Source organism: Podarcis gaigeae (assembly GCF_964106915.1).
Source record: "Podarcis gaigeae genome assembly, chromosome: 14".
Classification (NCBI taxonomy): Eukaryota; Metazoa; Chordata; class Lepidosauria; order Squamata; family Lacertidae; genus Podarcis; species Podarcis gaigeae.
In genome coordinates this window covers 17,649,232-17,721,085 of record NC_139690.1, presented here as the reverse complement: position 1 = coordinate 17,721,085, position 71,854 = coordinate 17,649,232, and the positions used below count along the sequence as shown (strand labels likewise).

General features: G+C 44.6%; 2 protein-coding genes across 2 annotated transcripts; both read right to left on the bottom strand.

Moving 5' to 3' along the window:
* Nucleotides 1-21,833: 21,833 nt before the first annotated feature.
* Nucleotides 21,834-49,725, bottom strand: LOC310831757 (5-formyltetrahydrofolate cyclo-ligase-like). Its single transcript, XM_083712938.1, has 3 exons — nt 49,448-49,725; nt 40,167-40,431; nt 21,834-26,329 (listed from the first exon to the last, which is right to left on the bottom strand). Exons 1-3 carry the CDS (start codon nt 49,598-49,600, stop codon nt 26,106-26,108), a joined length of 642 nt encoding a protein of 213 aa, XP_083569064.1. The 5' UTR covers nt 49,601-49,725; the 3' UTR covers nt 21,834-26,105.
* Nucleotides 49,726-58,649: 8,924 nt separating this feature from the next.
* Nucleotides 58,650-62,473, bottom strand: BCL2A1 (BCL2 related protein A1). Its single transcript, XM_083712947.1, has 2 exons — nt 61,273-62,473; nt 58,650-59,037 (listed from the first exon to the last, which is right to left on the bottom strand). The coding sequence occupies exons 1-2, from the start codon at nt 61,795-61,797 to the stop codon at nt 58,930-58,932; spliced, it is 633 nt and encodes a 210-aa protein (XP_083569073.1). The 5' UTR covers nt 61,798-62,473; the 3' UTR covers nt 58,650-58,929.
* Nucleotides 62,474-71,854: the final 9,381 nt, after the last annotated feature.

The following is a 71,854-nucleotide window of genomic DNA, read 5'->3' as shown; positions in this document are numbered from 1 at the left end:
AGGAAATAGACAACTATCTGACTTTTAGAAGACATCTGAAGGCAGCCACCAGAAGGCCCTCAGAACTGGACCTCAGTGTCCAGGCAGAAAGATGTATGCAATTTTGACTAAAATACACTTCTTCTTTTTTGCAACTTCCCCATATGTGTGTGTGTGTGTGTGTGTGTGTGTTATTTTCACTAATGTATGCACTCATTTTGTGCGCCCTTTCCCTAATCTATGGGTTTCTGCACCCTTTGTTTGTGAAACTTGAATTGCAAAATTCAGATAGGTGTGAATTTTGAAGAAGAGTTGTGCTTCAGTTTGTGCATTGGTTCATAAAGTACAAATTAAATAGTTTCTCGTTAAAACCGAAACAAAGTTGCATTTCTCCCCACCCTGATGCCTAATTCTACATGAACATAATTCACAGTAAGAGCAAGGCCCCATTTTCACAATGGTTAACTGCCAAAATGGCTATTGATACAATTGTTCAAGGCCAGCTCCTGATCTGAGGAAGCTTTCAACAAAATGCCCTCCTAGGGCGATGCCTCGCCACACCTGTACAGGTGAACCCCGGTCGGTTTATCTGGAGGTGAGAAAGAAACAATATGAAAACGAAAAGCGGGTACAGATTTGCCTAACATTTGCATATGCCAATGTTCACACATAGATCCCATTTTTGAAATAATTACTGTAATTAAAATGGTAATGCAGTTGGATCTCACCTTTGTGTGCCACCATACCTGGGATGTTTTGGTTAGAATGCCAGAAACGGCTTCTAATCAGTTAAGATGCAAAGGTTCTGTGTGCAGAGGTGGTGCTCTACCAATGAGTTATAGTCGCTCACCTTTTTTCCTCTTCTTCACGCCTCCCAGAGATCAAAAATAAAATGTTAGCAAACTTGGGAACAGGAATCACATATTTATTTTTGCATTTTTCTAAAAGTGTTTTTTTAAAAAATATATTTATTTTTAAAATAAAATTGCCGCGTGTGGCATTTTTCCACATCAACAGCATGGCTGGTGGAGAAATGCCTGCCTCGTATCAATAACATCTGCTGATTCCCCCTTTTTGGGGAGCTGAGTAATCAATCCTTCCCAGCAGGCTGTTCAAGAGAAATGCAAGCTTTGCAGACTGAGATCACCATCTGCGTTTCCCCTCCAGCCACTCTTGTGGCAAGACTTGCCAGAAGAAGATTAGTCTTTTCTCCGTTTCTCTCTTCCACGTTCCATCTCTCTCCCTCTCTCTCTCCAAAGTAACCATCAGGATTTTTTAATAAAAAAAATCAGGATGTGGGAACAAGTAGGATCAATAAGCTCTCCAGAAACTGAAGGTTAACATGGATCTCCACATATTAAGCATGCCTTTGTATCGGGCATTATTATTATGCTATTTAATCTTTAATTATATACCCCTAAGCAGTTTACAAAAATATTCATTAAAGAACACCAATGGAAGCAAGAATTAAAGACAAGTCAACATGGTTTCTCAATTTGACCCTTTTACATGGTTTTGTTTGTATTTTTATGCATTGTGATTTGCTGTTATTTTTATTGATTACAAATTAGTAATTCTTTATTGCAGTATGTGTAAACAGTTTAATTATTATTTGCTGATGCTTCATTTTACTGTATACTCTTAGATTCTGAAGTATTGTTGAATGCTGCTTTCTTTGATATAAGTTGTTTATTTTAAAGTTATTGCAACTTTTTATATTGGATCAGATTGTTACTATTAATGTTTGGTGTTTTATTATTATTTTTAAATGTGTTGGGAGCCACCCAGAGTGGCAGGGGCAACCCAGCCAAATGGGCGGGGTATAAATAAGAAGCTGTTGTTGTATTTTTAAAATCAAAATACAAATATAATCAGTCATTTTAAAACAATAAAGCATAAGAAAAATATATTCCAGGGTAGGCTTGGTGAAATGAAAACGGTTTCAGTGGGTGCCGGAAGCAAACCAGTAAAGGTGTGGTCTCAATTATCAGGAAGTTCCAAAGAGCAGGCACTATCACACCAAAGGTCAATTCCTTGCAAGTGTAGATTGACATTATGGGGCACTTGTAAAAATACCTGAAGGAGCATCTCCACCCCCATCGTTCTGCCAGGACGCTGAGGTCCAGCGCCGAGGGCCTTCTGGTGATTCCCTCATTGCGAGAAGCAAAGCTACAGGGAACCAGGCAGAGGGCCTTCTCGGTAGTGGCGCCCGCCCTGTGGAACACCCTCCCATCAGATGTCAAGGAAATAAACAACTACCTGACATTCAGAAGACATTTTAAGGCAGCCCAGTTCAGGGAAGTTTTTAATGTGTGATATTTTAGTGTATTTTTGGTTTCTATGGAAGCCGCCCAGAGTGGCTGGGGAAACCCAGCCAGAAGGGCGGGGTACAAATAATTTTTTTATTATTATTATTATTATTATTATTATTATTATTATTATTATTATTAAAACAGCTGGTTCCACAGACCATGCTCTGTGATTCCCTGCCCAATAAAGTACCATATTTTTCGCTCTATAACACGCATCTGACCATAACACGCACATAGTTTTTAGAGGAGGAAAACAAGAAAAAAATATTCTGAACAAAACAGTGGGTGCATGATTTTTATGGTTCATGCTGTGGCCACAGACATGTGATCTGATGGTGAGTTTGGGGTAGCCCAATGCAAAAATCCTGAGGATCCATGTGGATCCGTGCTTTGTAACCACGTTTTAAGTGGGGAGGGAAGGAAAAGCACTCAAGGGACAAGGAGCACACGTGGAGAAGGAGCTTTTCGGTGAGCTGAGCGGGGAGGAGGGAGGGAAAGAGCACTGTTGCTTTAAAGGTATACTTAAAGTACTTGCCCTGTGCCTGGGTTTTTTTCCATTTAACAGTTTGCAGCCTTTTCCTTCCGCTCCTTGTTTTGAGGCAGAATAGATTTGAGCAAGTGAGGAGGACTTGGATTGCAGGGGATTCACCATTAGCTGTGTAAAAGCGCTCCTCCTTGCAGCCTGAGTGATAAGCAGCCACCAGCAGCAATAGAATGGAGCACAAAAAAGTGATAGGGGCACTAGGACCCAGACAATGCTCGAATCTATCCTGCCTGAAAACAAGCTGCTCCCTCACAGCTGAGACGCGGGGATTTGCGAAGTTTTCCCCTCTCCCTCATCCCCAGCCTTTTTTCTTTAACTTCCTGGTTTTCACTGCGTGGCTCAGAGCTCGAGGTTGGTTTTATTTTGCTGCTGGTTGCTTAAATTTTATCTTTCCTGCCGTCCCTCTGCAGCCTCATTGCTCTGTTTAGAGAGCGCACGGACCTTTGCTAGCATCTGTCCCTCCTCCCGTGTAAGCGGCTGCTGCCCGCTTTGCTGCCATGGCTCTCCTTCCCTCCCTCCTCCCCGGCTCCAGGTCGCTTTAAAGCAAGCAAAGCAAGAGAGCCTCGTAGAGTGTGTAAGCGGCTCCGCTCTGCTTGACTGATGGCAGCCATGGCTCCAATCCGTGCATTCGCTCCTTAACACACACAGGCATTTTCCCTTACTTTCTAGGAGCAAAAAAGTGCGTGTTTTGGAGTGAAAACTACGGTAATGCTGAATGTTCACAGAGAAGGAGAACCAGACATCGCCAGAGAGAACCCAGTCATGTATGAACAGATTTAAATGTAAGGTAAGGTAAAGGGACCCCTGACCGTTAGGTGCAGTCACAGACGACTCTGGGATTGTGGCGCTCATCTCGCTTTACTGGCCGAGGGAGCCGGCGTACAGCTTCCGGGTCATGTGGCCAGCACGACTAAGCCACTTCTGGCGAACCAGAGCAGCGCATGGAAACGCCGTTTACCTTCCCGCTAGAGCAGTACCTATTTATCTACTTGCACTTTGACGTGCTTTTGAACTGCTAGGTTGGCAGGAGCAGGGACCGAGCAACGGGAGCTCACCCCGTCGCGGGGATTCGAACCGCCAACCTTCTGATCGGCAAGTCTTAGGCTCTGTGTTATTTCATAAATCCAGAGTGCTGTTGTACTTGCAGACTTCCCCTAGGCATCTGGTTGGCCACTGTGAGATGCTGGCTTGGATGTGGCACTGGCCTGATCCAGCACGCTCTTCTTATGTCTAGCCTGACTTCTGCCCATTTGTTGGCACGTGAACTCTTGTTTAAGCAAACAAGAGCTTAGCACAGAGGGTTGTCGATGATAACCTTCACCAACATTTCAAAATGGCATCGAGCAAATTGAATTCGTCTTTCTTTCAGCAAATAGAGCAAAACGAATGGGGCTGTCTTCCCCTTCCTCACCCTCAATCATCAGTTCTTCCTGCCTTACTCCCCACCCCAGCCCCCCACACACTTGCTTTAGTTTACAGCAGCGGATGCATTTTCTTACAAATGTTGATAGGCCCTCCAGCATTATATTGGCAGGGGATAGCGGGTACCACTGTGTTGCCAGCACATCATAATTATTTGAATGGCCCTTTGGCCAGCGTCTTTGTAATATCGTCAGGCCCATTCACTTGGCCACTGTAAAGACTGTTGGCTACAGTCACAATCTGATGGACATTTTAAAAGTGGCATTTGCAGATTAAATTTCTAATTTGGTTTTTGAAATTACATTTCCTCTCATGGTTCCTCTAAAGCAGGCATGGCCAAACTTGGCCCTCCAGATGTTTGGGGACTACAACTCCCATCATCCCTAGCTAACGGGACCAGTGGTCAGGGATGATGGGAATTGTAGTCCCAAAACATCTGGAGGGCCAAGTTTGGCCATGCCTGCTAAAGGGTATGCAAGGTCCCTCCCCCACCCCAATATTATCCCTAAAACACATACCCTACAAAAGTTCTCTGATGAAATAGGGGTGTCCTATTTCATCATCATCATCATTATCCTGCCCATCTGGCTGGGTTGCCACACCCACTGGGCGGCTTCCAACATATATAAAAGTATAATAAAACCTTAAACAACTTCCCTGTACAGGGCTGGCTTCAGATGTCTTCTAAAGGGCCTTCTGGCAGTTCCCTCCTTCTGAGAAGTGAGTTTGCAGGGAACCAGGCAGAGGGCCTTCTTGGTAGTGGTGCCCACCCTGTGGAACACCCTCCCATCAGATGTCAAGGAAATAAACAACTATCTGACTTTTAGAAGACATCTGAAGGCAGCCCTGTTTAGGGAAGTTTGATGCTTTATCATGTTTTTAATATTCTGTTGGTAGCTGCCCAGAGTGGCTGGAGAAACCTAGCCTGATGGGGGTATAAACAAATAAATTGTTGTTATTGTTGTTATTGTTATTATTACTATTAAAGGTTGTATCTCTTTGGCTCCGGGATTGCAAAACCCCAAACCCTCCAACTTTTCTCCGATGAAAATGGGGTGGTCCCAAGGAAAAGTGAGACATTTGAGGATCAGTGTTCAGCAGGTACAACTCTCCCTTTACCATGGAGAGAACTGACTCCCAACGAAAGATTAAAAATACATTAAAACATCAGTCATTAAAAAACTTCCTTAAACAGGGCTGTCTTCAGATATCTTCTAAATGTCATATGGTTGTTTATTTCCTTGACATCTGATGGGAGGGCGTTCCACAGGGTGGGCACCACCACTGAGAAGGCTTTCTGCCTGGTTCCCTGTAACCTCACTTCTCGCAGTGAGGGAACCGCCAGAAGGCCCTCAGAGCTGGACCTCAGTGTTTGGGCTGAACGATGAGGGTGAAGACGCTCCTTCAGGTATACTGGACCGAGGCCAAGGGCTTTAAAGGTCAGCACCAACACTTTGAATTGTGCTCGGAAACGTGCAATGAATGACGTCGGTTCCGTGAGGCCTTCTGCAGTCTCATCTTTTTCCTGTCCCTTCCACTCATTTTGCAAAATCAAACCTATCATATAAAAAATAGTTCTAATTCTGATTTAATTCCAAGCAAGTCAGGTTGGGGGGCAGGCAGCGGGGAGGTGAGGATTTTGCCAATGACAAATTTAATGAAAATAAAGTCTCGACACCAAGACATTATGGGACGGCATAAGCTACCTTCACTGTTGCCATTGGAACTGATAGCTGCATTCAGTCACTTTAAATTATATTGATTTCCCCTCCCCCTACATTTTCTGCCTTAAACTTATTTTTCATCTCTTGGAAATCAATACTATGGATCCTTTGATGTGGAACAGGGAGTATCTTGCTGCAATCTGAATCTGACGGTGGAAGAAGCTGGAGATATTCCACTCAGCCTTCTTGTTCTGTCAACACAGAAATGTGCAGAGCAATTTTTGCGCAAGGACACTAGTGAACCAAACTAAACCAATCCAAGGTGCAAATATATCCCTAGTAGGGCCATAAGTAAGGAGTGCCATACATCCCCACATGGGTGCAACATTAAAATACCGTATTGGCCCAAATACAAGCCACACTTTTTTTTCCAAATTCCGGCCGTGAAAAGTTAAAGTGCTGCTCATATTCGCGACCTTACAAAAAATTATCCAGTATTAGCTATTGGAAAAAGGATAGCATTCCAACAAAAAGAGAATGGCTGGGGAAACTTTGCGAGTACCTGGAGCTAGCAAAATTGACAGATTTAATAAGGAGAAAACCTAAAACTGTGGTCATGAAGCAATGGGAGTGTTTAAATGATTAGTTACAGAACCAGGGCTCGACTACTAAAATCTGGTTGTGTTTAGAATAATCTTGTGAGTAATAAAAAAAATACAAAACGAGACATTAAGGAGACTCAAAGGAAACCACTGAACAGAGGTTTTGGTGAATGGATTACCAAAAACGCGTGAGGCAAACGGTGGAAGTTTTTTAAAAATATTTTAATTAAGATAGATAAGGATATGGTGAAAATACATAATTGAACATAAATATAGATTGGAAATGGCTGTGTATAGTGAATACTTATCTACTTTTAAAATTCTCATTCTTGATCTTATTTCTTCCTTTTCTTTATCTTCTTCTTGTTCTTTTCTTTTATATTTTACCTTTCATTTCTTTTCTTTATTGTGAATATTGTTTTGTAGAGGGGTAAATAATTGTAAATATGGTAGAGGTAAAATGTTTTCTAATTTTCTCTAGGTTACATGTATTTTCCTTTTTTTGTATATTTGTATTTTTTCTAATTTGTAAAAAATTAATTTTAAAAAATTAATTTTAAAAAAATCCAGTATGCAGCCAAGAGCATGAGGCAAACAGCTCCAGGCGCAGTGCCGGATTTACGTAAAAGCTAAACAAGCTATAGCTTAGGGCCCTCACTTTTGATTCTGGAAACATCCCCATTTAGAAGAGGGTGTTGCTTATGTATCTGAATTGAGGAGAGAAGTTTAGTTCTGGTTCATACGAGCTCTAAATGAAAGCATGGTTCCTGCTGAGCTACATAGGCTGCTGTTTCATTCAGCTCATTTTAATCCCATATTTATATCTCTCCAGGGACCCCGAGCCATGAATTATAGATTGCAAAATATGAAACCATGCCATGCCTACGAGCACTCAGTCTCCTCGCCCCAACCATGCTGGCTGCATAACTGACATTCCATGTTGCGTCCTAGTCCCATTCTTCCTCAAGATCTTATAAATGGCAAGACCCGTTTTTAAAAGGCCACGCTGCTCTCTTTGGAACGTGACCTCCTGCTTCAGGACATGAACAAACGTCTCCTGATCCTTCTGGTCTTTGGCTGCCTGCTTTTGGAACCTGGGTCTCAGCGAGCTTTGGACTGTACTATTTACACTGAACACACACAAAATCCTGACTGCTTGATGGACAACCAAAGTTGCGAAGAGGCATATACCTCAAAGTTGGGAGAACTGAAACTCATCATCTGTTACTCAATGCCTGAAAACCTCACTGCCTCTTTCTGTATTTGAATACATGTAATCTCATCTGGATAACCAGTTTGGACTTGTGGACTGGACATTTTTTTATATATTGTGATTCTGCTGTGGGGGCTTTTTTAACCGAATGTAGTCCAACAAACATTTATGGTGATGGTTGGGAATGATTTACTGTTTGATTATTAATATTTTATGATATCGAAAATCGATTCTATCATATACAGTTGTACCTTGGAACTTGGAACACCTTGGCTCCTGAACAAATCGACTCCCAAACGAACGAAACCCGGAAGCGAGTGTTCTGGTTTTTGAACAATTTTTGAAAGCCAAATGTCTGACGGGGCTTCTGCGGCTTCTGATTGGCTGCAGGAGCTTCCTGCAGCCAATCAGAGGCCGTGCTTTGGTTTCCAAACATTTTGAAAGTCGAAATGACTTCCAGAACAGAGTCCGTTCGACTTCCAGGGTACAGTTGTAATATTGTATTTCAAATGTAGAATTGAATATTACTTCAAATGATTTAAATTGTTTGTTTATGTGGTCACATTTTTCATTATGCATTGGATCAGATTGTTTTAGGGTGTGTGATCTTTCCTTCCTGTGGCTTGCAAATTGCCTTGTGCAGAGCAAAGCAGAAAGGCGACGTACAAATTAAAAACAGGTATTTGAAAAATCAACATAGGTGTGTAAATTTGGATCGATGGATTATTCATAGTTCTGATGTGAACACATGTTGTTCCTTTTCTCTTTCTGTTCTGTTTGCAGTCATGGATAATTTGCAAGACTTGTACTGTTTTTAATTATGTATTACTACTGAACACCATGTTGACATTGCAGTATATAAATGGTGGCATATTGAAAAGTTCATGAATAGAAATATTGTTTTAAGTAAATACAGTGGTACCTCAAGTTAAGTACTTAATTCGTTCCGGAGGTCCGTTCTTAACCTGAAACTGTTCTTAACCTGAAGCACCACTTTACCTAATGGGTCCTCCAGCTGCCGCTGCGCCGCCGGAGCACAATTTCTGTTCTCATCCTGAAGTAAAGTTCTTAACCTGAAGCACTATTTCTGGGTTAGCGGAGTCTGTAACCTGAAGCGTATGTAACCTGAAGTGTATGTAACCTGAAGTGTATGTAACCTGAGGTACCTCTGTACATAATACAGTCATATCTTGGATCCTGAACGTCTTGGTACTCAGACATTTTAGCTCCCGAATGCCACAAACCTGGAAGTGCTTGTTCCAGTTTGCAAAGGTTCTTTGGAACCCAAATGTCTGACAGGGCTTCCACGGCTTCTGATTGGCTGCAGGAGCTTACTGCAGCCAATCAGAAGCCGGGCTTTGGTTTCCGAACATTCCAGTCAAATGGACTTCTGGAATGGATTCCATTTGACTTCTAAGGTACGACTGTAAATAAAGCGGACAGCTTCTAGCCTGACAGCCAAGCCCTGTTCAGCCAATAGTCCTGAGGGCCAGACAGAGTGATTTGGAGGTCATATTTGGTCCCAGGTCCTGAGATCCCAGCCTTCGGCTTTACACGGTTAAGTATTTTCACCAGTAGAAGAATCCTTTGAAAATTCCTTCCCTCTTTCCCTCTTCCTCTATTTCCTTCTGCTAGAAAGAACACTTTGATTTGTATTCCACTGCTACTTTCCGTAAGATAACAAATCTAAAGGGGGGAAAATCAATCTCAAATCCCCTTTTCCCCCTTCATCGTCACCCCATGGTTTTCTGGTGTGTTGTGACTGTTAATGGTGGCTTGCTTTCTTGGTAGAATAAATAAGAGAAGAACACTGAGCGGAAACCTTTTTTAGACCTGCTAACGTTGGCTCAAAGGTCCAAAACATTCGTGTTTCCTCCCCAGTCACATCTGAAGACCATTATCATGGAAGGCACAAATCCACAGAGTCACAGAACCACCCAGAAGACATGCACGTCTCCACAGAGCTATGAAAAATTCAATTTCGCATGTCTCTTCTGCACTATTTTTTCCTTCTTGAAAAGCTTGTTCCTTTTTGCCAATATTTCAGTGTTATCCATAATACACCACACAGTGTTTTTCAGAATTTCATCAGGGAAGTTTTCACGGGAGACAGCATGCTGTGTAGTGGTTAGAGAGTTCAGAGCACATGGGACTAGGATTGGGGGTGGGGAGGTTAGAGTCAGTTTGCATTTTAAGGCAAGTTTAACAAATGGCACTTTCCAAACCAATATGCATGCTGGAACACAGCCAGAGCATGGTGCTGATAACACCAAGGTTGCAGGTTCGAACCCTGTATGGGACAGTTCCATATTACTGCATCACAAGGGGTTGGATTAGATGAAACTCTGGGTCTTTTCCAACTCTACAATTCTATGATCCTTCACACTTTTCTGAATTTTGCAATGCCGTTTCCCCGGTCAAGAAGTGTGTACAAAAAATAGTAGAGGGTAGGAATGAATTTATGTGATTTTAGCAGAAATGTTACAAAGATTTAGGAAAAACAGACTGTTAATTGGTGAAAGGAGGGAAAGTAAAGTTATATTAATATCAAGATAAATTACAGGACAAAAATTTGAAAAGAGGGAAAGGATTTGCTGAAATGGATAATTGACCTAGAATACAAAAAGGGGAGGTGTGAGGAGGTCAGGGAAATAAGCTAATGAAAGATAAGTAATGGGAAGATTTGTTGTATTTTTCCTTCTTTTTTATTTATGCTTAATGGATTTTAATTCTCTGCTCTTTCTTTTTTATTTTTATTTTTTCTTTTTTGTATCTTATTTTTTTGTTTAAAATGTTGTTTTTTGTATTTTCTTTTTGTACCTCTAAAATTTTTAATAAATATCTTATAAAAAAATTAGTAGTAGAAGAAGAAGAGTTTGGATTTGATATCCCGCCTTTCACTCCCTTTAAGGAGTCTCAAAGCGGCTAACATTCTCCTTTCCCTTCCTCCCCCACAACAAACACTCTGTGAGGTGAGTGGGGCTGAGAGACTTCAAGGAAGTGTGACTGGACCAAGGTCACCCAGCAGCTGCATGTAGAGGAGCGGAGACGCGAACCCGGTTACCCAGGATTACGAGACTACCGCTCTTAACCACTACACCACACTGGCTCTCGTCCGCTACTGGACCCAACGGTCAGGGGTACCTTTACCTAAAGTGGGCATATAAATGTGTATGTCAGCGAAAGTAACATAGAAAAGTAGGTTATATTCGGGAAGATTGCTTCCAAACCTGTGTATAGAAAAATGTGTTTATTAGAAGAAATTCAAAGAAAAATGCTGGGGGGGGGGATATGTTTTGTTAGTCACTGTAATATTTATACACATACATATAAATTACTGCAGAAATGTGGTGGACTCCAAAATGTGGAGTTCCAAAAATGAGAAACTCAAAACAAAGTTATGCACACACACACACGAAAATGACATTAACACTAATGAATCATAATACAATAATCACTGGAATGGTTTCATAGTAGTGGGCATAGAAAACTGCATAGAAAAAATGTGTTTAATAGGAGAAATTCAAACAAAAAATGCTGAATAAGAATTTTTTAAAAGACACAAGGCAAGGCATGAATGAAGAGGGGGAACCTCATCTTCTTAAGGAGGATTGGGTGAGGTTCAATAGCCTGCGCTGCATTTCCTTGAATATTGTACATTTATTTATTGATGGGGATCTAGCTTGTTTAATGAGATGGCTAAGTAATTGCAAGGCTGAGTTTGTTTTCTGCATGGGACACTTTGGATCTAATGTGATTATATTTAATTACTGTCTATTGGGGAAAGATGCAAAATGCCAAGCCGAGCACAGGGGGGAAGTAATGTGGTGATTTATTTCTGTGTATCATGATCGCGTAGGATGTGAAAAGACTCAGGGGCCCAAAGCTCATTAGAAAAATGGGAAATGGGAAACATTTTTTACCCGATCCCATTGGAAACATGGGAAATAATCAGATTGCATGCAGATTTGATTTGTGCCAAATTATCACAAAGTGAGAATTTTGCCTTTGAAAACAAGCACACGGGGGGGGGGGGAGAACTAGTTGTTTCGCACAATTAAAAGCAGAGTTAGGTTGAGTCAGAACTATGTCAAAACTTTTGTGAAAAAAATATTTCAAACAGCCTGTCCAACATCATCATGAGATCAAATTATCATGAAACTCCAGTGGGTGCAGAATGCCATGGCGAGACTCCTTACCCTCCATACCCTCCAACATTTTGGAAATGCGAGACATTTGGGATCAAACTGGAAATCAGTATGGCTTCTGTAAATCCAGGACTGTCCCTGGACAATAGGGACATTTGGAGGGGCTGGGCCTCTTCTTATATGCAATTTCAACTTTAGAGGGTGGGTGCAATTGCACCCCCCAAAAAATCACAGAGGGCTATGTTTTGCATTTTTTTCAGATCTGGAAGCTTTCCAGAGGATGCTCTCCCATCCAAAAAGATAAGTCAGGAATCTTTGACCAGAGGAAAAGAAACAGTTTGGATATCAAACCATCATGGAGTATGGCAATGAAATATCACACTCAAAATGCTTGAGTAACCTATTAAGAGAACAGAAGATTAGACAAATGAACGAGAAAGCTAATGATTTTATCGTGTCCTTGGTGGGTAAGGAGGTAATGAAAATCTCATGAAAGATAAATGGCAAAGTTAGCTTTAAATGGATGTGAGGAAAGCCAAGGAGGGCCAGCATTCATTCTGCTCTGATGATTTATGCTTTCCACATTTCGGCTTTCGAAACACAGTTCTGCTCCATACAAGACTTTGGAAGTTTAGCACCGTGAAAAACTTTCAGCTCCCTGGAGATTTCTGGAGAATCTCCCTGGAGATTCTGCTAACTGGGGAGTTGTAGTCCTATGCATCTGGAAGGCACAAGGTTGAGGGAGGCAGGTTGGAGTTTTCAGACTAGGCCTGAGGAGACCTGAGTTCTTAATCCCCACTCAGCCATGACACTCATTGGCTGACCTCAGGCTAGTCACTATGTTTTTTCACCTAACCTACATAGCAGTTGTGAGGATAAAATTGAGGAAAGAGAAGAACTGTGTGCATGACCTTGAACAGCTAGGAGAAAAGGCAAGCTATAAATGTACCAAGCAATGGTGGTGGGTGTTGTTGTTGTTGTTGTTGTTGTTGTAAATTCAGTGTGGAGAGAGCAATGCTGCATTTGTGGTGATTAGCAGCTACCTCCTTTGCTGAGTTCTTGCGTATTAAAACTGGGACATAAAAAAAGAAAAGGTCTTGCAAGCAGAGTGGAGGCAGTTCAAAACTAAAATGCAACAAAGGGAATAGACGCTTAGAAACTTTATGAAGATGGAACGCTTCTCCAAATTAGCTGCACATAAAAGTCTCTGTTTTGCTTTGCCTTTATGGCTTCTCAAAAGCATCTTCCGAAGTCATGAGAGCCAATTTACTCTTTCTGCTTCCATAATTATCATATTATTATCATATTGCTTATATCTCTCCGGTGCTCCGAGCCATTTCTGCCCGCCACCCTTCACGAGAATTGCTGATAATTTTGTGTGAAGAGTGTGTTTATGAGTACACGGCACCACTTCAAGCTGCAATTCAAAGAAGGCTGCTAGAAGCAACTTTGGCTGAAATGAACAGCTGAAAATAATCAGTTAGGGCCAAACCAGACTCTTGATATTAGGATCAGCCATTGTTTTGTTTTTTTCCTATTTGCATCTCCAAACAGCTTCAAAGTTTGGGATCTAGGGCTCTGGGACAGGGCGTGTAGCACTTCTCTTCCATGCCTTTTCCCTGATGGCATCAGAGTAGCCCCATTCAGTGGCTGAGCACACACTCTACATACGAAAAGGCTCCAGGTTCAGTTGCTGCTCTCTCCGGATAGGGTTGGGAAAGACTTTGGAGAGCTGCTGCAAGTCTGTGCAAACAGTACTGCCCCAGATGGACCTGTGGTCTGACTCAGTATCAACCACCCTCTTCTGTTCCCGCCAAGTGAGCTAGGAACATACAAAGCTGAGTCAAACCATTGCAGACCCTCCAATTGCATCCCGATGTTCCAGGGATGGTCCCAGATTTACAGAAACCATCCAGGTCTCTGGTTTGATCCTGGAATGTCCCGTTTTTCCTTAGGATGTTCCTATTTTCATCAGATAAATGTTGGAGGGTATGGAATGGGACATCCCTATTTTCATGGGAGAAATGTCGGAGGGTATGGAGTTATGCAACCCTTGCGTCAAGGAGATAACCAACTATACAACCTTTAGAAGATCTCTGAAGGCAGCCTGTATAGGGAAGTTTTTTTTAATGTTGAACATTTTATTATGTTTGTCTGTATATTGGAAGCTGCCCAGAATGGCTGAAGCAATCCATGGCTGTTAAAGTGGTACATTAGTGCTTTGGATCTCTGCCTCTCACTCAGAAGAGTTCTGTACTCTCTCTCTCTCTCTCTCTCTCTCTCTCTCTCTCTCTCTCTCTCTGTGTGTGTGTGTGTGTGTTGTGTGAGAGAGAGGGGGGAGGGAGAGGGTTTTGAAAGCAGCAAACAACACTTCAGACTGGAAGGAGGCAGTCAGTCCCTAAGCCATGTATTTATGACAGTGACTAACAAAACAGAAATGTTAGTTTTTAAAGGAAAAATGTTTTTTGTTCCGCCTTCTTCAGCCGCTTTGATTTGAATCGAAGGGTGGTGTCACCAGGACTGCAGAGCGCTGAGGTTAGGTTGCAGAAAGATACTGGTTCAAACTTAAGTCAGATGTCAGGGAAATAAACAACTACCTGACTTTTAGAAGACATCTGAAGGCAACCCTGTTTAGGGAAGTTTTCAATGTTCAAACTTTTATTGTGTTTTTAGTGTTCTGTTGGGAGCCGCCCAGAGTGACTGGGAAACCCAGCCAGATGGGCAGGGTATAAATAAATTATTATTATTATTATTATTATTATTATTATTATTATTATCATCATCATCATCATCATCATTGTATTGTATTGCAGTGTATTGTTTTGTATTGTGTATATTTTTTAAAACTGCTATAGAAGCCGCAGTTGCAATTAGCTCCACTCAGTGTCTTTTTCCCCCTGCATTTCCCCTCAGCAACGTTTTTCCTAAGACACCTCTAAGAAGCCACCAAGTGCACAAACAGCTTTCTGAAGATCAAAATTGAATTCCCCTCCCCCTTAGCCTCCAAAGGTTCCCGGGAAGAAAACTCAGTCTGTTGATTTCAAGGGGGAATTGTGCCCACTTGCAGAGAGGGGATTAATTTGATGCTTGAAGAGTACCTTCCTTGCACTGTTCTCTGCAGTGTACAAAGTGCAAGACTGGAGAAGTTTGAGACAGATGGGCTCTGGGATTTCAGAAGCTTCAGAGGCAAGAGCTGCAAGGGAAATATAAAACCACAACCCATTTCCTCCGAATACCCAAAACCCTTTGTGCGAAACACTCCAATTTCCAGATAATATGTAATATCGTTACAATGTCACAGTGCTGGGCAACTGTCCTTTGTTAAGGAGATTGCTTCTTAAGGATGCAGAACGACAGAGATGTGTTAGCCCTGATCAGCCATACAAAAGGATGTATGGAGTTCAAACTGTGCAGGAACACAGGATACCAGCCTTGAAATCCCCTCTCTAACCTTCAGCATATTGTCGCATGAAGGGCTACCTGGAGATTCTAGCTGAACAGGGTTAGAAACCTCGCTACAACTGGGAACCTTGTGCAATCAGAGCTCCAAATGAAAGAGAGGGTTCTAACAATATTCAGCTGAAGTCAGTTGGAATGCTCCCCACGATCAAGAGTGCAGGTCCAAGGGAGGGTTCTAAGCGTGCTTAGCCAAACATGATGAGAACTCACCTTGCAAATGGAACGCTGCGTAATTAGGGTTCCAGATCAAGGGGAACACTTGAACTGCATTCAGCTGGGTATATTTAGACTCCTGCAATGGAAAATCCTGCACAATCAGAGTTCCAGGTCAAATTGAGGATTCTGTGTTCAGCTGAATGTAGTTAAAATCTACCAGTGTGGTGTAGTGGTTAAGAGTGGTGGACTCGTAATCTGGGGAACCAGGTTCACTTCCCTGCTCCTTCACATGCAGCTGCTGGGTGACCTTGGGCCAGTCACACTTCTCTGAAGTCTCTCAGCCCCACTCACCTCACAGAGTGTTTGTTGTGGGGGAGGAAGGGAAAGGAGATTGTTAGCTGCTTTGAGACTCCTTAAGGGGAGTGAAAGGCGGGATATCAAGTCAAAACTCTTCTTCTTCTTCTTCTTCATTTGTCCTTCTCCTTTGGCGATCACTCATAGCCGAGTGCGACTGTCTTCCATGAACACGGTTTTAACTGTGAGTCCGTAAGGGACTGTAGAGGTGAATTCTGGATCCACACGTCCTTCCACAGTGGGGACATAGGTTTCTGGGTGGGAGCTGATCACAATGAGGGTATGCCAAACGTGCCGTCCTCTTAACTCATTCCTCCTTTTCGCCCTGAGTTTGTGCTTCTTCAAAGTCCATGACACCTTTGGTAAAAGCTGTACTCCAGTTGGAGCGCTTGCAGGCCAGTGTTTCCCAGTTATCAGTACGTATACTACATTTTTTTAGATTTGCCTTCAGAGCGTCTTTAAATCTCTTTTGTTGTCCACCAGTATTTCGCTTTCCATTCTTAAGTTGGGAACAGAGTAGTTGCTTTGGAAGATGATAATTAGTCATCTGAACAACATGACCAGTTCAACGAAGTTGATGTTGAAGAATCATTGCTTTAACACCTGTACAGACCTTCATGCCCACCATGCAAAGAATCTGCAGAGCAGAAGACTGCACATATGAGGATGTTGGCAACAGGGCTTTTCTGCACACACCCCTGTGCCGGCTGAGACCCTCGCTGCTTGCACACTGTCTCGCCAGAGTGGTACATGCCCTGGTTATCTCCTGCTGGGTCTATTGCAATGCACTTTATGTGGGGCTACCTTTAAAGGTGACTCAGAAACTACAACTAATCCACAATGCAGCAGCTAGACTGGTGACTGGTAGCAGCCGCCAGGACCACATAACACCAGTCCTGAAAGACCTACATTGTCTCCTAGTACATTTCCAAGCACAATTCAAAGTGTTGGTGCTGAACCTTTAAAGCCCTAAACGGCCTCGGTCCTGTATACCTGAAGGAGCGTCTCCACCCCCATCGTTCAACCCAGACACTGAGGTCCAGCTCCGAGGGCCTTCTGGCGGTTCCCTCCCTGTGAGAAGTGAGGTTACCAGGAACCGGGCAGGGGGCCTTCTCAGTAGTGGCGCCTGCCCTGTGGAATGCCCTCTCATCAGATGTCTATTACTACAACAACAACAACAACAACAACAACAACAACAACAACAACAACAACACTGTGTCCTTTTGAATGTCTGCACAGGGCTGTTTTATCCGTAGGAGCAAATGCACAGGAAATCACTGGGGATTTCTCTTGTTTTTAAAAGAAGATGCTATCAGAATTTGGAAGCTGATGCACATCTTTCCTTCCCGCCCTGGCTGTGGGGAGAGGGGGCATATGTAAGGAGCCTTGGTGTGCAAATTTCTGAGCTATGCTTTTTTACTTAATGAATTAATGTCTCCAGTTAATGAATTAACTTAGCTGGTTTAAGGAAAGCCGCTGCTTGTTCTTAAGAGGAGCACAAGTATTGTTAATTGCTACATATGTCCTTAGGGAACCCCAAACCGGCTGCGATAAATAAAACCGAACCTTCCCTTCCTGGTAAATGCAAATCATGAGAGGAGGGGGAGGGAATGGTGAAATCTATGTTTGGAATGCGTAATGCATTCTAATTAGCTCCCTGTTAATCAGAGCAATTACCAGAGGCTATCGCAATACTGAAGGTTGCACTCAGGCCGGTCCTTTGTGATGCGTCTGTCAAAATAATTATCAGCTTGCACTTCACAGAGTCGACACCTTCCTTTTGAGATGAACAACAACAGGCAGCAGCACAGTCATGTTGGGGGTGGATTAATCTGCTCCCCTTTGGAGGAGAGAAGCACAAGCTAGATTTTGATCCTAAAGATGTCAGCACTTCCAATGCTCATTCCCTCAGGTTCTATGATTCATGAACTGCAGTAACCTGGATTCTCCTTCCTCTTAGGTAACATTGCAGTCAACTTGGGCTTGTTTTCAGTTGTCTTCTACTCATGAGTAGGCCCACTGGAATGGGTGGGTCTAAGATTAATCTACCCCCAACATGGGATGCGGGTGACGCTGTCGGTTAAACCACAGAGCCTAGGACTTGCCAATCAGAAGGTTGGCGGTTCGAATGCCCGCGACGGGGTGAGCTCCCATTGCTCGGTCCCTGCTCCTGCCCACCTAGCAGTTCGAAAGCACGTCAAATTGCAAGTAGATAAATAGGTACCGCTCTGGCGGGAAGGTAAATGGCCTTTCCATGCGCTGCTCTGGTTTTCCAGAAGCGTCTTAGTCATGCTGGCCACATGACCCGGAAGCTGTACGCCAGCTCCCTCGGCCAATAAAGCAAGATGAGCGCCGCAACCCCAGAGTCGGCCACGACTGGACCTAATGGTCAGGGGTCCCTTTACCTTTACCTTTATGTTAGTCATGCCCATCTATTTCAACCGGCCTGCTTTGAGCAAGGCCTCCATCTGCACTATAAATTTAAAGCAGTATTGTTCCACCTTATTTCAATGATTTCTAGACCAATTTAGCTCTGGTTTCTAAGCAGTGTACAAACAGATGTAGAAGACAAAATCAATTAAGATAGTCAGATTAAGCAATCATGGCTTCCTCCCGCCCCACCAAAGTATCCTGGGAATCATTGTTTGTTAAGGGTGGCTGAGAGTACTCCCTCTTCCCTGGGAACTCTGGGAATTGTAGCTCTCTGAGGGGAGTAGCTGGTCTCCGAACAACTCTCAGTTCCCTTAACAAACTCAGGATTTTTTCAGGGAAACCATGACTGTTTAAAGTGGTAACAGTCCTTTAAATGCATGGTGTGAATGTGACCCTTGTTTCTCAAGTCTGTGAGATCAAGGCTGTTGTATCCCCCATTGGGAGTACGAGACTCCCGAAGGCTTCGCTCACAAGGGTCATAGGAACGTGCAAACCCACTCACCACGACAAGGTAATGATCCAGCGAGTGAAGTGTAGTATAAACACCGACAACTGGGAAACACAGACCTGTGAGTGCTGCAGTTGGAGAACAGCCTTTACCAAAGGTGTCATGGACTTTGAAGACACTAATTTTTTAAAAATAAATATTTTTATTAGGAATTTCAACATAACAATTTATCAAAAATACATCATCCTCATTTCCCTCCCCCCCAAAAAACCCCAACCAGACTTCCCTGAGCTCCTCTCTCTGGTTTCTCAGCACATGATATTCTCTGCATGTTATAAAATTGTAAAGATCCTCAATTTATCTATCTGTATATTACCAATAGGGACGCAGGTGGCGCTGTGGGTTAAAGCCTCAGCACCTAGGACTTGCCGATCGAAAGGTCGGCGGTTCGAATCCCTGCGGCGGGGTGCGCTCCCGCTGCTCGGTCCCAGCGCCTGCCAACCTAGCAGTTCGAAAGCACCTCCGGGTGCAAGTAGATAAATAGGGACCGCTTACCAGCGGGAAGGTAAACGGCGTTTCCGTGTGCGGCTCTGGCTCGCCAGAGCAGCGATGTCACGCTGGCCACGTGACCCGGAAGTGTCTCCGGACAGCGCTGGCCCCTGGCCTCTTGAGTGAGATGGGCGCACAACCCCAGAGTCTGTCAAGACTGGCCCGTACGGGCAGGGGTACCTTTACCTTACCTTTATATTACCAATAAAGAGTTTGTTAATGTTTATTCAAAACCTGCCAAGGAGTCCAGTTCATTTTGTTGTTTCTTTAAATACTTTGTAAAAGGTTCCCATTCTTCTTTAAAATCAGAGTTATCCTTGTCAAGTAGTTTATGTGTCAATTTCGCCAATTCCACATAGTCCATCAGTTTCTCTTGCCACAGTTCTTTAGTCAGGATTTCCTCATTCTTCCATGGACTTTGAAGACACTCAAACTCAGGACGAAAGGGAGAAACGTGCCAAGAGGGAGGCATGTTGGCAAACCCTCACTGTGATCAACTCCTGCCCGGAAACCTATGTCCCCACTGTGAAAGGACGTGTGGATCCAGAATTGGCCTCCACAGTCACTTACGGACTCACTGCTAAAACCCTGTTTTGGAAGACAGTCTTACTCAGCTACAAGGAAGATCACCAAGGAAGAAGAAGAATGCCCCATTGATATGCCCCAGAGGTCTGCATAGGCTATATTAGAAACCAGGCTTTGTGTTGCTGTCCCAGTTCAATTACCAGCCAGATTCAGGCAGGTGCTTACCATGATGTTGTCTAGGTGCCTACCAAAGCCATTTTTAGTTTAGGAAGGCCTTCCCTGAAGTGCAACCCAGTCATTTATGGAAGATCAATTTTATAACTGATGAAATTGTTTTGTTGCTCTTTGAGTTTGATTGGATGGTTTTATTGTTTGCTGAATTGGTTTCATTCTTCTCGGAGCTGGAGCTTGATTCTGCCTTTACCGTGTGCTTTGATGGCTTTGTGTTGGGAATACGGAATTTGCTTGACAGATGAATATATTAAAAACCAGTCATTTTAAGGAGGCAGTCCTATGTGCTTACCTGGGAGCAAGTCCAATTGAAGTAAGTGAGGCATCCTTCCAAGCAGATATGCACAGGATTCTACTGCTAGTGATTTTCATGATCACCTTGTGCCTAGAGTAAGACCAATGAGACCAAACAGCTATACAGTGGTACCTCGGGTTTACTTAATTCGTTCCGGAGGTCCATACTTAACCTGAAACTGTTCTTAACCTGAAGCACCACTTTAGCTAATGGGGCCTCCTGCTGCTGCCGAGCCATTGGAGCACGATTTCTGTTCTCATCCTGAAGCAAAGTTCTTAACCTGAAGCACTATTTCTGGGTTAGCGGAGTCTGTAACCTGAAATGTATGTAACCTGAAACGTATGTAACCTGAAGCGTATGTAACCTGAGGTACCACTGTAAGTTGAAATCTTTTTACTTGAGTGCATGAGATTATGTCAGTTGGGTGCTAACTTCCCATTATAAATGGGATTATATCAGTGCTAACTTCCCATTATAAATGGGATTATGTCAGTGCTAACTTCCCATTATAAGTGTCAGTTTCTATATCTTAGTACAGAAAGTATTGATCTGATGTGTAGAGATCTGCCCTATTCTACTTAATTCAAGAGAGTTCCGGAAGCTTCCAAAAGCTTCTCTGTGTAAAAGAAAGAAGCAAAAGTTTCGTGATGTTTGAGTTATTCCTTCAGAGAAGCTGAGTACAGCTGGTTTAAACTGGTCCTGTTATCTCTTCTGCCAAGGTCTTGCTGACTATAAAAGTAAGGCCAGAAGGAGCCTGGGTTTCACTTTCTCTTTCTCTCTTCCTTCTGGTGTGCTGTTCTGTTTAAAGTGTTATAGTTTAGACTTATTATAAGTAATAGTAGGTTTAAGTAAAGTCTGCTGCAACTGGATTTCTTATGGACTGTGCCAATCCTAAATGTTTTGAATTTGTAACCATTATGCTCATTTGCCTTCAGTAGCAGTAAAGCACTGCTGGATGAAATATTAATTGCCTCTGGTCTGTTTTTTGGGAATCCTGCAACATGTTTAAGTTGTTACTCTGTTAACTATACACTGGGATCTACTCTGGATCAATACTGAGAAGAATTCCATGACAATAAGTGCAGAGGGTAAGCCCTGAAGATTTCTTGTCCCTAGGATGTTTCTGGTGTGCCTGCTAGAGAGCTACAGATGGCCTAAGTCCCACCTGGATTTTAACATTTACGTGAGTTTCCGGCAAAGGGAGACCCATGTGCTCACACAGCTCCATCTGTCAAGGAATATTTATATGCATCCGTCATCCTGAACTATCCAATTTGGAGGGCCACAGCTTAGTGGTAGAGCATCCGTTTTGCGCACAGGACGTCCCAGGTTCAGTCCCCAGGAAGAGTTGGGAGAGAGCCCTCTCTGAAACCCTGGACATATGCTGCCAAACAGTGTGCACAATACTGAGTTGGATGGGCCAGCAGTCTGACTCGGGGTCAGGGAATGGTCTGAAGACAAGGACTGGGGAATACTACTACTACTACTACTACTACTACTAATAATAATAATAATAATAATTTATTTATATCCCGCCCTCCCCAGCCAAAACCGGGCTCAGAGCTGCTAACAACAATAAAAGTAACACAGCATTCTAAAATCAATTCAAAATCAAATTAATGGCAACCATTGGGCTAGAGTTCTATGAGGATTACCAAAGGACTGTGCCTTGGCCAAAGGCCTGGCGGAACAGCTCTGTCTTGTGGGCCCTGCGGAAAGATGTCAAGTGTCAAGTCCCGCAGGGCCCTAGTCTCTTGTGACAGAGTGTTCCACCAGATCGGGGCCACAGCCAAAAAAGCCCTGGCTCTAAATGTATCCTATGGCAGACCATCTTCTGATGGAGAGCTGGAGGGGGGATAGTTGCCCCCTCCTTGTCCACAGCGTGTTCAGAAAAAGAGAGAGAGACAGAAGCTGAACAGCTTAGGGAGGAGTTACCCAGTTATGATATACAGTGGTACCTCGGGTTAATTCGTTCCAGAGGTCCATTCTTAACCTGAAACTGTTCTTAACCTGAAGCACCACTTTAGCTAATGGGGCCTCCCGCTGCTGCCGTGCTGCCGGAGCACGATTTCTGTTCTCATCCTGAAGCAAAGTTCTTAACCCAAGGTAATATTTCTGGGTTAGTGGAGTCTGTAACCTGAAGCGTATGTAACCTGAAGCATATGTAACCCGAGGTACCACTGTAATGACAAGGGAACCGGAAGGGAGGGGGCAGCTAATGGAGACATCACTTGAGAGTGTGGGGGACCCCCTCCCTCACCACAGACTCGGAGGTCCAAACGTATCAGAGAGCAAAGGAGTCAGAGGGAGGGAGGAACTTCCCATTGGCTCCCAAAATGCTGCGGAAGTCAGAAGGAGGGTTTAGAGCAGGCATGGCCAAACTTGGCCCCCCAGCTGTTTTGGGACTACAGTTCCCATCATCCCTGACCACTGGTCCTGTTAGCTAGGGATGATGGGAGTTTTAGTCCCAAAACAGCTGGAGGGCCAAGTTTGGCCATGCCTGGTTTAGAGGTGCCGTCTTGCAGAGATCTGTGTATATGTGCTTGCAACATGACGCTGTAGTAAAAGGACTATAAATTTATCAACCGTTCGTTAATTCTTATCTGTGAAGTTACTGAAGGGAGGGAAGTACTCTCCATGCCTGACACTCGGCATAAGGCAGCTTTCCATGTTCCCAGGAGCCTATTCATACTCATATCTCTCCACAGAGCTCAAGGCAGCCTCTATGGGGATTGTCTTATTTTATTTTCAAAGCTGGCAAAGTGTTCTGTGATGCTGCCCAGTCACCCCCATCTTGTCCTTATCTAGGGGTGCCACCAATAGCAAAGATGCTGGAGGGTTGGACTAACCCCAATCCTACAGTCAGGAACTGAGGACTACCACCCCATAAGTTTAGCAATCTAGTGTCGGATACTGTTAGCAGCTGCCTCATGTGGTAAATCACTAAACAGAAGGTGTCAGAACCCTTCCAGACCTGGTAAAACCCACCCACCCAGGTGTGGGAATGTTGTGGATAGTAGGAGAGGATATATTGATTAAATATTATCCTTCCTCACTCACACTAGCGAGTCATATAGCAGAGCTCATTCCCCTTTACACAGCAGGAAACTAGTTTGCAGATTCATTTGAATCTCTTTAGTTAAGCATTCCAATCTGGCATGCCCAAATTAGAGTTTATTCCTTGTAAGTCCCCTTTTGTTCCCTCTTTAAAAAGAAGTAAAGACACCACAGTCTTTCCTTACAGAGTAACAGGAAGTTTACTTACATTCAGTTCACAGTATGATCCCTGAAGGCAGGCTTTAGCTCAGACTTCCTCAACCTCGGCCCTCCAGATGTTTTGAGACTACAATTCCCATCATCCCTGACCACTGGTCCTGCTAGCTAGGGCTCATGGGAGCTGTAGGCCAAAAACATCTGGAAGGCTGAGGTTGAGGAAGCCTGCTTTAGCTTGTAGTTACAGAAGAAGGTGTGGATTCATCCCATATGGGCATTTATCCCAGTGCAGTCGAAGAGAAGAAATGGCATCAAAAGAGGAAGATGGCTGTGTGACTGGCCCCTTTGTAGGGTCTGCCAAGGTCACGCCCACCTACCTGGTCACATGCAGGGAGAAGATGCTCCAGACCAGGTATAACAGGAAGTTCAACTGGGTGGAGTAACATCCCCCTGCCTGTGTCCACTCTAGGGAAACAAGGAATGTTGTATTTGACTGCTCTAATGGGTTACATCCCACACCAAATTGGCCATTTGAGCATTCTGGGTAGAAAAAAGCTGAGCCTTCAATTGTCTCTTGCTCTTCTGTCCCGACTCCATGTTTGTTCTCTGATTCTGCCTTCTAGCTATAGTCCTCTAATCCTGATTGGACTTTCTTCCTGAGGACTCGTCAGTCTCGAATTGCAGTTCTTAGTTCCTGGCGTGTTCAGGAACGTTGCACAACACCCAGCCCTGACACAGGAAAGAGAATGTCCTAAAACCCAAATGTCCTGCACTATAGAACTCCTGGATGTGCTTAAGTCAATCACAACCCACTTAATCCTGACTCAGTCAGAGCAGCATTCTGCCATTCATTGTCATAGCATCTGTGTGCTAATCACTTTATGGGGCATGTTCCCAAAAGGCGGATTATGAATCCTATAAACAAACAAACAAATCCTGAGTTACTTCGTAACATTTTCTACTAGCATTTTAAAAATTGTTGCTCGGCAGACTTCTGAAACGGTACGAATGTAAACAGGAAACGTTTCACAAGAGCACGGTAAGAAAAAGAACGACAAAAATTAATCTCCCTTACAAATGGCTTAAGCAGTCCCACTGACACCTTGTGTTCCCCCAAACTTCTAATCGCTTTGTGGAACACTTCTTTCTGAGTTAAAATTGGAATGAAAGGTTAATAAGAAGTATGTGCACGGCCCCCAAAATGTCTATAGGCGAGTGAGAGACAAATCTTAATTCAACGCAAAGCCTTTCGGGGGAAACAAATAATCTTTTAATCACACTGAATTGTCAGATTATGAGACAGGTGTATATCCTATAAAACACAAATGTATCATGTTCTGTTATGTGTAAAAATGTGATCTGACTTTTAGGAGACAACTGACAGCAGCCTTGTTTAGGGAAGTTTTTAACGTTCAAAGTTTTATTCTGTTTTTAATGTTCTGTTGAAAGCCGCCCAGAGTGGCTGGAGAAACCCGGTCAGATGGGAAGAGTAGAAATACTAAATAATTGTTGTTGTTGTTGTCGTCGTCATCATCATCTATATTGCACATTCTGTGGACTCCACTGGCTTTGCATGGAGAGAGAGAGCTCTTCCACTTAGATCCTGTCCATTGTAGGTAACTGGCTGGCCACTCTAAAGCCACTTCCGAGTTCGAGAGGAGGTGGGGTTGCGGGCTTCACGCCCTCCCCACGTGCGCGGGGGCTGGCTCTCAGCCTCTGCACCATTGAGGGAATCCTTGGCCGTGTCATCTCCCTAGCCAGCCAATCGGCTGGCCTGGGGGAGGCGTGGTTTGCGCTATTTAGCATCAGCGCGGCCAAGGATCTCCCTCTTTTGCCACCATAGCTCCTCTGGTTTCCCACCCACCCGCCCTTTAGGTTTCATAAGACCTTGCTAGGGACTTCGGTTGGTTGCCATTAAGGGGCCTGGTTGGAATTTTTCCACTTGGCAAATTGGCACCAGCCACTTGGCTTTTCGCCTACCTCGTAGCAAATCATCACAACTTCCTGGGATGGGCGGTTAGGCATTGGTAGGGGTATTGTTATGTAGATGAAGGGGGGAGGAAGCACCATTATCTCCCCCCGGATTGCGAAGGGTAGTCCGGTAAAGGATTCCGGGGGGGGTGGCCCTGTCCGAAGCCTATGGAGGTGAGGGCCTAAGGCACACCCCCAAGCGGTGACCCTGGGGGAGTTCCTAGTTGATGTGCATCAGCAGGACTCCCCCTACTGGAGGTTAACCCTTCCCGGTCTTCAAGCAATCAGGCTGAAGCCGGATAGTCGATAGGACCAATGCCTAAGCCAATACCGCTCATCACCTGTAACCAATAAAGTTGTGGCCATTTTTAGCCCATTAACCTAAATACTTGTGTCATGTGTCGTTATTTCCACCAGGGGGAGGCGGGAACTCGCCATGCAAGACCAGGATGCTAGACTAGATGAGCCTTTCACCTGATCTGTAATCTGGAGCGAGCCTTTCAGACATGTTAATGCAGCCAGCGGTGAATGTGCAGTTGTGGAATAGCTCTACAGCTGTTTAGGAATTCATAAAAACTGGCTCCAGGTCAGTTGTCTTCAAACAGGACTTCATCAACTTTCACATCATTTTCAGACGCAGGGACCACGTCACATACTTGTTCTTTAAAAGCCAAGGCGATTGTGTAAGGTTTTCCTTTGGGATGCTGTCTGCACCTGTTCAGGTATGTATCATAGTACCCCTTTCCTCTTCCCAGTCTGTTGCCGGTTTGGTCAAAACCAAGTCCTGGCATGAGGATGAGATCCAGACCCTCTGTTGAAGAGAGAAAACAAAAACATATATTTTGAGTGAAACAGTACTGACTTCACCAACTCATTTCCTTTTTATTTATTCAGGAAGGGTGGCATATATTGACGCGTGCACAGGCCTCAAGATTTGCCTTATAGCTATGTTGTTTTAAATTCTCATCTGTTTCTGAGTTGTTCTGTGGGCTCTCTGCTTCGATCTGCAGTTCTGCTCCTGAGCCACACTGTGTAAAATAAAAGCTCTCTGGTTCCCCATTCACTAGAATGGGGAAATCTAAAAGTAGCTATGACTTAAGAGTGGGAGAAATGAAAAGTTTGAGAGAAACCGAAATTGTACCACCCGCTCAAGTTGTACTGCCGCTCAAGTTGGTTTCTTGGGCTAGTCACACTTCTCTGAAGTTTCTCAGCCCCACTCACCTCACAGAGTGTTTGTTGTGGAGGAGGAAGGGAAAGGAGAATGTTAGCCACTTCGAGACTCCTTTGGGTAGTGATAAAGCGGGACATCAAATCCAAACTCTTCTTAAGAGTTTCAAGCTCTACTGACTTAGCTATTCAGTGGTAGTAGAAGAAGAGGAGGAGGAGGAGGAGGAGTTTGGACTGGATATCCCGCCTATCACTCCCCTTAAGAAGTCTCAAAGTGGCTAACATCCTCCTTTCCCTTCCTCTCCCACAACAAACACTCTGTGAGGTGAGTGGGGCTGAGAGACTTCAGAGAAGTGTTGACTAGCCCAAGGTCACCCAGCAGCTGCATGTGGAGGAGCGGGGAAGCGAACCCAGTTCACCAGATTACGAGTCCACCGCTCTTAACCACTACACCACACTGGCTCTCAGTAACACTGTGGTGTCCATCTTCCCAACGCCACCATTTGCTTGTGTGTGTCTGTCCCGTCTCCCACCCCCACCCCAACTGTTGCTTTCTTGGTGCAAAATAGCATTTCAGGGGCTGGAGGGAATTCTGCGCAAAGAGGGAAAGAATAGCAGGGGAAAGGAGGAGTGAGGTTTGGGTGTTTTCTCGGCTTGAATTGCATGTTTGCACTCAGGGGCTGAGGTTTTGCTGGCCATCGGGCTTTCAGACGTTGATTCATGCCTCTGCCAGGGAGAAGAAGGGAACCGGCTGCCGTCCTGAACCGCTGCCAAGCTTAAAGGCAACCATTGTGCCGATCTGCTATTTTTGTTCCGATATGGAGTGGGAATCGCCAAGGGGACATTTGAAACAAATGAGCCTGCGGCGGCTGTGCAACCCTTTGGAACGAACCTCATCATCTTACTTGTTAGTTTTTGCAGAGGAGAGAAACTTCAGGAACTTTTATTCGCTGGGGGGATGGATGTAGGAGCAAAAGCACTGTATTTCATTACGAAAAGAAGAGAGCCTGTTTCTGATGGTCTATGTACGCTCTTGCCGAACCTGCTGTGTACAAGTAGAAAAGTGGGAAGGGAGCTGCTGGCTATTCCTGTCATTTGGTTAAGAGATACCCTGGGATATTCACTGGCCTGTTAGTAAACTTTAGGCTCACTTAGTTTTCTTTGATATGCTTTAAACGAATTGCTATTTCTTAATTAAGCGGTATTTACATCTTGTTAATTAATTCTATCCTCTTGCTGATAACACTTCAAACATCTGACAAAGTGGGCTTTTGTCCACATAGGCTCATACCACAATAAATCTTGTTTGTCTTTAAGGTGTCGTGAAACTCTTGGCTGTATGTGTGTGTTTTCGCTCATTCAGATAGGTGCCAATGATGTGATACTGATAAAACCTCATTGATGTGGGCCTGTTGTATAGTGTCCTCTTTTGGGTGAAATATTATTGTTCATATTAATTTTGCTTTGGAAAAAATCCTTGACATTTGTGGGTGTTCACACGCTTCTAAATTATATTCCTGCGATGTGGAGACTAACAGATGCACAGCAAATGTGGAAGCTGTTCCAAAGTTGGAAGGGTAAATAATCTGAACATATTACTGCCGTTTCTACATTTGATGGTATCAAGTATATAAAGGTAAAGGTAAAGGGACCCCTGACCATTAGGTCCAGTCGTGACCGACTCTGGGGTTGCGGTGCTCATCTCGCTTTATTGGCCGAGGGAGCCAGCGTACAGCTTCCAGGTCATGTGGTCAGCATGACTAAGCCGCTTCTGGCAAACCAGAGCAGCACACGGAAACACCGTTTACCTTCCCGCGAAGCGGTACCTATTTATCTACTTGCACTCTGACATGCTTTCGAACTGCTAGGTTGGCAGGAGCAGGGACCGAGCAATGGGAGCTCACCCCATCGCGGGGATTTGAACCACCGACCTTCTAATCGGCCAGTCCTAGGCTCTGTGGTTTAACCCACAGCACCACCCGCGTCCCTTCAGTATATATTAAGGTTGCCTAATTAGGGGCGTGGGTGGCGTTGTGGTCTAAACCACTGAGCCTCTTGGGCTTGCCGATTGGAAGGTCAGCGGTTCGAATCCCCGTGACGAGGTGAGCTCCCGTTGCTCTGTCCCAGCTCCTGCCAACCTAGCAGTTCGAAAGCATGCCAGCGCAAGTAGATAAATAGGCACCACTGTGGCAGAAATGTAAACGGTGTTTCCGTGTGCTCTGGCTTCTGTCACAGTGTCCCGCTGCACCAGAAGCGGTTTAGTCATGCTGGCCACATAACCCGGAAAGCTGTCTGTGGACAAACGCCAGCTCCCTTGACCTGAAAGTGAGATGAGCACCACAACCCATTGTTGCCTTTGACAGGACTTAACCGTCCTTTACCTTTATTTCAAACAGTTACAAATCCAAACAGTGGTTGAGCTTTTGGGACAAAACTGCTTTTAAAAATGCCACTTCTGAGCTTTTTTTATGGAAATACAGCAAAAACGGCACTGCCAACATAAGCTGCCATACATCCGGATTTCCCCCGGACATTTGTAAGATTTACTGCAGCCGACTGCAGTATTCCGTATATATGTCTGGGAAAATTCGGATGTATGGCAATGGCCTAGTATATATTTTTGAAAATTCATTGTATCCTATGCATTTGGACACCTGTGAAGGAATCGTAACCCAATTCTGTATAATAGTTCCTGAGATCAAGTGGAAGGATTTCATCTCTGTTGGATACAATTGGATTAACACGATGGACTGAACCTTTCAAAACAACACATTTTGGGGGTTTTTTTTAGAATTCCCAAGCAATGCCAAGTATGAAGCTGTTAGTATTTATCTATGTTAGTATCTATCAGGGCATATGGTCTGCTGATATTAATATATGTTTAAATTGGAGTTGATAGATTATTTTTTCCTGTCAGTATGGACTGATGTGGTACCTTCCTGTTATATGTGCAACAGAAATCTAGCACTAGCTTCCCCGTCTCTGCTCTGCTCTTCCCTCCCCAATCTTTTTGTTTAATGTCTCCAGTCTGGAGTAAATTGTTTCCTCTCACTTAATTATTTGAGGCTTCTGACTGGGAGATGCAATTTATTCGTATATTGGTATCAGTGGCGGTTGGATGGGTGTTGGATATGTAGTTACTGCCGGGGCCTCCTCACAGCTCCTGCCAAAGCTTCTTGTGCTTATCTGAACAGAAAATGCAGAAATAAAATAAACGTAAATGTATTATTTTTCAAGTAAGAATGGAGCCCAGATCTGCAATATCCTTGAAAGGTCTAAATATTTCAATATGTCTGGTGCTGATCTTGTGAGTCCAAAGTGGGGGAACACTTCAGACTGCAGGGCCATGTTCCCTCATAGGTAATCTTCCAGGGGCCATATGCCAGTGGCAGACAGGGGTAGAGGCAACAAATAGTTGGAGCAATGGATGTGACTCTTATTGGTGTTATGTACTGAAGTTCTCACCCTGGGCCAGCAGGGGGATACTGTAGCTAGTTATGCAAATCGAAAGTGACGTTCAGTGATTGGATAGTTTCAGAAAATTGTTACAGTTACGTTGTACTGGAGCTCTATATAAGCAGGCTGGCTGAACCCTTCAGTTCAGTTCTGTTCTGGCCTGTGAATAAACAAGAGCTGTTTGAAGAATCTCTGTGTCATCTGATATGTTCACCCACAACTTAACAATTACCATCTGTACTTTTCTACATTTAAAGCACATCCTTTCCCCCAAAGAATTATGGGAACGGTAGCTTTTCCCTCACAAAGCTATAGTTCTCAGCATAATATAAAACGCCATAGCGTCCAGAATTCTTGACTAATATGTTTTTAAAACACTCTAACCAGCCAGTGCAACCCCCTGCCTGTCTACTCAGAAGCAAAATCCGCTGAATGCAATGGTTTGTGCTTGAAATACAGCAGCAAGGTGTCAAAGGCAAACATACAGTTAGCAGGGCAAATGAGAAGTTGCAGGAATTCGTGACTGAATAAATGTGCAAATGTAGCCTTAAATAAATAGCGTTCTGAATAAATATTGAAACAATACTTCGGAGGTTGGGGGGGGGGGAGGCCCCCTAAGAAAATAAATCCTCAGAGTTTGCAAATGAGCAGCACATTTTCTACCTAAATTTGCTTCCTGCATATAGACCAGGAATTGTCAAGCACTCAAAATCAAATATACACTATTGCTCCAGCTCTGCTTTAGAGATGTCATATTAAGTTTGAAACAGCCACCCAATGGAATGGCAGACATTGAGACATTGAGGCGCCATCTTTGCCAAGAGCTTGCCCCATCTAGTATAATGACACAAAAAGCCAGTTAAATTTCTCTGCCATACTATCTCAAAAATAAAGTGGATTTATTCTTTTATCTTTCTATTGCAAAGCAACAGTAATGGATTGGCAAAGCAAGCCCGTTTGCTGGCGACAGATATACCGTATTTTTCGCTCTATAACACGCACCTGACCATAACACGCACATCGTTTTTAAAGGAGGAAAACAAGGGAAAAAACATTCTGAATGAAACAGTGGATGTATCATTTTTGTGCTTCATGCTGTGGCCACATACATGTGATCTGATGGTGAATTTGGGGTGACCCAATGCAAAAATCCTGAGAATTCCTGTGGATCCATGCTTTGTAACCACATTTTTGCACCATTGCAACCCCAGGCAACAGTGGGTGCGTGATTTTTTTGGTGCAGGCTGTAGCCATGGACATGCTATGTGATCTGATGGTGAATTTGGGGTGACCCAATGCAAAGATCCTGAGGATCCATGTGGATCTATGCTTTGTAACCACATTTTAAGTGGGGAGCGAAGGAAAAACAAAGAAGGGACATGAGAGGGGTGTGCAGAGAAGCAGCTGGCTAAGAATGCAGGAGAGGGATTTAACGGGAGGGAGGAAAGAAAGGCAAAAGTTTTCCCCCACCCAAGCTAGCCATCTCTCTCTCTCTCTCTCTCTCTCTCTCTCTCTCTCTCTCCCTCCCCCCTCTCTCTCCCTCTCCCCCAGTAGCACCGGAGCACAGAGAGGAATTAGACACTCTGCTTTCCCCTCTGCTTGCCTGGAGGGGAGGGGCTTTCCCTGCTCTTTGTTCCGTTTCAGCAAACACAGCAACGAAACAGAGGAGGGTGGGCAGTAAGACCCTGAGGCAGAATGCAGGAAAGCAGCCGCTTCCTCTTTTCAGGTTTCCCTTCTCCGTGAAGCGCGATTTGATTTTTGCCTGATTTTTCGGCTCCAGGGACCACACATTCGCTCTATAACACGCACAGACATTTCCCCTTCCTTTTTAGGAGAAAAAATCTGTGTGTTATAGAGGGAAAAATACGGTAGCTAATTTTATATATATTCCATGTTAAGCTGTTTTTTGTACTTTAATTTTTCCAAACAGACTTTTAGGAAGCTGCCCTTAGACCCAATTGGTATTCTCTGTTCCAGGGCTGGAGAACATCTCCAGATGTTGGACTCCATCAGTCCCAGGTAGCATAGTCAACCATCAGGAATTGGAGTCCAGCAATGCCTGGAGAGGACCACAAGTTCTCCATCTCTGGTTATCTCTCCCTGACACTCCAAAGGCTCGGGAATACTTTCCTTCCCCATCAGCTTTTAGCAGGACATGTCGGGGATTGAATCTGGGACCTTCTGCATGCAAAGCTCTACAGCTTACCTTCAACCTTCAACATACAAAGCAGGTGCTCTGGCACTCAGCTGTGACCTCCTGCATGCAAGGCAAATGCCGTACCACTCAACTATCTCCTTCTACTTGCAGTTCAGGTGCAACTCCAATAAGCTACAGTTCCTCCCATAGGTGACCTCCACTAAGGTGACCGGTCCAGCAGAAACACTCAAGAACTCTCCCTCTGGAGTGTATCTGTGTCAGAGACATGGCCGAATCGAACGCCTGGGAAGAGGCTGACTCTGGAGACAAGTGAATGCAGACAGAGCAGGAGTGGGTTAGTTTGGGCCCCCTTCATCTAGAGTTCCCAGACTCAGATAAAGCAGCAGACTCAGAAAGCTCACAGGCAGAGGGGGAGGAGGAGATAGATGACATTGAGAGGGTTGCTATGCAACCAGGAGGGAGGCAGAGTTTAGAGGGCTCTTCGTTTGAGTGCGAGGGGGGAGTCAACTTCCCTTCTCCCTGAACCAGAAGAGCTGAAAGGGTCAAAATGCAATGGAAGAAGAGTGGAAGGACTGGACTTTGGCGCCTTTCATGCTGCGAAAGAGGCGGAGACTCAGAGTGACCAACTCGTAGCTAAGAGCGGCAGGCACAGAGCTGCTCTTTGGGTGTGAATAGTAAATAAAGGTTCCATAAAACGGCCAGAGACTCATTAATTCTTATCAGAGCTTGCTTGCCTGCCTTAGATCATTTCCAGAAAATGAGAGTAGTCAGCAGAATCCGCAAGTAGGTTCCAGGTAACAGAGCCTTATCCCTCTCTTCCTCTGTGTCAGAGGTCTGTGTCAGCATGAAGAATTTACCTTGCCGACCCACATTTGCCCTCCTGAGCAAAAAAGCGTGACTCTCCCTTGGATGCATATAAGTCATAAAGGTTTAAGGCAAAGGAATACTGACAATTCATCACCTAACAGAAGCAAAGCAGAGGCATATGCTAACAACTATTCTTCCTGCAGCTTCCACTCCTTTCAGGTCTGTTGGGATTTGATAGCTCTTGTTCAATTCTCTCTCTCTCTCTCTCTCTCTCTCTCTCTCTCTCTCTCTCCTTCCTTCCTCTATTTCTGTTCCCCCAAAGCTTCACTTGCAACAATGTCCACTTTAAGGCAAAGGATGAAGGTGTTGAGGTGGGTGATGATGCATTTTGGAATGAATTTATGTTAATTTTTGTATGCACTTTTGACCAATGGACATGTTTTTACAAGCAATTTCTCCTCACTGTGAAACCAGCCAATTCCTCTTCACAGCCCCCTCCTTGTTTCAGACATTGTGATAAATTGGTGTATTGCGATGTTTAGCTGGGGATATATTGTGATTATGAAAACCAGATATCGCCCAGCCTTACAAGGCAGCTAGTTTCAAAATAATTGGAAGGGCAGAAAGCAGTTTGGGTAGTGGGAAGCAAAAGGTAAAAAAAAAGTAAAGGGACCCCTGGACGGTTACGTCCAGCCAAAGGCGACTATGGGGTTGTGGCGCTCATCTCACTTTCAGGCTGAGGAAGCCAGCATTTGTCCACAGACAGCTTTCCGGGTCATGTGGCCAGCAAGACTAAACTGCTTCTGGCGCAACTGAACACCATGACAGAAACCAGAGCACACAGAAACACTGTTTACCTTCCTGCCGCAGCGGTACCTATTTATCTACTCGCACTGGTGTGCTTTCGAACTGCTAGGTTGGCAGGAGCTGGGACAGAGCAACGGGAGCTCACTCCGTCATGGGGATTCGAACTGCCGACCTTCTGATTGGCAAGCCCAAGAGGCTCAGTGGTTTAGACCACAGCGCCACCCGCGTCCACAAGTGGGGAGAGTGTTGTACTTATGCGCTGCTTGAGGACATTTGGACGGGCATTTGGATGGCCATTGTGAGAGCAGGATACTGAACTAGGTTGAGTGTTTGGTATGATCTGGTCTTTTATTCCAGCCGTACCCCAATATCCCATCCACTCTCTGCTTTTTGGGGGGTTTATCCCCAACCATCCATCCCCACTGAGCATGTTCAGTGCTGGAAGGGCTGCTTTGCAGGGGTGACGATCCTGGTGGCAGAATCCCAGCTGCATTAATATCTCGGATGTCTCCAATGATCTCTATGGGCAACTCACTTCCAAACCAGAGGGCATTTAAGAATAGCTTCTCAGTGTGAACCAAGAAATTTTACCTATCCAGACAAGATGGCTCAGATTCTACCACGTCTCTCTTCCTCCATCATCCTTTTCTAGGATGTCCCATTCCCACTCCTTTGAGTTACAGCCCACCCCTCACTATAAAGGATTTTTCTTCAAACTTTGGGGTTGTGCCAATTCTGCTGTGTGTGGGTGGTGAAGCACAACCAGTCAAAGATTTGAAATATATTCACATGGATTAAGCAAAAAACAAAAAAACCCCAAGCATAAAATAACCACACGTCTTATCAGTTTACAATCAGCTGCACCAGTTCCACCTAGCAGCGCTGAGAAGCTGTGAACATGTTGAATCAAAGCAGAATAATACGCCTGTCTCCGAGTATTACTTTCTGCAATTTCATCTCGCTGGCAATTTAGCAACCTGCCTGACAATAAACTCACGAGCGAATTACCTGCAAAACATACAGACCGCCAAAGACAAAAGCTATCCTTTCCTCCTCCTTTCAGCGTGGAAATGTTCATTCCAGGACAAAATGAAGATGGAAATGTTAGACGCACACGCATGCCAGGACTTAGAATCATAAAATTGTAAGAGTTGGAAGGATCATCTAGTCCAACCCGGGGGGATGTCCTTTTAAAAAATAATAATAATAATTTTTATTCATTTTTCAAACATTTTTGTACAATCTACTCATACTTTATCACACAGTCATCAATTTTGGACTTCCCTCAATTTCTCTGCCAATCTTTCGTTAAAGTTTCTATTGTTAACGCATTTCTAAACAACCCGGGGGAATCTCAAGCCCAGGGGCCAAATTTGGCCTCTCTAGCTGGCCCTGGTGCTGGAGGAGATTCTTGAGAGTCCCATGGACGGCAAGAAGATCAAACCTCTCCATTCTGAAGGCAATCAGCCCTGAGTGCTCACTGGAAGGACAGATCGTGAAGCTGAGGCTCCAATACTTTGGCCACCTCATGAGAAGAGAAGACTCCCTGGAAAAGACCCTAATGTTGGGAAAGATGGAGGGCACAAGGAGAAGGGGATGACAGAGGACGAGATGGTTGGACAGTGTTCTCGAAGCTACCAGCGTGAGTTTGACCAAACTGCGGGAGACAGTGGAAGACAGGAGTGCCTGGCGTGCTCTGGTCCATGGGGTCACGAAGAGTCGGACACGACTAAACGACTAAACAACAACAGCTGGCCCTTTGGACTCTCAAACCTACACCCCCACACACACCCTTGCAACACCCTTTCCCAGCTCTGCTTTGTATCCTCCTTGAGTGCTTTTGCCTAACTTAGAATGTGTCATTATATAAACTAACCTTCTTATACCAGGTAAGATGAATACTTCATGCTCAGTCCACATCCAGTCAATTTTGCTGAGTGGCTCTGAATTCTAGCATTATGAGAGGGGGAAGAAAATCCCAGCAGAGCATTCACTGTCTCCAGATATCTCAAGGACCACCTCTGAACCAATCCAGACCCTGCAATCAGCATCTGAGGCCCTTTTTCATGTGCCTCCTCCACAAGATGTCTGGAGGGTGGCGACAAGAGAACAGGCCTTTTCTGTGGTGACTTCCTGTTTGTGAAATGCTCTCCCCAGGGAGGCTTGCCTGGCATCTGCACTGCATATCTTTAGGCGTCAGGTGAAAACATTCCTATTTACCCCTATTTGGCTGATTAACAGAGAATCATTTTAAATGTGTTTGTAAGGGGGGGTCTTTGTTTTTGTTTTTTTATTATATATTTTACTTTCTCATGTTGTATTTTTATGTTGTGGGCTGCCCTGTGATATTCAGATGAAGAGTGGTATAAAAATAAAAAATAAAAAAATACATTGTCTCCAAAGTATTCAAGGTTTCATTGGCCCCTGTCACAGCCCCTACCCCACAAGTATTTTTCTTACACTCACATTTAAGAGAAATGACTTCACATGGCACAGCTGCCTTCAGACTTCCCTGGGGACACCTGATCTGTCTCCTGTATGTGACTGCAATGACTGAGCAAGAATTTAATTACATGGAGCGGGGTGGGGGGGGAGTGCCACTCAATCTCACTACTAAATCTACAGAATACTGACATCTGCTGGCTAAAGGAAGCGTTTTCGGGCAACTAGTAGCCCTCGTTGCTCAAGTTCCAGAAAGAAAGTGAGACATTTTGCACACAGCTAATCTGGGTCAGCCATTTCCCACAGACTCGACAGATTTCACTTTCCTGATCCAAATTCCCCCACCCACGGTTCTCTTAAAAAACAACCCCAAAACACCTTCCACTAGATCTAGCCCCAGTGTGGTTAGATTGTCGGTTAGGGACCTGGGAGACCAGAGTTCAAATTCCCACTAAGCCATGAAGCTCTCGGGGTGAACTTGGGCCAGTCGCTGTCTCTCAGCCTGACCTACCTCCCAGGGTTGCTGTGGGGGTTAAATGAGGAGGGGGACTACCATGCATGCCGCCTTGAGGGGTGGGAAAGTGGGAAAGTCAGTGCAACAAATTGATAAAAATAAATACTCCGAGTAAGGCTAGCTTTGGATACAACGTGCAGTTTCATTTCCAGTTAGTGCATGCCCCACAGCTTCCTGCTAAAACCCTGTAATATTTATACCACAAATGTCCCGGAGGGGGGGGGGTTGTCTTGCTTTCGTTGCACTATAGTGCCAGAGGATCCCAGTAATGAAGTAACACTGGGGTTAGGTAGGTAAGGTAAAGGACCCCAGGATAGTTAAGTCCAGTCAAAGGTGACTATGGGGTTGCGGCACACATTTCACTTTCAGGCCGAGGGATCTGGCGTTTGTCCACAGACAGCTTTCCAGGTCATGCGGCCAGCAGGACTAAACCAATTATGGCACAATGGGACACTGTGATGGAAGCCAGAGCGCACAGAAACGCCGTTTACCTTCCCGCCGCAACAGTGCCCATTTATCTACTTGTGCTGGTGTACTTTCGAATTGCTAGGTTGGCAGGAGCTGGGACAGAGCAACGGGAACTCACTCCGTCGCAGGGATTCAAACCGCCGACCTTTCAGTCAGCAAGCCCAAGAGGCTCAGTGGTTTAGACCACAGCGCCACCCGCGTCCCTGCATTTCAGAGCAACTAATAAAGTGGAATGATGTGCAGGCAGCCCAGTATAAATCGTCCACTTATGCACTATTATTGCCCCAGTGACATGTTGCAAAACACACCCACAAAAACACAACAAAAAGGGCTCTGAGGAATGCGGATATCATTTCACCACTTGCATGCCCAATGGATCGTTGCACTTTGCAATTGAGGTTCTTCTGCATATCCCACTGTATCAGTAACTCCATTCTACACAAAGTAGGAATCAGGCCTTTAGCGTGGCGAAATTCCCTCCCCTTCAACATTTAGGTTGGCACAGTCTCAGTTGTCTTTTCAGCACCGACTGAAGACCTTCCTCTTTCAACAAGGCTTTTCAGTTTGGATCTTTCCTGGTCTGGATCCGTACTGAATTTTATTTTATTTTTTGAGATGTTTTTATTATTTTATCACCTGATGCTTCCAGCCCTTGGACTCCTATGGGAGGAAGAGAAGGCTATAAATTTAATAAGTAAATTAACTCCGTGGAACTGACTTCTGAGTTCCGCCTGCAAAGGACAGTACTGTTCGATTCATCTCTGCCTTGAGAATCCCTGACAGTTTAGAAGCACTGCTAAGATCAGGAGCTGCTCCTGCTCCCCCTTTTCCCCCAGAGGGGCTCTTTCACCAGCATACTAATGCCTTGCTAGACCCAAATCCCTTCTCCTGATACCCACCCACCCGACACAGAAGTGCCATGGCTCATTGTCTTTGAGCAGAAGTTCATTCCAAACTTCAAATCATTTCATTAAAAAATAAATTACATTAAGAGCTAAGCCTTGATTTTCAATTTTGTCTCATGCCATGGTCTTTTTTATGACCAGTGTTAAAAAAAAAAAGGCAGAAAAAAAATACTTTTTAAATTAATCTCTCGCTTGGATATATATTGTACTGTAAATTTTAATCAACCCTCCCTGAAGGGAAGAAAATCTAATAGTCCTGGCAATCACTTTACAATCTTGTTTGGACCATTTTCTGTTTTTCCCATTATGTAGTTATATTTAACTTCGCCGCTTCCAACATATGCGCTCCATCTATCTGTCATTTTGCACACATCTTATTTAAATCCTTCAATGGGGCCTTCAAGACGTTATTTACTACACAGGTGGATTTTTTCCAGGGCTTCTTAAATGCAGGTATGCACCTAATGTCCATAGAATGTCAGTCTGAGAATGATTAAAATAGTTCACTCATTATATCTTCATGCAGACGTATACGATTAATGAATTTTTTCTGCCCTTCCCCCTTCTCTTAGCTTATGTACCAATTCTAAAGTCCTGCAAGAGAACGAAGTATTTTCAATTTTAAAAATTGGAGGGGGGTGGAGAGGGACTTGAAGGACTTCTCTGTGACCCTTCCCCTCTGCAGGGAGGTAGGACTGATTCAGATGGTCCGCCCCCACCACTTAATGGATCCAAATCAGGCTTCCTCAGCCCTCCAGATGTTTTGAGACTACAGTTCCCATCATCCCTGACTACTGGTCTTGCTAGCTAGGGATCATGGGAGTTGTAGGCCAAAAACATCTGGAGGGCCGCGTTTGAGGAAGCCTGATCCAAATGGTTTCCAGAGAGTGGTAGGGGATGTTTTATCCCATGTTGATGGCCTTTCAACTGATTCCCTGGTGGCCCGCTGGATTGTGGAGTTAACCAGGGCTATCGACTGTCTGGCTCCGAAGCGCCTTCTCCGACTGCATGGAGCCTGGACAGCCCCATGGTTTTCCCTGGAGCTGAGGGCGATGAAACAATCGCTGAGACAGCTAGAGTGCCGGTGGTGGAAAACCCACTCTGAATCGGACCGGGCACGGGTTAGAGCTCAACACTGAGCCTACCAAGTGGTGATAGCAATGGAGAAGAGGACCTTATTTACCGCCTCTATTGCATCTGCAGAAAACAGCAGCAGGAGACTCTTCCAGGGCCTTCTGGCGGTTCCCTCATTACAAGAAGTGAGGTTGCAGGGAACCAAGCAGAGGGCCTTCTTGGTGGTAGCACCCACCCTGCAGAACGCCCTCCCATCAGATGTCAAGGAAATAAACAACTATCTGACTTTTAGAAGACATCTGAAGAAGTTTTTAATGTCTGATGTTTTATCGTGTTTTTTATATTCTGTTGGGAGGCGCTCAGAGTGGCTGGGGAAACCCAGCCAAAAGGGTGGGGTATAAATAAATGATGGTGATGGTGATGATGATGAAGAAGATTTGATTCAGTCCATGTTTTTAGGCAGACTTGGTCCGTGCATCTTGTCAATTTGAAGAGAACTGATCTGATTCCATAACAATTGCTCTGTGTGTGTGTGTGTGTGTGTGTACTGTATTGCATGTGTGTTTTTGCAGTGCAACAGAGCACAGATGTGGAAACAGGTGTCATCCAGATGTTTTTGACTACAAGCCCCCTGATCCCTGACCATTGGCCATGCTGCCTTAGGCTGATGGGGATTGGGAGACCCACATCTGGAAGGCGACAGAGTCCCCACTCCCAGTCTAACCACTGTACCACTTTGGATATTTTCCGTCAATGACTGTCCATGCCTTGATATGTCACAACATTACTCATCTCTCCCACAAGGATGTATTCTGGCACCAAATTACAGCCCCCTGCTCGCCAAGCTCACCTGCCGCTGACAAGGCTTCTTCCCTGATGTCATTTTCAGCCGGCTGATGGATGTTCCAGGAAGTCAAGGGCAGCAAAGCAATTTCTTCATAGGAAGCCAGCTTTACCATGTCCATGTGGCTGCTCCGGGGCTTGTAATGCGGAATGAAGCACTCTTTGCCACGCTGGAAAATGTCCTTAATGATTTCTTCTGTCTGGACCTCATCCGACAAGCTTAGGAAGATGGCAATTCTCCGAGATGCTTGGTATTTAGGATGCTCCAGCACCTGCACTGGGAAAGAGAGGAGTTTGCAGTCAGAGAGATTGGAAAGTTCACGAGAAAAAACCTTGAGGCATCGGGCTTAACCACATAATCCAAGTTTCCAACTGCAACCAAGTTTGTTGTTCTTTTAATAGTGTATCAAACCATACAGTTGGAAAGGACCATAGCAGTATAACTTTTTCTTTAAAAAACCCCGAAATCCCAAGGGAGCAGAAAAGGCTATTTATGTATGTGACCACGGCTGCGCGGATTTTATTGGCCCAGAGATGGAAAGAAGATAAAGTCCTTACCGGAGAAGAATGGCAGTTGATAGATTGTGCCGAAATGTCTAAAACGACCAGAAGAATCAGAAATCAAGAAGACCAAAATTTTAATAAGGAATGGGAGGAAATTGTAACTTATCTTAAAAACCATTGTAAACTGTTAAAATCATTAGTAGGATTGGGATAATACTTGTAGTTCAATGGTGAATTTTGGATACAACGGAAAGGTAAAAGATATGGATGATCATAAAAGATGCAGGAGGAAATGATTAACAATAGGACCCACAAAGGGGAAGAGGGAAGTCCAGGAGATTCTCTGGAATCTTGCTTTTATGTTGCATGTTGGATATGTGACTGTAAAATTTTAATCTGAAAACCAAATAAATAAATTTATATAAATAAGGGAGGGGGAGGAAGAGACCTTAGTGGTCATCTAGTCAAGCCTCCTGCTCAGAGCGGGATCTGAAACATAGGATGCAAGTACTAAGATGGCTTCCATCCTCTGCTTAAATTATCTGCAATATCTTCTATCCCTGTTGGATTACTGCCAAACAACTCTTACTGCTAGGAAGCTTCTTCTAATGCCTAGCACAGATATGGGGAACCTGCGGCCTTCTAGTTGGTGTACCCCCATCACCCAGGGCAAAACTACAATTCCCCATTGCCCAACGCCATTGGCCATGTTGGCAGGGGCTGATGGGAGCTGAAGTTCAATGGTACCTCAGAGGCCAGTGACTCCCCATCCATGGCCCTCTCCTAGTAATCTTCACCCACTGAACTCTACCTCTGTCCTCTGGAATAACAGAAAACAAGCCTGCTCCATCTTCTGCCCGGCATCCCTTCAGATATTTGAAGCAACGCTCTTGGCACAGTGTCTGGAAACAAGCTGCTTCCTTACTAGAAAACTGCCAGATACCATTTGATCCAGCATTCACTGGGGTCAAGGAATCTTTTTGACCCCAGTGGACCAGATCTGAATCTCCCCACCCTGTAGATCAGGCATAGGCAAACTCCGGCCCTCCAGATGTTTGGGACTACAATTCCCATCATCCCTAGCAAACAGGACCAGTGGTCAGGGATGATGGGAATTGTAGTCCCAAACATCTGGAGGGCCGGAGTTTGCCTATGCCTGCTGTAGATCAACTATGACACTTCTGTGTCGTATTAGGAGAAGGGATTTAAGCCTAGCAAAGCATTACATTAATATGCTGATGGAAGATGCCCTTAGGCTGAGAGACTGTGACTGGCCCAAGGTCAGAGCTTCATGGATGAGCAGGAATTTGGGTCCTAGCCCAAAACACTAACCACTACAATGCCACTGCTGCCTCGGGTAAAAGGCCTTGCTCAAATCCTCCTCTGACAGCTCAGTTTAGCTTCCCCACTACAGTCATACCTTGGATCCCAAAGGCCTTGCAATTCGAATGTTTTGGCTCCCGAACACCGCAAACCCGGAAGTGACTGTTCCGGTTGGCGAATGTTCTTTGGAACATAGTTTATTTCCTTGACATCTGACGGGAGGGCGTTCCACAGGGCAGGCACCACTACCAAGATGGCCCTCTGCCTGGTTCCCTGCAACCTCACTTCTCACAGGGAGGGAATCGTCAGAAGGCCCTTGGAGCTGGACCTCAGTGTCCGGGCTGGACAATGGGGGTGGAGACGCTCCTCCAGCGATCCTGAGCCAAGGGCTTTATAGGTCAGCACCAACACTTTGAATTGTGCCCGGAAATGTACTAAGAGACAATGTAGGTCTTTCAGGACCGGTGTTATATGGTCTTGGCTTAACTACAATGGCCTCTAAGCTGTTTATAATACAAAAACCAGTTTGTTTGTTTTTTTTAAAAAAACCTATTCGAATCTGAAATTAAAATGCTTGTTGGAATTTTTAAAAAGTCTTTGATTGGTACTGGAGGTTCTGTAGGGAGAGGGCCTGCCTGACGTCAGCTAGAGGGCCCACAATCCTAAGCGATACAAGCCATGCATTCCAACCTTGATGGACCATTAACGGTGACTCCCCTGAAGACCTCAGTTACTGGACAGGGATAGATGGGATTAGGTGGTACTTGAGGTATCCTGGATCCAAATTGGCAAGGTGCTTGTAAGTCAGCAATGGTATCCAGATTGAGAAGAAGATGCTACACTAGGTGGACCTTTGGTCTGATCCAGCAGCCCTCTTCTCAACATACCTTCTAGGGAGCTAGGCAGGTGTTTGGGTTCTCCTGGGCAACCAATTTCATACGCCCCTAAAACTTACACACACACACACACACACACACACACATGCACTCTTGAATCCCCAAATTCCCCCAAGTGTTTAGCTTCTGACAGCTTCTCCACAGGGACCACCACCATCTGGTAAACAGGATTAAGAAACGGGATTATTTTCTGAGGCTTTCTCATTTGGGGCTGTGGAGTCTCCTTATCTCTGCAGCGGAACTCGATGCAGCCATAATAGTTACAAGCATGAACTCAATCTGAAAACTCAGCTGGGAGTCCCTGAGGAGATCCCTGCTACTCCTTGGGCTTCACTTGGATGACCTGAGGCAAGACACTCTCTGTAATGTGGGCATAATGCAAGCAGCCAACATTACAAAACTGTTATTAGGATCGTGCAAATAATGTCGATGAAATCCCTTGAGCACTCAGGAAAACACCATAGGCATGCTAAGTATCAGCTGGTTCCACCATAATTTTTGCCAATCTTTACACGGTTTCAGAAGAATTTGTGTCGCTGTTAGGCTTTGGGGCTCTTTGCCCCCTTCCCTGAAGGCTTGAAGACGCCAAACTAAAACATGTTTCATTCCAACAGGTTTATGGGTCAACTGGCTCTTAAATCATCCTCTTACAACCAAGTTTATTTGTTGTGTTTATTGGTCTGACGGTTGTATATACGGTATGATTGTTTTAATCTGAAATCTCGTTAGCTGCCTCAAGTGGCTCACAACTTACTGCAAGCTGGAAAGGCAGGATATAAATATATATTTTAAACTGATATATGTGAACATTACACCCATTTATTTACAAGGAGCTACTCAAGATGGTTGTCAATACTGTGTTTTATTTCATTATTAATGTCTGCATCCTTCTGTTCTTTCAAGGAACCAACAATTGGGGGTATGCTTTTTTCCTGGCAGGTTTCCCAAACAAGTACAGTAAAAAGGCAGATCTTCTTAGGCTCAGAGATGACACAACACTGGGCATGATCAGGCCGCTTTCCAGATTATATTTAAGGTCATCCAAGTTTGGAATCCCACCACTTAGAACTATCTCCCTACAAACAATGGGTTCTACCCAATGCTGGTCCTATTCAGAGTGTTGAAAATAATGGGCATGACCAACTTTGATCCATTAATTTAAATGGGTCTACTCTAAGTAGAACTTTGATATGACCTGCAAATCAAGATCCAGTCTTGTGAAAACGTACTCCCTTCTCACCCCACCTCTTTGGAGAGAACGTTCCTCTTCCTGGTGCCGATCAGAGTTTTGAATCACATGCATGCCAATGAAAACCATGGTTTATACAAACAACATGGCAGGATCACCATAGTTTGCAGACCCACCTCAGACCAAGGGGTCCACGGTTTGCATTAAGCATGGTTTAAACTGGTGCAACGGAATATGGAGCTGTGATTGACACAAGAAAGGTGGGGCGGGGGGGGGGAGAAATCACTCTAGAGCAAGCAATGGTTTGGATGCAGAGCTAACCTGTTAACTTGTGGGTGAACATATCAGACGACACAGCGATTCTTCAAACAGCTCTTGTTTATTCACAGGCCAGAACAGAACTGAACTGAAGGGTTCAGCCAGCCTGCTTATATAGAGCTCCACTAGAACGCAACAGTAACCATTTTCTGTAACTATCCAATCACTGAACATCACTTTCAATCCCTTATTTGCATATGTGAACCTGAGTGAAAACTATCTACAGTATCCTCCTGCTGGCCCAGGGTGAGAACTTCAGTACATAACATAACCAAAGACATTTTACTGCCCAAGAGGGAGGAACAAATGATGCTTCCCCCAGAATATCAAAGGTGTATCAAGGTGTTCATGTTATGTTGGCACCTGAGGCTGAATGGCCCACAAGCACCTCTCCTCATCCCTGGGAGTGAAAATACAATGTGATATTAAATATGAAATTAAATAACCAACTCAGTCAGTAGAGCATGAGACTCTGAATCTCAGAGTCGTGGGTTTGACCAGATGACCCCTGTGCTCCCTTCCAACTCTACAAATCTGTGATTCTGTGAAGAATTTGCTGTCATTTCACGACACCCAAAATCAGTCACATTCCCCCTACCTAATGATAGGGCTGGCCCAGTTTAGAAGAGTCCAGAATTACTTCTGCCCTGGGCCATTGCAAGGTTTAAACTGGCCTAGAAACTTGAGCTCCTTTCCTGATACCAAACCTTTCCCTCCCAACCAGGCTTCAACATCAGGCAATAGGTTATTTTTAAAATTTGCAAATTTCCCACTATATTTGCATTTAAATTAAATGTACTTTGATGTGCACTGGCCTCGCTCCCACTACCCCTGGGAGGTTCAGAGATCTTATTTAAAGACAGAGAAGACACCCATGGCGGAAACTTCCACAACCACACAGCACTGTGAACAACGCAGGAAACTGTACAGCAGTTTACCAAAAGCAAGCAAAAAAGAAAAAGGAATCTGCTTGCTTTTCTGGATCAGGGAATGGCTATTATTGCCGAATCAGAGCATGCAAACCAGCAGGACTTCAGTCACAAAAGGAAACATTCAGGAAGCAAAGCCACCCAGTGACTAATTAAACGCCAGTGAGGTCAGCAGCTACTCTCATTTCAAATTAAGACCTCTGTCAAATGAGTATTCATTCAAATAAATAAATTTTCTCTCCGCCTCCTTTTCGTTTTCTGGCATTTCAGTCGTGGGCTTCTTTCATCTCTCTTCCCCCATCAAATACATCTCATTCAGGCACTAACTGACAGCATCTTGTTACATTTCAGGGTATTGAAAAGCCAGATGAAGATGAAAGGCGAATTCTCATCGGATGGAGCAGGGATCCTAACTTCGCTCCGGTGTACAAGAAACAGAGATGCTTTAAAAACTGGTTTTAATTTACTGGGAGATAAGTGTTAAGTTGTGGGTGAACATATCAGACGACACAGCGATTCTTCAAACAGAACAGAACTGAATTGAAGGGTTCAGCAAGCCTGCTTATATAGAGCTCCAGTACAACGCAACTGTAACAACCTTCTGTAACTATCCAATCACTGAACATCACTTTCAATCCCTTTTTTACATATGTGGACCTGAGTGAAAACTATCTACAGTATCCCCTTCTGGCCCAGGGTGAGAACTTCAGTAAATAACAATAAGCTTTCTCACATTATTAAACAAGTCATGGGGGGTCTGCAAGGAATTACACAGGAGACAAACTATTGAGCCATCCCTTAGCACGAGAGCGTTCAGCAATCATTAGTGAGGTTTAGTGGGTCAGTGGATATGCAGCTTATATGCAACTTGCAACCCACGTCCCCAACCTCCCTTCTATTACTCCCCCCCCTTCTTCTTATTTATTAAATTTCTATACTGCCCTATACAGTGGTACCTCAGGTTACATACGCTTCAGGTTACAGACTCCCCTAACCCAGAAATAGTGCTTCAGGTTAAGAACTTTGCTTCAGGATGAGAACAGGAATCGTGCGGCGGCAGGCCTCATTAACTAAAGTGGTGCTTCAGGTTAAGAACAGTTTCAGGTTAACAACGGACGTCCGGAACGAATTAAGTACTTAACCTGAGGTACCACTGTACCTGTAAATCTCAGGACGGTTCACAACATAACATCAAGAGGCTGCTTTGATTAAACGATTGTGATTTCTAACATTTCCATGCACCAGGGCAGGTTATAACAACCAGAAATACAATTAGAAAAACAGGAAACCGTTGTAATAATGACACAAAAGACCTGCTCAGAACAAAGCCATGATCACAATCGTTCACTTGTATGTCGCCTTTCCATAGTTAAAACCACACTCAAGACAGCTTACAGACACAGAAATATTTGTGCAGGTACAAAACTGTAACCAAAGTAGTCCTAAGTGATGTGTTTTAAGCATTTAACACCTCTGTCCCGCACACGGCTGAAAAAGTGATGGAGATGTGATAAATTAGGGAGAGAAAAAACACTTCCCCTCTGATACTAATTAAGGCACACACAGCATCTTGAGCAGGGGTCAGCAAACTTTTTCAGCAGGGGGCCAGTCCACTGTCCCTCAGACCTTGTTGGGGGCTGGACTATATTTTTTTTGGGGGGGGGGAATAACCCAGGGATGCATTTTAAATAAAAGGACACATTCTACTCATGTAAAAACACGCTGATTCCCAGCCTATCCGCAGGCCGAATTTAGAAGGCAATTGGGCCGGATCCAGCCCCCAGGCCTTAGTTTGCCTACCCATGATCTTGAGACTCATGCAGGAAGGAGGGAGAAAGGCTCAGAAGTTATGCATCCCATGGTTCGTAACCCTCAGTCCCCAGATACCGTAAGCATCAACATTGACACCACATGCCATCAGTGATACAGGAAAATAAGGAGTCTTATACAGAAGGGAACCAGTGGAAAATCTAGGGAGCAGGTGGCGCTGTGGTCTAAACCACTGAGCCCCTCGGGCTTGCTGATTGGAAGGCTGGTGGTCTGAATCCCCATGATGGGGTGAGCTTCCATTGCTCTGTTCCAGCTCCTGCCAACCTAGCACTTCTAAAGCATGCCAGTGCAAGAAGATAAATAGGTACCGCTGTGACGGGAAGGTAAACGGCATTTCCGTGCGCTCTGGTTTCCATCAGGGTGTTCCACTGCACCAGAGGCAGTTCAGTTTAGTCCTGCTGGCCACATGATCCGGAAAGCTGTCTGTGGACAAACGGCGGCTCCCTTGGCCTAAAGCGAGATGAGCGCCGCACCTCATAGTAGCCTTTGATTGGACTTAGCCATCCAGGGGTCCTTTACCTTTACTTTTACCTACACTGACTCCTAGCAGCTCTCCAAGATTTCAAGCAGGGGTCTCTCCCATGTGGGAAATTTGCCCTGCCTGAAATCCTCAAGGCACTTCGAGTTAAATGGACCATTTCTCTGACTCAGTACAGGGCAGCTTCCAATGTCCTTATCTGGTGCCATTTTCATGCTGGGTCCAGTCTAGGTCACAGAACTAACACATTCCATTCCTAGGACATTTTCACTCATCTCAAAATACAGTGGTACCTCGGTTTAAGTACGGTACTTAATTTGTTCCAGATGTCCGTTCTTAACCTGAAACTGTTCTTAACCTGAAGCACCACTTTAGCTAATGGGGCCTCCTGCTGCCGCTGCGCTGCCGGAGCACAATTTCTGTTCTCATCCTGAAGCAAAGTTCTTAACCTGAAGCACTATTTCTGGGTTAGCAGAGTCTGTAACCTGAAGCGTATGTAACCTGAAGTGTATGTAACCTGAGGTACCACTGTATTATGGAAGCAAAAGGAAGTTTCGGTCTCTGAGAATAGGGTGAAAAGGAAACAGAAGGTGGTTATGAATGATGAAGTCAGTTATATTGGAAAAAAGTCATTTTTATGTTAAATATATTGTAGGAACTATTTAATATTGTTGTTTTTCTTCCTTTTTTCCTTTTTAGTTGCTAGGAGGTGATGAATATTTGTTTACTTCTATATTTCTTTTGTGTGTGTGATGTATTAAAATGAAACAAATATATATATATATAAAAGAATGATGAATGGCATGACAGAATTGATGGATACTGCACAAAAGTGAAGCAGCTTACTTTGCATCGGTAGTGCTCAAAGCTTTGCTTTTTATGCATTATGTTCCGCCCTATGAATTCATGATGTGGCAATAAAGTAGAGGCTGCCTCTGAGCATACACAAAATGCACCTCCCTCAACTGCTGAATTCTACCCAATCTCACCACATGTGGGAAGGAAAACGGTTGCCAGGCCAGAGTATGCGAGCCTCCAGAAAAGTTTCAGCCCTCAGCCCCGCTCCCTCTTTTAAAGCGTAAGGCTTGCAGTCCCTAAACCCCTTTAATTCTGCATTTATTTCCGACATTACTTTATTTCACCATCGATGGTCACAAAGCGGCTTGCACAACATCCCCTCAAAGTAATACACAAACAAACAAAAGCAATAGATTTTTAAACAAAAACCAGTTCCATAAACACAAGCGATCCATTTTTGGGGTGAAAGCAGCCACAATGAACTCAACGGGACATCTCACTTCCCAGGGGGCCTGCGTATCCGCAGGGGCTCCCCACGCACACGTTTCCGGGGGATGACGCATTACCGACCTCACTTCCGAATAAAACACTCACTTCCCACCCTCTCCAGGGACATATCCGCGTCCGCCCCTTTCCACGTGCGGGCCGTTCCCTTACGTCACCTTAGGCGCCCTCATTCAACTCAAGAAGGTGTTTTTCTCGGGGCGGGAGGGAATCCCCCCCCAAACGGAACTTCACACTCTCACTTTCTCTCGGTCTCTATCTTAAACACCCGCGCGCGGAGGTGGGGGGGACCAGGGCGCACGCGCTTGCGCTTCCCGGGCAGCCGCGCGCACCGTTCCGTGGAGAAAGGGGTTTCTCCAGCTTCGTTTTTCTAACTGCACGTGAACCAGCGTCGCGTGGGAAGAGGGCAAAAGAGCCTTGAGGGACACGGGTTGGCCGGCCTCTGAGAAACGCCTGGGCGGGGGGGGGGGGGAAACCCACAGACTTTCCCTCCAGACAGACTTGCTGGACCTCACCCACCTTGCCGCGCACCAGGCGCGACTGGCGCAGCTTCTCGGCGGCGCTCAGGGCTCCCAGGCGGCGCTTCAGCTCCGCTCGCAGCGCTCCCTTGGCGGCGTGCAGGGCGGCCATGTCGCCGGAGGAGGCGGCTGCGCCCTCCCCTCGGCTCTCCATAGGCAGCGCAGCCTCCGCCGCCTCCCCGAGGAGGCGCCTCGACGACACCGGCTCAGTTCAGGACAGGAGCGCAGGGAGCGCGCGGAATTGGGCTCCGCGGGGGCTGTCGGTTGCGCTTAAATGGCCTCAGCGCGGAGGGGAAAGGCGAACAAGCTGGACTTTCTCGCTGGAAGAGACACTCACCTTTGTCACCTTTGTCCTGGCAAAATACCGGGTGGGGGAAGATTTTCCCTTTCATCTGGTTCCAAAGTGACTTCAAAGCAATCTATTGCAGCCTAACCGGGGGGGCCTCTCTGGAATTTGTCACGCACGCATGCACATAAATGTGTAGATCTCTTCTCTTCTCAATCCGGCCCAGGAATCAGCGTGTTTTTACATGAGTAGAATGTGTCCTTTTATTTAAAATGCACCTCTGGGTTATTTGTGGGGCATACGAATTCGTTCATCCTCCCCCCCCCCAAAAAAAAAATATAGTCCGGCCTACCACATGGCTGAAAAAGGTTGCTGCCCCTGCTATAAGGGCTTTATTTCAGCTTGCTGGAGCAAATTCAGAGTTCATTGTTTCCAGAGAATTGCATGAGCCTAGAGTCCAGCCTGAATTTCATCCCACCTTGCCTTATGTCAAGCCTAAACCTTGTCTTGTCTTCTCACCCCTGTTGGGCCCTGCCTTGCCTCACCACACTGCAGAGCAGAGCAATTCAGATCTAGATTTGCCAGGCAGAAGCTGCCTGGTTCGTCATTGTTGAGGATGTCTCGGGTTCATGTTAGCAAAAGTTGGACAGTACTTGTGTGTGACATCACAGACATGTGACACTGCCTCCCCCAAGATCTTGGGTCCAAGCCGGCACCTCTGCCTTTCACTCAGATTTATCTGTCTGCAGGGCACATACGACAAGGCTACAGAGCAATAACAGTTAGGCAAGAGTGGAGTGGTGTGAGATAACAGTTTGGGGAAAGGAACTGGCAGCCACGAAGGAGCCCTGCGCAAAATGAACTCTTGTGACAGTTTCCTGCGACAGCACAGCTTCGATGGGGAAATGAACATCCTTCACCTAAAAAATTTCCACATTTTGGCAAGGTGAAGTGGTGGTGCTGCTGACACAGGCGGTATTTATGTCCTGTTCTAAACGTGGATTTTGCTGGCGCAGAAAACTTCAGGATAGAAATGTGTCTCCTACAGTTCTGTCTCCCAGACAGCAGGGACTTGCTGAAACATAACGGCATTCATTCAGCTTCGGCCCCTGAGATAAATGCAGCTTTCTCATGAGAATGACATTTGCTCCAGAGAAAGAAAACCTCTGCACCCTAACTCTCTTTCTGGCAACTAGGCTGTTCCATATTTTAATGCACTACAGCCAGCCATGACGCCTGATTCCTTTCTAAAGCAGATTGTAGGGTCAGACAGCAACTTAAAAAGCAGAGACATCACCTTGCCAACAAAGGTCTGTATAGTTAAAGCTATGGTTTTCCCAGTAGTGATGTATGGAAGTGAGAGCTGGACCATAAAGAAGGCTGATCGCCGAAGAATTGATGCTTTTGAATTATGGTGCTGGAGGAGACTCTTGAGAGTCCCATGGACTGCAAGATCAAACCTCTCCATTCTGAAGGAAATCAGCCCTAGGTGCTCAACAAGGACAGATTGTGAAGCTGAGGCTCCAATACTTCGGCCACCTTGTGAGAAGAGAAGACTCTCTGGAAAAGACCCTGATGTTGGGGAAGATGGAGGGCACAAGGAGAAGGGGACGACAGAGGATGAGATAGTTGGACAGTGTTCTCGAAGCTACAAACATGAGTTTGACCAAACTGCGGGAGGCAGTGGAAGACAGGAGTGCCTGGCGTGCTCTAGTCCATGGGGTCACGAAGAGTTGGACACGACTAAACATCTAAACAACAACAAGGGTCAGTGGGAACTGTGTTACAACCCAGTGTGAACTGGATTGCAAACTTTAAAACAACAGCCTTGCTGTGTATGCTAAGGTGATCAGGCCTGAGGTACACAGCCCTGGTACTTTCTTTGCAAAGGAATGAAATAATAATAATAATAATAATAATAATAATAATAATAATAATAATAAATAATTTATTATTTATACCCCACACATCTGGCTCGGTTTCCTCAGCCACTCTGGACAGGTCCCAATAGAATATTAAAAACACGATAAAACATCAATCATTAAAAACTTCCCTAAACAGGGCTGCCTTCAGATGTCTTCTAAAAGTCAGATAGTTGTTTATTTCCTTGACATCTGATGGGAGAGTGTTCCACAGGGTGGGCACCACCACCAAGAAGGTCATCTGCCTGGTTCCCTGTAACCTCACTTCTCGCAGAGAGGGAACCGCCAGAAGGCCCTCGGAGCTGGACCTCAGTGAACGATGGGGGTGGAAACGCTCCTTCAGGGGTACTGGGCCAAGGTCATTTATGGCTTTAAAGGTCAGCACCAACACTTTGAATTGTGCTCGGAAACGTACAAGAATTTAACAATAATTTTACACATCTAGGGCATCCTTTACCTTATGGAGAGTAACCCTGAAAAAAGGAAAATAGAAATTTGAGTGAAGGAATTACCCTACCTAAGCAGGCTTATCTCCAATACAGACACAAGGTATCTGAGCAAAGGATCCTTGTAACAAGCAAAATTAGGGATGGGGGGGCAGGAGTGAGACATGAGAGAAGGAGGTGCCTACAAATACATTCTTTCTTGGGGTTTCCCTGTACAGTGGTACCTCAGGTTAAGTACTTAATTGGTTCCAGAAGTCTGTACTTAACCTGAAGCGGACTTTCCCATTGAAAGTAATGGAAAGTGGATTGATCCGTTCCAGATAATTTAAAAACACCCCCTAAAACAGCAATTTAACACAAATTCTACTGTTTCACAAGACCATTGATCCATAAAATGAAGGCAATAATCAATGTACTGTACTATAAAATACATAAGATAGATATTTTAGATGGGGGGGGGGATTATTTCCAAACTCACTGTTTGGAGGGGGCTCAGGGTCCTCTTCCACAATCATAATCGGCTTGGCTCCCAGCATTCGTGGAGGCCTCAGAGAATTCCTGTGGCAGAAGCCCAGTCGCAGAGCCTCTGCAGGCCCTGTGGATGTTGCGGAGGCCTCCGAGAGCTCCGTAGGCCCCGCCGATGTCCGGGTTTGCCTCCAGGCAGCGGTGAGGCCTCCGAGAGCTTGGACAACTTACTTCCGGGTTACAATCATTCATACGAAACAAAAAAAAAAGTTGAAGCGTTTGTAACCCGAGGTACCACTGTATATAATTAGAGTTGGCATTGAGACAGAACTGCCTTTATATACACTTGGGATATGAACTCCCATCCCACACGATCCAGAACGCCATAAAGTTGCACAAGCAGCAAACCATTGCCAAAATACAGGTTTATCTCAATATTGCCCTCTGCACATGCATGGGAGCATCTGTTACATAGGTCCAAGGAAGTAGCGAAGTCCCAGCAGATGTGACTGGCTTGAACTTCACATCTACTGCCCCAGCCTTCCTTGTTTGCTTCAGGTTCTATAAGCGAGAAACATTCACACACTTAACTAAAAGTAATGTTGCCTGCTGAGCAGCTGCCCAGATATTTCTTAGCTGTATGAATTTATGCATATTGGCAGCACTGTTATCTCTCAGTTAGCACACGCTGCTCTGCAAAAGTAGCAACTTACATTTTCGGTCTGAACTGGATTAAGAGCACAACTTTACTTAACTTTAAAAATAAAAGGACACAGTAGAATGAAGGGTCTAATATATGTTTTCTACGTAATAAAATAATTATTATATCATAAGCATAGATGTCTCTTAACATAAGCGTTGACTGACTGGGTTGACAAATGCAAAAGTTTCTCCTTTATTGTTGTTGTTTAGTCGTGTCTGACTCTTCGTGACCCCATGGACCAGAGCACGCCAAGCACTCCTGTCTTCCACTGCCTCCCACAGTTTGGTCAAACTCATGCTGGTAGCTTCAAGAACACTATCGTCCCCTTTTCCTTGTGCCCTCCATCTTTCCCAGCATCAGGGTCTTTTCCAGGGAGTCTTCTCTTCTCATGAGGTGGCCAAAGTATTAGAGCCTCAGCTTCAGGATCTGTCCTTCCAGTGAGAATGGATAGGTTTGATCTTCTTACTGTCCATGGGACTCTCAAGAGTCTCCTCCAACACCATACAATGGTACCTTAGATTAAGTACTTAATTCATTCCGGAGGTCCGTACTTAACCTGAAACTGTTCTTAACCTGAAGCACCACTTTAGCTAATGGGGCCTCCCGCCGCCACCTCGTGATTTCTGTTCTCATCCTGAAGCAAAGTTCTTAACCCGAGGTACAATTTCTGGGTTAGTGGAGTCTGTAACCTGAAGCGTATGTAACCCGAGGTACCACTGTAATTCAAAAGCATCAATTCTTCAGCGATCAGCCTTCTTTATGGTCCAGCTCTCACTTCCTCTCCTTTATTAGGGTAGTGAATTTTCTAGAATCCTGTTTAAATAATTCAAGTTGCAATGTAATTGCGGCACTGGGGTGGAGCTTTGCAGCAGAAGTCTATGGTCCATCTCATCAGAAAGAGCTACACCAAAAAGAATGCAGTCCTTGACGGGGAAAAACCTGGCTCACCCCGATAAAAGGATTATGACCATTGGGAGCATTCTCTGAGGAAATTATGGTTTGAGTTTTCTTGAATAAGGCAGTGAAGGTGCCATACTTTTAAGGCACATTTCTCCACACCGACCCAAAGGTTCTTGGGAACTGTGGTTTACCCCTCACAGAGCACCCTTCTTAAACTGCAGTTCACATGATCTTTTTTCAGTTGGGGGGAATGTGTGATTTAAATGTAGAGTATTTAGTGTTTACACAGCCTCAGTTACAAAATGGTGGAAGAGGAATGCGCTACAGCAGAACTATGTTTCATGGTAAGGAATTAAGGTATTTGAAAAGCAAAAACCAGAGCAGTTGAAATGTTTTTTAAAATATAAACCTTCTTGAAGACCTGGTGAATATAAATAATAAGTTGTGCAGGGCTAGTTTGAAGATTATATCAGTTTGGTAAAAGATAACACTATTCCTTTGATTTTAATCCAGGAGAACCTTGCTTGTGGTCTCAATGGATCATTTTACTGATTAGCTAGACTTTATTTATTTAAGCCCAGGTCTTAGAGATGAAAGTTAAAGTTTATATATGCTTTAGCTGTATATTTCTTGTTTAAAGGCTGGAAACAAAGTCTTGTGTTCTATTTTGAATCCACAGGGTCTTAAAATGTTAATTACACATTACACTGCCCACAGTTATTTGTTTCTTAAAGTTGAAGGAATTTCCCCCATGCAGACTGAAGGCTTGTACCCCAGTGTACTTGATCATACAAATTTCCAAAAATGTGGTATGATTGTAACTTGAAAAGAGATTGTACCTTATGAACACACAAACATACAGTCCTGACTCAAGTTGTTCAAGTATTTTCCTGTTGAAGACCTAGCCAAGTGAATACATACTGTAATGGTGGTCTAAAAAATTGCTGGGGGAGGAATTTGCATTTTGTTTGCATTTTAATTAGAAACTACCTAAGTCACACTTTTTGACCCAATACACAAAACAAGACACAACAGTCCTTCAAAATTCACGCTTCTCTGAATCTTCTGAATCTTGTGGCGCAGTTCTGCAAACAGAAAATGTGTACAAAAATAGTATGTTCGGGGAGGGGGTGGACTCTGAAATGCTGGGATTTTTTTTAATGAGGATCCCACTCCTCAAAGTTGTAAACTGCTGGAGAAATGTGACTGGAAAAATGAGAACTAGAGATATCAGCAACTATTCTGTCTTAGAAAATTTCCAGTGTGAAACCTTTGCCTCTCTTTTATAACAATATTTGGCAATTCAAAATGTCGGGAAATGCAATAGCATAGCATCATAGCATGGAAACAAGGATTAGAGTTGCTTAATCTCAACCTAAGGCTGAGTTATGTTGTTTTCTAGTCTGTTGGTTAAAGGTCAAGCTGAAAAGTACAGAATTTAGATTGGCAGAACTGGATGAACTTGGCTTCCAACACTTCCTCCTGTTGCAACTCCTCCAGTTTAATATTTTACTTAGCATCAGTTGTGCTGGGGTCCGCTTGCAAAACACAGAAGTGGAACAGCAACTGTCTTGAGGAGGTTATGCTATGTCACAATGCTTCTCACCCAGGGCCGGATTTCAGTTTGATGAGGCCCTCAGCTACTGGTGCTAATGGGGCCCTTTATATGTCCAGCTGTCCTTTGTCAACAACAAATTGTCACTCTTCTTTGTGTTGAATATATGCTATATAGTAATTTATGGACCTAATAGGTATCTAAAGCCATTTGCTCAGAACAAAATATGTATTTTATCAAAGTACAGTGGTACCTCAGGTTAAGTACTTAATTCGTTCCGGAGGTCCATTCTTAACCTGAAACCGTTCTTAACCTGAAGCACCACTTTAGCTAAGGGGCTTCCTGCTGCTGCGCCGCCGGAGCACAATTTCTGTTGTTATCCTGAAGCAAAGTTCTTAACCTGAAGCACTATTTCTGGGTTAGCGGAGTCTGTAACCTGAAGCGTATGTAACCTGAAGTATCTGTAACCCAAGGTACCACTGTAATTGTTGAACTGAAATGCAATTAAGAAGAAGTACCGTATTTTTCTGTGTATAACACGCCCCCATGTAAAAGATGCCCCCTGTTTTTAGGGGCACTGTCAGATGGCAATGGTGGTTGCTCGTGAGTAACCAGTCAGGTCTCCGACCTGTATTTTACAGCTTTTATTTTGGTGCAAAACTATTTACAGTGCACAGCCACAAGTTCATGTCTTCCTCAATCGCTAGCAGAATTCGGAAGTGGTTGTTTCCAGGACCTCCCCCAACATAATAGCTTAGTCACCCCCAGCCTTTTCCTTCCTTCTTTGTGTTTTACACCTCTGTGCAGGGTGGGTGATGGAAGGGTCGTGCTTCCCTCCTGGTTGGCTTGACCAGGAGCGGTGCTGAGGCTCCCAGCAGCATCCTCTGGTCCTTTCCCCTCTTCCCCACTGGAGGTGTGGCTTTCCTCACCACAGGAAGAGGAACTGCTTTGCAAGATTTTCAGAAGTTCCCTGTAACCCAACTGCCCCTCTGCTTCCCTATTATTGTTGTTATGTCATTGTTATTCACTACAAAACATTGCAGGCAGGTGCATATATTATTTCCCCTTAACTAATGGCAAGGCTAAGGGGAGCCAGATTCTCCCCATTGAAGAAGCTTGTGGGTAGGGGAGGGTTAGCCACTGAGAGCCAATGTGGTGTAGTGGTTAAGAGTGGTAGACTCGTGATCTGGGGAACTGGGTTTGTGTCTCCACTCCTCCACATGCAGCTGCTGGGTGACCTTGGGCGAGTCACACTTCTCTGAAGTCTCTCAGCCCCACTCACCTCACAGAGTGTTTGTTGTGGGGGAGGAAGGGAAAGGGAATGTTAGCTGCTTTGAGACTCCTTCGGGTAGTGATAAAGCGGGATATCAAATCCAAACTCCTCCTCCTCCTCCTCCTCCTCCTCCTCCTCCTCCTCCTCCTCCTCTTCTTCTTCTTCTTCTTCTTCTTCTTCTTCTTGCCCTCTTTTACAAGGTCAGAACAGAGGCTGCCCCCCACTGCCTGAGTTAACAGCCGTAGAAAGAGAGTCCCTGTGGGTGAAGACGTTTGGCCCTGCAAACTACAGCTCCCATCAGCCCCAGCAAGCATAGCCAGTCGCCTGAGATGGTGGGAGTTTTAGTTTGGCAGCATCTGAAGGGCCAGAAGATATTTCCCTATCTGGCTTGTTGGGACCTACGAAGTTCCAAGTTTTCAGCCACTTAAAACTTTCAGCCACTGAAGTTCATGGTTTCAGCCATTCTCTTTTACATGTTTCCCCACCCTTCAGCAAGCCAGTTTTCTGTAACCACCTGAGCACGCTCAGCCCTCAGCGGATTGTTTTCGGGACTCCCCTCACTAAGGGTTTTCCCCCTATAGATTTTCATACTTCTACACACATTGTGCTTCTGCAAACTTCTGTTCCCCTAAGCCTGCTGATATCTTCCCCTTGTGCGTAGGTGTGCCAGTGGAATAAGCATTTTAAACATTTGGGGGTTGTGGTCAACTAACGTGTACTCAGAGTTAGACCCATTGCAATGGACGGCCATGACTAACTGAGGTCCACGAATCTCAGCAGGTCTAACTCTGAGTAGAAATAAGTTGCATGTTTACCTTGGAACGTTGGGAGTGAAGTAACAAGGCTTGTTATAAGTAGCATTGCCATGTTTCCTAAAGTGAAAATCCGGACACAAAAGCTTGCAGATTCTCAAAGACAAAATGAAGTTTTGGAGCTATTTTTAAGGAAATGCAGCAAAATCTACTGATAGTTATTTGTGTTCCTCCCAGCCACTGCTTCAGACTGCTGTATTCTGGCTATGTCCAGAAAATTCCAGACGTATGGCAGCCCTGGACCAAAGGGAGGCAGTTGGCAGAAAGACATCATATTTTTCCCTCGCTGATCCCTTCCTGAGTAACTAACTCCCTGTAGATCTTCTCTTAAGCTTTACAGTGGTGCCCCGCAAGACGAATGCCTCGCAAAACGAAAAACGCGTAAGACGAAGGGTTTTTCGGTTTTTGCGTCGCTTCACTAGACGAATTTCCCTATGGGCTTGCTTCGCAAGACGAAACGTCTTGCGAGTTCTTGCGAGTTTTTTTCCTTTTTCTTAAAGCTGCTAAGCCGTTAATAGCCGCTAAGCCGTTAATAGCCACTAAGCCACTAAGCTGCTAATAGCCTCTAAGCTGCTAATAGCCATGCTTCGCAAGACGAAAAAACCGCAAGACGAAGAGACTCGCGGAACGGATTAATTTCGTCTTGCGAGGCACCACTGTACTTCCTTCCTACTGCTTCTTCAGTATTAAGTGTTGGACTTTCCTTTTCTAAGTTGGTTCTCAGAATGGCCTTGTTTGCCAAGAGTAAAAAACCTTTCTTTATTCTTTCAACCAGCAGTCTTAATGGACTATTTATTTCTGCTCTCCTCCGGTATATACACACACACATGGAAAGAGACCATTTCAACTTGATTATTTGAGAAGATTTAATGTAATCTGAAGGAAGCTGTCCGTGCATCATGCGATAACAGTTCTGATTTACCGTGAATTGTATCAGATGCAATGTTTCCAACACAGGCATACAAAAACATAAATAAATAACAGATAAATAAGTTTGGAAATGGGAAGGAAGAAGTGCTCCCTTTGGCTCAATAAGGCAGTCTCCGTTTTCTAATAGCAGGAATCCTTCCCGGAAGGCATGGTGATATAAATATCTGGTGGTCACCAAGGAATCAAGTTTGTCAGTAATATTGACTGAAGAACGAGAAAGCGGAGATGAGTTTTGTTTTGATGTAGTGCAAGGCCAGCCAGGGACTCTTCTCTTCACCCAACTTTGCAAGGAAGCCGTCCTGCAGTAGGGGAGAAGAATAACATTCTTGTTAGGGGTCAATTTATTATGACAAAGTGCTGTTTGCTTCCCCGTACCAAGAGGGCAAATTGGTTTGAAGGAAAGTGCTTAGATTATCTTTCTTTTAAAGCCAAGAATATTGCAGGACAGTGCTACCTCGGGTTAAGTACTTAATTCGTTCCGGAGGTCGATTCTTAACCTGAAACTGTTCTTAACCTGAGGTACCACTTTAGCTAATGGGGCCTCCCGCTGCTGCTGTGCTGCCGGAGCACGATTTTTGTTCTCATCCTGAAGCAAAGTTCTTAACCTGAGGTACTATTTCTGGGTTAGCAGAGTCTGAAGTGTCTGTAACCTGAAGCGTCTGTAACCCAAGGTACCACTGTACCCACTGTTGAATAGTGGAAAAGATGGACGAAGGCCACAACTCTGCTGGATTCATAGCTGTTTACTGCAGCAGTTAGAACTACTCCTGGAAACAGACTGACTGCAACCTAGCTGGCTGCTTTACTATGTAACTTGAAACAGTAACAACTCACAACTAGCTAACCAATCAGCAACAGTTTTTAATCCTTCATTTACATACTGGTGGCCCTGAGTGAGAACTGCCACTAATCTTAACACCCACCATTCTCTCTCTTCTAGCACAAGGGGTCCTGCATTAGTAGACAGGCACGTTTTACATTGCAGGGTAGAGGAATGCAATGCGATAGTCATGCTAACTCATTGTGCAACGGAACGCACAATCAATTGTGCAATAACGTTACCAGCGACCTGCTTATAGACTCTCCTGGACACGGATATTCTGCTGGTGCAAAACATTTCGCAAGTAGGAAAAATATACTGCTGAGCGAGTTTGCCTTCGGCAGGAAGAGAACAGCCTTCCCCTGTTGTTTTGCATATAGCGTGTGGAAATTCAGAGCTAGGCTGTCTCCAAAGCTGGAGGTTCTATTCAGCTATCATGGCTGGAATAAAAAGTTAGCTTCTGTGAATTTGTCAGATCTCTTTTTTTATTAAGGCGATTCAAGCCAAGCCAGCCAGCAGCAATTGTGGTATGGTAATTGAATATAGTAAGGGATGCGGGTGGTGCTGTGGGTTAAACCACAGAGCCTAGGACTTGCCGATCAGAAGGTTGGCGGTTCGAATCCCCACAACGGGGTGAGCTCCCGTTGCTCGGTCCCTGCTCCTCCCAACCTAGCAGGTCGAAAGCACATCAAAGTACAAGTAGATAAATAGGTACCACTCCAGTGGGAAGGTAAACATCGTTTCTGTGCGCTGCTCTGGTTCGCCAGAAGCGGCTTAGTCATGCTGGCCACATGACCCGGAAGCTGTACGCCGGCTCCCTCGGCCAATAAAGCGAGATGAGCGCCGCAACCCCAGAGTCGGTCACGACTGGACCTAATGGTCAGGGGTCCCTTTAGCTTTACCTAATTGTATATATTGGGCGAAAATTTGCTTTCTTTTATCTGTCCTGCTTATCTCCATTGCTTGTCTCTTTAATTTAAAGTTCAAGCAACAACCGAATGATGCACAATCACGCACGCACACACTGAACCCAGAAGTAGCCCCAAAACAGTGTCATGAAAGGGAGTGGAGCAGGGCGAAATGGAGTGGGCTTATGCACACTTGGCTGACACATGTGGGGGTCCAGAGCATAACTCCCACGCAAAACAAGGATTGCCTGTATTATAGAGAAGCACTGTAACAAAACACCATTTACAGTGCCAGCACTTGGCTATTGTTGTGCGACCTGAGAAAGCAATACAGTTGTACCTTGGTTGTCGAACACCCTGGAAATCGGACATTTTGGCTCCTGAACACTGCAAACCTGGGAGTGAGTGTTCAGGTTTGCGAACGTTCCTTGGAACAAGAACATCCGACGGGGCTTCCGGGGCTTCTGATTGGCTGCAGGAGCTTCTGCTGATTTTAACCTTCAGTGTCTGAGGGGGGGGGGGGAGAAGATGGTCTTTCATGTATTTGGGTCCCAGTGCCAGATTAGCAAACTGAGTAGGCACCTTTTAGGAGCCCCACAACAACAGAGCAAACTAAAATTTGATACTGAAAGAAAATGACAAACCAGGTTTCTTAGTTCAATGTGAGGGGTTGGGTGAGATTTTGACTGCCTAGGGGCCTCCGCGGGGCTTAATCCAGTACTAAAGGGACCCAAGTCATTTAGGGTTTTAAACAATGCCCAACTGAGGATGAGAGCTAGTAACCGAAAACTAAGCAGCAAACTTACCCAGCCTCCATTTTCGCTGATCCACGTAGCTTTGGTGTTTATAAATTCAGTGACACAGTGGCAAATCGGTTCCACGTTTTCTCTTGTCAAAGGAACTCCGTGCTGTTGCAACTTCTTTGCGATAATTCCCGAGAAGACGAATATTGTCAAAATCCGTCCCCAGTTGGTGTTCCCGTCGGCAAATTCCTGTGCCATCACCCGGTTGAAAATGCCGCTGGCCTCCTCGACAGAACTGATTTTGATGGAGCGCCAAAGTGGCTTTATCTTCTCTTCCACTTCTTCCTGAAGCGAAGGTGCTACTCTTGCCAAGACTTGGGCAACTCGACTCGGAGCAGCGTCCAATTCAGCATCCTCACAAACGTGTTTCAAGTAGTCTTGGACCAAAGTGTAAACAGACTGCAACTGGTTGCTTTCCATTGAGAAACGAGCACAGAGGGCAAAATGCAAGCTTTGACCTCGACAATGCAGCTTCAAATGATTTGCAGGTTGCTTGAGAGCTGAACTTAGTGACTTCAGCCTTTTCATGCAATGGTTTCCTCAAAGGGGGTGGGGTGGAATTTTTCTCCACGCTTTCAAGAAAGTCCATTTGCATGCAGCTTGTGGCTAGGAAATTGAAGTTTCCAGCGTGGGGGAAAAAACAGGTTTCTAGCTTAGACTTCCCCTAAAATAATTTATGAGTTCACTAAATGCAGATAGAGGAACTGTTAAAAGTTACAACACAGTGGAACCTCGGTTGTCGAAACTAATCCGTTTCGGAAGACTGTTTGACTTTCAAAACGTTCAACAACTGAGGCGCAATGGGCGGTCGGCAAAATCCATTGAAAAAATGGAGAAACATTCCTCAGAAGACCTTTGACATCCGAGGCACGTTCGAAAACGGAAGCATTCACTTTCGGGTTGTCGGTGTTCGGAAGCTGAAATGTTCGACTTCCAAATCGTTCAACAACTGAGGTTCCACTGTATATTAAAAACCCAAGTAATCAGCAGCTGCAACCTGGCATATTAATGTTACTAGATCAAGTAGGTTTACACAGGATCAGATCTGTGTACAAGACAATTGTGTGTGTGTGTGTGTGTGTGTGTGTGTGTGTGTAGACACAGATAAGCATTGCTGCAAGCTGGTATACTAGCACAAGGGTTCATAGAAATGTTAGCATCCTGATTTTGGCATAACACCAGTTCCAAGACCTAACACCAACCCCAATAATAGTACTTTGGAGTAAAGAACCAGAGCAGTGTAGTGATTGGATCAGAGTCTTGGATTGTTGTTGTTTAGTCATTTAGTCGTGTCCGACTCTTTGTGACCCCATGGACCAGAGCGCGCCAGGCACTCCTGTCTTCCACTGCCTCCTGCAGTTTGGTCAAAAGTCTTGGATTAGGGCTGGAAATTCTCTGCTTGGTCAGTTAAGATGACCTGGCTATCTTCCAGTCTAACCCTCCTTGCAGGGTTGCTGTGAAGATACTGCCAGTGAGGGTAAGGACCCCTGTGTATTGCCTTAAGTTCCTTGGAGGAAAACACTGGATATTTGGGGAATGGTCATAGGTCAGGGGTAGAGCATCTACTTTGCAAACAGAAAGTCCAAGGTTCAGCCCCTGACATCTCCAGGAGAAGCTGGGAGACACCCCAGTCTGAACCCTAGAGAGCCTATTGAGATAGATGGACCAATAGGCTGGTGTGGAACAAGGCAGTTTCCCATGTTCTTATGAATGTAGCTGATTAAATAAAAGTGTTGGGGAAAGCAAGCTATGTCCTGTTTCATTAACAGATGAGTAGGACCTCGCTGACTTCTGCTATAAGAATTTTAAGCTCTCAGATATAGAATAATTATTCATAAATGCACACATAACGAAATATATAAGCCATGTGTCTGAAATAGTACAGGAGAGCAATCCTGAAACCATTTTGACTCTCTCAATGACCTCAAGTATTCCTCTGCAGTAAGAGAGGCAAATGGGGAAAGCCTTCCCATAGTCTTTTCGCTTACAAAGGGAAAGGAGATTGTTAGCTGCTTTGAGACTCCTTAAGAGGAGTGAAAGGCAGGATACCAAGTCCAGAATCCTCCTCTTCTTCTATCTCACACCTGGGAGGGAGCCCTCCGTGCCCCCCACCCCACTCAGGAGCACGCACGCCCTGGGCAGCATGGGCATCTGCTCCACCGCTGAAGGTGGGGCATATCTCTCCAGGGAGTGTCGCCCCCTAGCTACATGGGATATTGCTTATGGTCAATGAAAGACCAACCAGGGATTCATACTGGGGGATGTTGCTGTGGTATACTGGGAGGAGCAGGACCAGGAGGCTAACTTTGACACCTGAGAACACCAAAAAGCAGAAGCAAAACGACGACATGTTTTATTTTGAATGGACCTTCCTGCTGAGTGTAAAGCATAGACCAAGGGTAGGCAACCTAAAGCCCATGGTCCGGGAATCAGCATGTTTTTACATGGGTAGAATGTGCCCTTTTATTTAAAATGCATTTCTGAGTTATTTGTGTGGCACAGGAATTTGTTCTTTTCCCCTCCTTCAAAATATAGTCCAGCCCACCACATGGTCTGAGGGATGGTGGACCGGCCCATGGCTGAAAAAGGTTGCTGACCCCTGGCATAGACCCTCATTTTTAAAGGGAACAGGGAGATAAGGCTTCTCCAAAAATGTTAGAATGCCACAAGTATGTGTCCTGGCCATGCTTGCGTCGCTTACGGAGATTTTCATAGGAAACAGATGTTTCTCTTCAAACAGGAAAGGTGGACCTCTAAGATGAGCAGCTCATCCCTTGAGCGCAAGACTGCTACTGAAAATTCTTTTAAATGTCTTTAAACCTGCCCTTTAAACTGTTTTAAAATACACATGGAGCCATACTTTAAGACCACCACCCCAGCCTGACTCCTCAAAACAGACCCTACCTAACAAAGGGAACATCTGACACCAAGGTTATAAGATAGCTCTCATGTTGATGCTACTAAAGTGAAATATACCTCTTCATCTACATAATGAAGTGATTTGTTGCTCCATCATGTCAGTGTGCTATAATGAATTTATTGCATTGGCTCAGACTTCACTAGATAAGTCTATCATGTGCCGAGCTGGGAAAGCGTTGAGATAACACAAAGTCGGAATTTCCCGTTGTTCCCTTTTCAAATAAATCATTCCATAAACAGCCAATAGTGCTGATTGCGCCTCGCCTCGCCGGGTTCCTCTTGCTGAGATGATCTAATTTGTGCAACTTTGCAAATTGATGAACTCGGCTCCTGTTCCCAACGCATCAGAAAAATAATTTATATGAACGGCAAGGTGTTTGCTTCTGTCTCACAAAGGCATCAGCTGCGTGGGTGGGGATCGGGACGGTTTGACACCAAAGTGTCTGCTTTGCGGAGAAGGACCCCGGGGTCAGGGCTGAGCCATAGGCAGCAGTCCCAAGGGAAATGGAAGCTGGGAACCAGGAGCCCTAAGAGGGGCTAGTCGGTGGCGGCAAAGGGCGGAAGGGCAAGCCAGTGTCACGATCCGGTTCACGGGTGATCGAAGTTGAAATATACTCAGAGTCAAGAGTGGATTTCATGCTCTTTATTCAGCTCATAGTGGTGAGGAGGAATGAAAGTTCCCCCAAAGTATTCATCTTTATATACATTATTTACACAATGGGCTGCACGTGATTGGCTAATTCCAGAATTCTCCTGTAGGCCAATCAGGTTGTGGATTCACTTCCATCTGGAGCTGGATTGGGTGGCTCCTGCGGACCAATCATACTTCTTCATTGTTCTAGGACCAATCAGACTGCTGCATCCTGAATCCTATTTTTCTAGTGTAGCACCCTGCTTGTGGTTAACGCATAGCTGGAATGAAATATTCAACGCAGCAATAGAGAAATTAAAATAATAATTTATTTGTCAGACAAATAAATGATAGGCACAGTGGTATATGGTTACCAAAGCTCTGCCCCCTCCAGCCCTGATGGCCAGCACTTATATTTCCTCAGCCCAGCCCCCTTGCTCCTCCTTTGGATGCCTCTGTCCAATCAGCCTGGTTGAAATTCCTATTGGCTGTTTGCTAGAACCAATCATAAAAGATACACCCATTTCCTATTACCTTTTATGGGAGACAAAGAGCTATATTTCCTTCTATCCATAAATGGCAGACAAGTAGCCATATATCTTACATTTGCCTTGACAAGGCACCTTAATTACCAGATCACCTTTTGCCCCTGTTGCCCTTGCATTCCAAAACAAATGGCTAAAACAAATGGCTCATGGTATTAAATTCTATCTAAACAGAGATCTTGGGTTCACATTCTCACACACCATCAATGAAATACGAATCTAACATAAGAATCTAACATTTCTTACTTTCTAAATCCTTTGCATAATTACATTAAGCCAACAAATCTCATACATAACATAGAAGAAGAGTTTGGATTTGATATCCCGCTTTATCACTACCCGAAGGAGTCTCAAAGCGGCTAACATTCTCCTTTCCCTTCCTCCCCCACAACAAACACTCTGTGAGGTGAGTGGGCTGAGAGACTTCAGAGAAGTGTGACTAGCCCAAGGTCACCCAGCAGCTGCATGTGGAGGAGCGGAGACGCGAACCCGGTTCCCCAGATTACGAGACTACCGCTCTTAATCACTACACCACACTACACCACATAGATAGCTTTTTAGAAGAAAAGGCCTTTGCAAAGTAAAAAAGGAGTGTAAAGCATAGACCAAGGGTAGGCAACCTAAAGCCCATGGGCCAGATGCGGCCCAATCACCTTCTCAATCTGGCCTGCTGTGAGTTACCAATCAGCCTCACCTGTAAGGCCACGCCTTGCCTCTTCAGAACAAACTTAGGAAGGCCCCAGTCCTGCAAAGTCCTATTGGTCACAGGGCCTGGCTCCTGCGCACACACACCTGACAGCAGGACAAGGCAGCTACTGCTGCAGCTGAGCAGTAGAGCATCAGATTTGCATGCAGAAAGTCTCAGGCTCAGTCCTCAGCATCTCCTGGAAATCGGCTGCCAGTCAGTGCAAGCAATTCTGAGTTCACTGGATTCTGTAAAAGGCAGCTTCTTATGAACCAGGAAAATCAAGGTAGAACTCGGACAAATTTTACTCAAGGTAGACCCAATGAAATTAATGGACCTAAGTTAGGCCACATCTGCACAACACCTTTATGTAATTCACACATGTAATTCAAAGCCAAAGCAATTGGTAAAGGTAAAGGTACCCCTGACCGTTAGGTCCAGTCGCGGACGACTCTGGGGTTGTGCGCTCATCTCGCTCTATAGGCCGAGGGAGCCGGCGTTTGTCCGTAGACAGCTTTCCGGGTCATGTGGCCAGCAGGACTAAGTCGCTTCTGGTGAACCAGAGCAGCGCACGGAAATGTCGTTTACATAGCTATCAACTTTCAGATTTGAAAATAAGGAATCAGCAGCCTCAAAAATAAGGGATCAGCACAGTTTACCTTCCCGCCGGAGCAGTACCTATTTATCTACTTGCACTTTGACATGCTTTCGAACTGCTAGGTTGGTTTGTTTTGTTCTTGTGTTTTTATTTTGTGCTCTTATACTGTGAACAGCCCTGAGATCTTCTGATGAATAATAATATAATATTGTGTGTGAAAAACAAATCCAATATGTATAACTCAGAAGAACGTTACAGTAATAAAACACACGACAGGATCTGGTTTCCTTGCATTATTTCAACCCCTCCTTTCATGCCTTAAAAAAAAAATAAAAATCTATTGTCAGATTCTTGGGGGGGAGAATGAAAAAGAAATCTCATTTTGCGAGGGGGAGGCCCTGCTCTGCTGCTGCCCTGAGCACATAACTTAGCCTGCATGATCCAGCAATGATCAGGCAATTTATTTACCACCAATTGCATGATACCACCAATTTATTTATTTATTGGTGCTACAGAGCAGGAATGCTTCTCCAGATGGAAATAATGTGATCATGTTTGGGAAGTGCTACAGAATGATTCATACACCTAAATGGTGGCTGGATGGTTCAGTCTAAATTTGCCACTTGTGAACTATTATGGTTTCGATGGCATGTTACTTGCATGTAAAAAATGTTCCTGTCAGGAAGGGCCCAGAATCTCATGGATAGGATATGGGACTTTTAAAGAGGGTGTTCACATTGCAAGTTCTGTGTTGGCTTACTCTGTGTAGCACTGCCACCTGGCAGCAACTCACAAGTTAGCAGGTCAAACACCAGCCCTCAAAAGCAGAAGAAAATGCATTTTTTTAAAAAAATAAATAAATCTGTTATAAGCTATGTTTAGTGACAGATTGGGAGAATCAGGAACAGAGTTGTACAGACCACAATCTCACACTGTCGTATGATTTAGAATGATAGACTGCTAGAGCAGGAGAGGGTGTTGTATGCCATCTGAACCAGTTTCTTGGCTAGCCCCCTCTCTGGACTCAGCTACATTAGTAAAGAAACAGCTATTTGAATGCGCTATAATCATGCAACACCAGATGGCGCCAGGGTGCAGGAAAATTTTATACACAATTTTCCATAGGGATTTCTTTCTTTTGTTATAACGATCTAATTTCTGACTTATTTATAGCATCCCTCCCTGTGTCTAGATCCACCTTCTCTTTTCCTTTTCCCAGCAGACAAAGAATTATTGGTTCCAACAAGCATTGGGCTGCTGTGGCAGGGTCTTCTGAGGGTTGGTGTCGCATGTTTTGTGTTTGTGCTTTTATATGGTTTCAAACAGTGCTGCTTTTCTAGAAAAAAGGGTGCCAGAAATCACCATGAACACCTCTTATAATGGCAATGGTGCCCACCTGAGAGGTGCCAGAACTGAGTTCCAGTGAGTTCCAGCTGAAAGAAAAGCTCTGGTGTGCTATTTTTAATAGGGTTACTAATTTAAATTGTTGTCCAATGTGTATATTTACTTGCATCTGTTTCCATTTAAGCGGTGAACTGCCTTGGGAACTGGGAGAAAGGCAGGACATTAGTTAGATTAATAAATCCATTCTTTCCATGTCCCTTGTTCTACCATTTGAGTGTTCCCTTTGTTTTTCCTTTTGTGTGGGAGAAGGCGGTCTGTCCCCTTCCCAAAACCTGGTAAGTGGTAGATGAGGAGGAAGAGGGAATGACTAGGGCAGGCGTTCCTGGAGAACAAATAATAATCAGTGCTTTTTTACTGGGGGGGGGGCGCAAACCCCTAAACATTTTGTGAATCTTTGTACTCTTGTCCATTTACTGTATTCATTTTCCCCGATTTGAACTGTCTAGGAGGGAACACTGCGATTGGAGGGAGGGAGGTAGCAAGGCAGACACATTGCTAGATTAACAGTGGCGTAGCATGGGTTATCAGCACCCGGGGCAAGGTAAGTAATTTGCGCCCCCTAACCCATGGATTTGCGCCCCCTAACCCGTGGATTTCCCTAACCCCCAGATGTTGCGCCCGGTGCGGCCGGCCCCCCCCTGCACCCCCCACACTACGCCACTGTAGATTAAACCTTGTGGAGGCCCCTAGGCAGTCAAAATCTTGGGGCAGGGGGCTTGCATTGAACTAAGAAAGCTTGATTGTAATTTTCTTTCAAGATCCAATCAATATTATTTTGATCTGTTGTCGCCGGGCCCCTAAAAGCCCATAGGCCAGTGCCTGCTCTATTTATATAGTAATCCAGCACTGGGCAGACAGGTGGATCAATGGAGGAGAAGGGGAGGCGGTGCAGAGCAGACTGTTGTGTACTGAAGTTCTCACCCTGGGCCAGCAGGGGGATACTGTTGATAGTTTTCACTCAGGTCCACATATGCAAATAAGGGATTGAAAGTGACGTTCAGGGATTGGATAGTTACAGAAAGTGGTTACTGTTGCGTTGTAGTGGAGCTCTGTATAAGCAGGCTGGCGGAACCCTTCAGTTCTGTTCTGTTCTGGCCTGTGAATAAACAAGAGCTGTTTGAAGAATCGCTGTGTCGTCTGATATGTTCACCCACAACTTAACACAGACCCAACTCCGAGGGCTGCAGAAGAAGTCACTGGTGGACTCCTTTTTGAGTTTCTGGTCCATGGTTTCTCCTTGGCTTCAGAGGCGAAGATACATCTCCTTGCCAATGGCTCAAGGGAGCCAAAGTACTCCTCTGCGGGTATCAAATGCCCTGCAGTAGAATTGCACACACCAGCCATGGACATCAGCGGCCATTAACTTCAACGGCCATTAAGTTTAGGAAGCTTCCGATTCAATCTGGTGGAATTGTTTCAGCATAGATTGCTCCTCTCCCTCCGTCCTCTTAATAGTGCCTTTAATCTATGCAGGAGGATTCTATTAAGTTAAACATTTGTATGTCTGGAATCAAGCTACATATCTCCTGGCAATGTTAATGGGTGTCCCACCGCTAAATCCCTGTGCGTCGAGTGCTAAATGCTTTTGCCTAATGATCCTGCTTGAGTCTAAAAACAAACGCTTGCGAACATTTGCAAGTTAAAACTGATTCCGTTCTTGGGTCTCCCTCATTTAATTATCCGGCAAGCTACACAGGGGGCATTTTCCAATATTAACATCTAAACCACACACATTCTTTCTCTCTGTGTGTTTGTGTGTGTAGACTCTGAGTAAGGAAAAGCAGACAACATAGGGAGTATATTATATTTCTGGGCTACACTGAAATGTAATGGGGCATGCAGCTTGAACCTATGCATGACTACCCAGAAGTGGAACTGAACATTCAATTGGGCTTATTCCCCACCCGCCCCCCAAAAAGGTGCGTAAGAGATTGACAGTCTTCATATGCCCAACTTGGGCTGGATTGTGGGTTTGCCACGTTTGCAACCCGAAAGTTACGTAACCCAAGGGTCCACTGTATTTTGGAAATGTACATCCAGGTTTTTTTTCCCTTTAATTTTTTGGGGGGCCCCCAGGAAAGTTGGGCCCTAAGCTATAGTTTGTTTAGCTCATACGTAAACTCGGCACTGATTGTGGTAGACTAGCAGCAGCCAACATGGTGGTCACCTCTAATGTTCTTGGACTATAACTGCCAACCGTCTCAGCCAGCATGACCAATCATCAGAGATGGCCGGAGTTCTGTTAGCATTTATATTGTATTTGTTAGGAAATGTATTTTACAGAGAATAAATTGTACTGGGGGGAAGAAAACCAATGCAATGTAATGTAACAGCGGCAAAATCTTGTGACCACATTTAAGGTCACAGGAATGCTGACCCTACATGGCCTCTTCCTGGCTCTGTTGCTGAAGGTGAATATTGGGGGGGAGAAGTTTTTTTAATTCATTTTTTAAAATAAATTTTATTTTTGCTTTTTCTATCTTAGATAAACAAATGAAATTAAAAACATATAATTGCTTCTGACCCCCCCCTTGTGGATCTTTGAAGGACCCAAGTTCAAATCTTCACCCACCCATGAAGCTCACGGGACAACCCTAGGCCAGTTGTCCCCCCTCATCACACTCTATTTTGCAGGGTTGTGGCAAGGCTACAATGGAATTTCTGGACTGTACCATAGCAGCTCATATGATTTATTTCATTTTCATCTTCTGCACTAATGGGAAACTCATTCTGCGAGTACCAAAACTAGCACAATGAAAGTACCACCACCCACACTGAAGAGGATGTCAGCACGCTTGAGGAAAACCCCGAGGTTTGCAGAAGTACAAAAAAAGTTGTGAGCTGTTTTTATTTTCTTTTTTAATGAAAGGAGCTATGGTGGCCGACGTAGTGCCCTCTGGAGCTTTTCCTGGGTCCTAGCAGTCCATTTAAGTATCACATGTGTTCTATTGGCACAGAAATGGAAACAAGAAGAACTACCGACGAAAGAAAAATGGCAGACAAAATTAATGGACTATGCAGAATTAGATAAGATGACAGGAAGCATCCAAAACTGCGGCTTCTCAGAGGACTGGAGTAAATATTTGAACTATTTGAAAAGCAATTGTAATAAACAGATTATGCAAATAGTATTGCAAGAAGTTTTGTAAGGAGGACTATGTGAAATATTGTAGAGAAGATTATGAAGAGAGTTATTAGTTGACAATTAAAAGTAATAGAGAAATTAAGAAATGTAGATTAAGTGATAAAGATTGAAAAATCTTCAAATGTGGTTGATGCAAGTCCAAAACATTGTATAAGACAAGAAAATATGTTATATGATTGTTGGGAATATGTTATATATATATATATATATATATATATATATATATATACACACACACACACACATAAAAGTTTCATATGCTTATATATATATATAAAAAGCCTCGTTTGTTTCATACCTCAATGCACGTTTTTGAATGCATTTTCTCACAAAGTTCACATTTCCGAATGTGCATTATTTTAAAGTGCATATTTCTAAACGTATCTTATCTTTATAAGACATGGGTTCTGTTCTGCTTTCATAGTCGATGTAGGCTTATCAAAATCAACACTTTAAAAAAAAACTTTATTGAAAGTTCAAAAAATACATAATTATATGTGCACTAAACATGGTAAAGTGAAAATAAAAAAGAGAAACAGAAAAAGAGAAACAGAACCCATGTGGAAAGGAAAATAAAGGGGGCAGAGGGGAAACCCAAAACTGTATACGTATTTTACAAAATTGTTATTGTACTTCACCAGATCTTAAACTATTACAG

Excerpts from the sequence above, each read along its gene's own strand:
- LOC310831757 (XM_083712938.1), bottom strand. The coding sequence starts at position 49,600 with ATGGAGAGCCGAGGGGAGGGCGCAGCCGCCTCCTCCGGCGACATGGCC. Across the intron at positions 40,432-49,447 it reads CGCGCCTGGTGCGCGGCAAG|GTGCTGGAGCATCCTAAATA; the intron begins GTGGGTGAGGTC and ends TTCCCAGTGCAG. Across the intron at positions 26,330-40,166 it reads AGAAGCCTTGTCAGCGGCAG|AGGGTCTGGATCTCATCCTC; the intron begins GTGAGCTTGGCG and ends TCTCTTCAACAG.
- BCL2A1 (XM_083712947.1), bottom strand. The coding sequence starts at position 61,797 with ATGAAAAGGCTGAAGTCACTAAGTTCAGCTCTCAAGCAACCTGCAAAT. Across the intron at positions 59,038-61,272 it reads TCAGCGAAAATGGAGGCTGG|GACGGCTTCCTTGCAAAGTT; the intron begins GTAAGTTTGCTG and ends CCCCTACTGCAG.